The 61,869-nt window shown below is 43.0% G+C and overlaps 1 long non-coding RNA gene across 1 annotated transcript; it reads left to right on the forward strand.

Moving 5' to 3' along the window:
• The first annotated feature begins 44,205 nt into the window (after nucleotides 1-44,205).
• Nucleotides 44,206-54,738, forward strand: LOC309380262. The gene is made up of 4 exons (XR_014172782.1): nucleotides 44,206-44,292; nucleotides 50,550-50,637; nucleotides 51,909-51,976; nucleotides 54,686-54,738. It is a non-coding gene; the product is annotated as an uncharacterized lncRNA (long non-coding RNA).
• The last annotated feature ends 7,131 nt before the right edge of the window (nucleotides 54,739-61,869 follow it).

Here is a 61,869-nt window from a genome sequence, read left to right on the forward strand (position 1 = left end):
TCACTGGCGAAAAACAATGACAGGACTGGTATGCCGCAAGCTATAATTTGCTACTTTCTGGAAATCGTGGGACACTTGTTAATTACAAGATGATGCTCAGGCGGGCAAACACTTCGGCCAAATTTAATCCCAGCGTAGTTCAGTTTGGTTGTATTATTATTGGCGAAAACTCTGATAGAAGGTGTAGATGAGTGCAGAATTATAAGAGAAGGCCGAGTACTCACTCTTTGTATATATGTTGCAGGAAGAACCATCAACCTGGTGACTTTTGAAGCAAAGGTCCATGCAATATAAATGCTATAGGAAGGACGGGAGGTTGTGGACTCTCCTTCCTTGGAGGTTTTTAAGCAGAGGTTGGATGGCCATCTGTCATGGATGCTTCAGCTAAGATTCCTGCATTGTGGGAGGTTGGCCTAGATGACACTTGGAGTCCCTTCCAACTCTACAGTGCTGTGATTCTATGACTGGACCAAAGGCATTATGCTATCTCAAGAGGCTGCAAAGCAATACCTGAGATGCACACCCCAAGATCACTTGCAACTTTGGGGTCATACTGGAGTATAAATGCATGTCCTTCTGGTAATTTCTTCAACTTGGGGCATTAGCACTTCCCTTGATGGGCACTGGCATTCAGGGGGTTGGATTCAAAGGTGTGTTTTAAGCATTTTCACTCACTGAAGAGCTGTGTTACTCCTCATGCTACAACTTATCTACACTTACCTTTTGTCCCATACTTTCCAGCTGCAGGTCCACATTTAACAGCTCAACCAGAGCAAACGTCCAGTTGGGTTTTCTGCAGATTGCCATTTGTGCTGATTAAGCTGTAAAAGTATGGGTTTACACGACGAAAGCACTGAAGCAAAAAAAGCCAGGCAGGGGTGCTCGGATACAGAGCTTTAAAAAGTGGGTCATGCCTGGGGGAAGCAGAGGAAAGGTAAGGGTGGATAAGCCCAAAGTAAAACTAACTCCTAACGTAGTCTTCTACTTGTGGAAGCAGAAGCACAAAAACTGTTCTGTGGATCCAGCCCAGAGTCTTGGCCTTCAAGGAGCTGTGTGGATTGACATGGACAATGGGCAGAAGTAGCCTCCAATATCCTTTTCCTCTAGAGGCCTTTCTACTAAGGTCCAGAATTTCTGGCTGAAAACAGAACATTTGAATTGAATGCATTCAAGACTTTGGGCACAATCCACCAGGAAGTATTTCTCCATCGACCCAAAGAACATTTCTGTGCTCTTGAACTGCTTCTATCCATTTTTTCAATGGAGTTTGTCAAATGGTACTTTTCCGTCATGGATTGTGACCTTTATAGTTTTGTGTACATAGGCGTTCAGCAGTTCAGCTGCTGCTCTCTGGCCCTGCTTTTGGGCTTCCCAGAAGAGACACCTGGTTAACCACTGTGAGAGCAGAATGCTGGACCAGATGATCCTTTGGCCTGATCCAGAACGGCCCATCTTACATTCCTTTCATGCCCTGTAAATTTCCATTAAAAAGTGAAGGATTCATGTAGAATGCATCCTCCATCTAAGTATGAAAGGATCTGTACTAGGCCATTACCCTCACCTCTTAGAAAACATTAGCTGTACCAGAAACAACCTGATCACCACCAGCTCTTCACTCTGAAAAGGAGCTACTTCATCTTGTCATGGATTAGCACGCAGAGGCTTGGGCTTTTTCCTGCGACCGCAGGGGGAAATGAGGGGCAGGCAAGCATCTCTAGCTTTCCCTGAATGTTGGACCACCCAGTTGGAGGAAGGGTTTGGGATTCCAGACATTCAGAAAGGGGGCGTTGCCAAGGTTGAGCCAAAAGCAGCTGTCGAGTCAGAGCCAGGAGATGCATCCAGGGTTGAAGCCAACGGGGGCCAAGCCAGGGAACAAGGCATATGCAGGAAAGACAGCCATTGTCTTTGCAAAACCCCAGTCTAAACAGCAACCCTTTATAGCCCTTTCTGCTGGAGGTGAAAACAAGGTTCTTAATTTGCGCCAATGGATGAGAGGGTGGTGACCGAACAAGATCCAAGAGGTTGGAATCTGTTTGGAAATATTTATTTGAAATACATCAGCAGAAGGTCAGGGAATGCATTTCAGCTTAGGGGAGATTTGAGAATACGACCAAAGAGAAATCAACAGCACGTTATGCATGTGCAAATCTTGGGGAAGGAGGAAATAAGGAATGATCTCTGCAAATAATGATTATGTGAAAAAAAACAAAATTGAATATGAATATGCAACTCTATTCAGAAGAACTATGTGCAGCTTAACTTTTACAGTTATTATGGGATGCAAAACTAATAACGTTTTAACTATTATGCAACTCTACTTTTGTTGCCTCCTAAAACTTCCACCAGTACAAACTAGCTAAAAGCTGTGCTATATTCCAGCCTTATAGTAAGTTATCGTAAATATTAAGAAAAGGGTAAAGAAATAATATGATTGCTACCAATCTGAGCAGGAATTTTTAAAATAAAAGTTTCTGTGGATTCAGCAAGGAGCTGAGGGATGAACATTTGCATGAGATCCAGAGGCATCACAATGAAGGGGAGAAAGGTTGGAGAAATAAAATGCTGAAGCGTAAACCTCACCTGGGAACAAGCAAAAATCAAAATCTGTTCAAAGTTGTTTATTGATCAAAGCCTCAGTCCCAAAGGACTGGCTTAAAGAAGAATGGCTATGAAAGCAGCCCCAAAACTGAAGAAGGGACATGTTCTAAGCAAACAAACAAAAATCTTCTATTAAAGAGAAAGCAAATGAATCTAAATGGCTCAGAACAAGCAAATATCCATTAGAAAAACATGAAGCTAAGTGCAGGGGGGGGGGAGAGATCAGTTCTAACATTGAGTTCAATCTCTTTTTTTAATCCCAGTGACATCCCAAATTTTCTTAATTTTCTTGTTCTCTCACTAAAAATTCAGTTTTGTATGGTAAATGACAGCTTTCGGGACAAACACTCCAGAAACAGTTTTCCTTTTTTATTTTTTAGGGTTTGACATGATCCCAAGTCTTATTGGGGTAAAGGGAGACTCATGAAGGTCACCTGCTCTGCTAGTGTCATGGAGTAACACATCTTGAACATTCTTCACACAAGTGCATTGTCTTAGCTGGGCTAAAACCTTGTCAACATTTCCAATTCTCACATATATCTGCTCTCAAAACAGGCATTCAGGCCTCCTTCAGTCATGAGCCAGAGTTTCTTGGCTTCTAAGGTGAAAACCTTCACCATGCATGCATATTTGCCCTCAGGAAATGAGGTCAGTAGCAAAATGCAGCCAGCAGTCTGGCTTGGTGGGCAGAATAACTCCACTGCCTGGGTAGAGGTGCTCCATACAATAGCCCTGATGAATCACCATTGAGGGCAACTATGCCCAGGGTTATGAGGTCCTAGCCATGGGTACTCCTGACAAATGGCTTCCATGTGGTCACTCAATATACTCAAGTGAAATACTGTAAGCCTGGGAGTCTTGATAAACTGAAGGTTCACGTACAAATGTTTTAAATAAAAAGAAGAAACACATGAACTGGCTCTTTGATTTACTGCAAATCAAGCTGCATTTGTGTTTTATGTCCTTTCTGGTTAAGTACTGACTTTTCAAGGAACTGATCACCCATGTCTTAGGAACATAGGAAGCTGCCTTATATTGAGTCAGACCATTAGTCCCTGTAGCTCACTGTTGTCCACACTGACTGGTAAAAAGGCTATTGAGGATTTTAGGCAAGGGTTTCTCCCAGCTCCACCTGGATATGCTGAGAATTGGACCTTGGACTTTCTGTATCAAAGGCTGATGCTCTACAACAGAGATATGGCTTTCATGACCAAAGCTGGCATTTGGCATCCAAATTTCACTTGGCACGCCACCATTCTTATTATCCTATATGTGCTATCCACACAAAGTCACTGAAGTGGGTTTTAAAAAAAACCCCACTTTGCATTACTAGGTGTCCAGTCATATATCTAAAGCTATACATTTCTGTGAAATAGGAGCGATTCCCTGGGAAGCCGGCAAAAGTCAGAGTAGTTGCTTGCCATGAGCTAAATTGGGATTGAGCCGTCTATGTCTGACTCTGGACCCCATGACATTAATTTGTTCCACTGGCTTGATTCTGCAAAGGCTGATGAGTTCCCCATGTTGTACAAAGTAGTTTACCATCTTCCAAAGTGTTAAAATTGTTTATAGAACACATCTGCTGCCCTGTATCATGTAATCACTGAGCATTGTGTTTATAAACCGCTACACATAGAACAGGTTATAAAACTTCTCAAAACTCAGAAGAGCATGAAATTTATAATAAAAAGCCATCTTTTTCTCCACATGTTAGGTGCCCTTTCCCTCCCCCACTGCCGGTGCCTATATATAATTACGTCAAAGTCCATCACCTACCAGTGGCGAAAATTTCCCCAAACTCTTAGTTCTCCAAAGCCATGAAAATCCCAAATGCAACTTGGCAAAGGAAGTAAGAGGCCTGGGTGGGGTGTTGGTTCTTAAACAATCAGGCCCATGAGAGAGACACATGTTATCGTTAAGATCCATGTGGCACATCTCCTGAGGAAGTTCCTTTGAAATTAGCGGACGTTGACTCAAGAACATCTCAGCATGGCTCATGACAATAGCTGGAAAGGTACGTGTGGGTGGGAAGGTTTTGGCTCGCAAAGCCAAGCATTTGATTTAATCCACTCGGCGCTCTCCAAGCCCATCATAAGACAGCTAGCCCTCACACACTGCAGAGCATCCTTTCCAACTGCTACCTCCTATTGGCACCCCCTTCCATGACCTCTCTGCGGTCTGTTCACCACCTGTTCCCCTCTGCGCCAAGCACTCTGTGGAAATAACATCTTTCCATGTCCTTGGAATGAGAGGCATCCTCTGGCACGCAGTCTGGCCATCATTCTAAAAGTCCTTTAGGAGAGCACTGTTTACGGCATTCTTATTATTCCCTGACATTGGTACAAAACAGTTTAGACACATTTAGGCTCCACGTGATCCTCCTGACTCTTGTGTATCCCGTGAAAAGTCAACCACATCATGAGATTAGCCAACCAGAATCTTTCTTCTCAAATTTGGGGAGCCGGGGTGTGGTTTTTTTCTCCTCTATGACTAATCCATCCTTTGCCTATCTACTCTGATGAATCACACCGATGCCTCATTCTGTGGCTACTAGGGTAATTAACACCCCACATTTGGGTGCACTGGACAATCTGGAATGTAGCCAGCACAAGCTTCTGCTGCTATAGAGAATCCTTGTACACTCCTTTTTTTATCCTTCGCTAAAGCTGCAATCCTGCACCCACTTACCTGGAAGTAACTCAAGAAGGACACTGACAAACTGGAACGTGTCCAGAGGAGGGCAACCAAAATGGTCAAAGGCCTAGAAACGATGCCTTATGAGGAACGGCTAAGGGAGCTGGGCATGATTAGCCTGGAGAAGAGGAGGTTAAGGGGTGATATAATAGCCATGTTCAAATATATAAAAGGATGTCACATAGAGGAGGGAGAAAGGTTGTTTTCTGCTGCTCCAGAGAAGCGGACACGGAGCAATGGATCCAAACTACAAGAAAGAAGATTCCACCTAAACATTAGGAAGAACTTCCTGACAGTAAGAACCGTTCGACAGTGGAATTTGCTGCCAAGTAGTGTGGTGGAGTCTCCTTCTTTGGAGGTCTTTAAGCAGAGGCTTGACAACCATATATGTCAGGAGTGCTCTGATGGTGTTTCCTGCTTGGCAGGGGGTTGGACTCGATGGCCCTAGTGGTCTCTTCCAACTCTATGATTCTATGATTCTAACTCCACTGAACCCAGTGTTCTGCGTTGAGATGCCTAGGATCGCTTGGTCAATCACAAAGCAATGCATACGCTTTCCAAAATAAGATGCCGTCTCAGGTTTGCTAAGTCTTGGCAAAGGGTGCAGAACACATTGCCCCTGCACACTCAGTGCTGGACAAACATCTGGGCGCTCAGGCCTACATACTTAGGGGTTTTCATCAGTGGTGGATGATAAGCAATGGACTTCTCCCAGATGACTCAGCAGGATGAGAGGTCACTGTGTATCTTTTTGGAACTAGGAATTCTACCCACCAGAGATAATAATCCTGGAAGATCATTTAATGGTGCTTAATAAATTATTGTTTACATGGGCCACAATCCCATACCAAATTAGGTGCATATGGGCCAAACTACACATTAAGTTAAGTGCATAGTTTGGCCTTGAACTTTTTTTTTTCAGATAGCAGCTGGAAGAGCAGCAGTGAAGGTGGGCTTTAAACTTCCCTCCCATGCCACATTCCCAAGAAAGAATATCCCTCCCTTCCAAAGCTGCCATGTATGCTGAGAAAAAAGCTGCCATTGACACCCCTTTTCCAATACTCCTCTATGCAGCCCTGCCCCTTTCTTGATGTAAGTTCAGAAATAGGGGGAGGGAGTTGGTTTCGGTTCACTTTTCAATGCAAACTCACCTAAATTGCATCTCTCAAACCAATATGTGAATCAAAAAAGCACCAGGGTTTTGGGTTTTAATTCTCTATAGCTTTGAGTGGGTGGGGTATTTTAATTTATATATATATATTTTTAAAAAATAGAATAATCTTTTAGCATTTTATCGATGCTTTTGTACTGATTTTAATGTATCGGTTTGTTCGTTTATATATTGCAAGCTGCTTTGAGCTACTTTGGTGAAAAAGCAACCAATAAATTTAACTTATTGTAATAATACTCTGACTGTTGTATCCAATGAAATTGTCCTGTTCACACAAGGACCTCCCACTTTCACAATGGAACTTCCTCTTCCTCTCCTCTCCTCATGCACCCTCCATCTCCACCCCGCCCCCAAAAAAAACTTGTTCCAGAGAGTTAGGAATACCCCCAGAGCATCAACCAGAGGAGAAAGCAGAGTTCTGTAGTGTGAGCAGATGTCCTTGCACTCATGGGATGACTTGGTTGAATATAACACGGAATTTTGTGAAGCAGTCCGCCAACCCAAAAAAAATGCATATTAAAAATGTTCATATTAAGGGTAGGTGTGCACAAAAAAGTTTTTATTGTCAAAAGCAGCATGCAGAGATACATTATATTGGGAAAATGACTTGCCAAAATGTGTCTATTGGGACTGTCTCAAGGCAATTTTTTTAAAAAAATGTAGAATAAACACCAACAATTGGAAAACACTGGCCTGCAAGTGCTCCACTTGGAGAACAGCCTTTACCAAAGGTGTCATGGGCTTTAAAGACACTCGAACTCGGGACACAAGAGAGAAACATGCTGAGAGGAAGGCACGCTTGGCAAATCCACACTGTAATCAACTCCCACCCGGAAACCCACTGTGGAAGGATGTGTAGATGCAGAATTAGCCTCCACAGTAACGGACTCACTGTTAAAACCGTGTTTATGGAAGACAATCTTACTCGGCTGCAAGTGATCGCCAAAGGAGAAGAAGAAGATTAGGAGAAAGGTGCATTCAAGTGTATACAGAGTTTTCGGAAGATTTTCACAAACTAATTTTTGTGAATTCAGAATTGGGGCAAACTGAAGCCAAGACTGAGGGGGAAAGAGAGAAACTGATAGAAACTAAAATTGATAGATTCTTCCATCCCTACTTTGGCTGTAGTCCCATACACATTTAAAGGGGGAAACGTCCCAGTTGAGCTCAGTGGGACTGACGTCTGAGTAGATATGTATGGGATTGTGCTTTTAGGAAAGTTCAGGTTTCTTATTCTTGATTTATATAACACATTTTCTTTGGTCAATATTGCACCAGATACTGGGATAGAGAAGAAAGACAATGGCGGTGGTCCACAAGGAGTGTAGTCTAGTGGGAATCTCTCTCCATTTTTCTTTGAGGATATGACTCCTGTGGTGTATTAAAAACAACTTTTGAAACTCAATTGAATTTCAAAAGTCGTTTGCCACATGGTGTTGGAGGCTGTTGCTGCTGTTTGAGAAACTCAAGTTCAAGTTCCCTTGGGTCCATAGAACTGGTTTCACAGCTCTTTGGATCCTGGCCAATGTGGATGAATTAAAACTAGGGCTGATCCACTATGGCAATGCTTAAATCTTTCACAATGGACTGACCCAATTTTACATTCATGAGCGGCTGCCAGGCAATTATTCTGTCTTCCAGACTGAATTACACTTGGGATCCATAAACAGAATGTCAAAGATCTGCGTCCCAAAGGCTGCAAGAAGAAAGAAAAATATTTACCCCTGTCATTTACCTTTGCTTTCCTTCCGCATTCCTTATAGGAACAGTATATTTCGCAAGGCCTGTTGCAGACTTGATATTTGGTATATTTGATTGTTAAAAAGAAAATAATAACCCTCTGTGTTGACCATAGCAAAGGCTTATCTTATGGATTTCCAGGTTGAAATCAATCATAATTGAAAACATACTGATGGATATACTTATTTTTATGGGTTCAGGGGTCATATACTCATATGTAGGGGGGGGGAGTAAAGGACCCCTGCACTGTTTAAGTCCAGTCAAAGGTGACTATGGGGTTGCGGCACTCATCTCACTTTCAGGCTGCGTCTTTGTCCACAGACAGCTTTCTGGGTCATGTGGCCAGCATGACTAAACTGCTTCTGATGCAAAGGAACACTGTGATGGAAGCCAGAGAGCACAGAAACACTGTTTACCTTCTCACCGCAGCGGTACCTATTTATCTACTTGCACTGGCGTGCTTTCGAACTATTAGGTTGGCAGGAGCTGGGACAAAGCAATGGGAGCTCACTCCATTGCAAGGATTTGAACCGTCAACCTTCTGATTGGCAAGCCCAAGAGGCTCAGTGTTTTAGACCACAGCACCACCCAGGTCCCACATAGTACAGAACCTGAAACATTTGTACTCAGCTTCAGGAATCCAGCCGATGCAAGAGAACAGCAACACTTATTCCAGCTACAATGTTGCCTAGAACAGCCTCCCCCAACCTGGTGTCTTCCAGGTGTTTAGGGCCACAGCTCCCATCATCTCTGACCATTTAGCCACACTGATTAGAACTGATGAAAGCTGTGGTCCAAAACATCTGGAAAGAACCAGGTCGTGGAAGGCCGGTATTATGTGATATCAACAAATTACCAGAAAACAATGAAACAAAATCGTTTTGTGAAAATATTCTATGGCACACTCATTCTGAGACAATTAAAATTTCATCTACTCAGTCACTGGGAGTTGAAAAAGACAATACAATAAAAATGGTTTTGTTGCTATCTTGCTTGTTATACGACGCAGCTACCTGGGGCACCTCTGTATTGGATATAAATCCAAAATAAGTTCTTACATGAAGTCCTCAGGGTCCCACATTTTTCACATCTTAAATCCAGTTCTCCACATATCCTCCACGATTTGCAATTTATTTGTTTGCTTGCTTAAAAAATTCCTCATGAAAATTAATCTGCATTTTAGTGAGAATGTCTTCTAATAGACACAGTTAAGGATGTCATTTTGCCTAGCATGTGCATTTTTTGCAAACCAGTTTTCTCTAATATATGTTACTTTCACTAATACATGCCTTTTTGTGCACAATTTACCTTAGTATATGCATTTGCTAGTCTGGTAGAACTGCATTGCCCAGTTTAGAGAAGTGTGAATTTGGAAGGGTGCCTGTGTGTTGTTCTGCATATTGTTTCCGAAAATATGAATTTGGAAAGTTCACATTTAAGGAGCCAGTGCCATGGTGTCAACATTGCCTGCTTGTTGCCTGCCTAGCCTGGCTTGGCCTGACTGTCTGGCAAAGGGGAAAAGGACACACATGGCTTTTTCGCCACACTTTTGCAGCATCTCTGCTGAACGAATGTATGAACTGGAGCACAGAGACATATCTGCCTCTGAGAACATTTTTAGCTCTCAGGGCTCAAAAGGAAGTTTGAGTCAGAGGCTATGAATCACAGCCCATTAAAAAGCCTCCCTTGGCTAACTGGGCACATCACTCTCTGTCCCACTAGCTAAGACACTCCATTTCTACGGAACAAATTACATCAGTATCTGGGCTGCTGGCATGGATTTTTAAGAATTGGGTTATGTTGGCTTTTACCAGCCTTGCCCCCTCTCGGCCCCTGCTCTGCTTCACTGAGATAATGATGGATCAGTGTATTCCCAGTCCGTGTCAATTCCACATGTGCTCATTCATAACTTTGTTCCAGACCTTTCCACATGAGTCTGCAATTTAAAAGAAAAACCATTTTTTAAATACATATGTAATTTTTTAAATCAGAAAACATGCATTAAGATAGATATTCTTTTTCAACATGCATGTTGCAAAATGCATTTTTATCTTACCAAATCCAATTTTACAGTGTTTTAGTGGTGGTTGCTGCTGAGAACAAAATTTGGACAAGTGTAAGACCTGCAGGATCAGGGCCTGCCCAACCTGATCAGAGGTGCGGTTCAGTCAGGTCATGCCAGAATTCCCAGGTGCTGAATTGCTCAGTGACCAGCTATCATGATCCAGAACATAGGAAGCCCAGAGGTCTTTCCTAGGCACTTCTGAAGACTCAGAGAAGCAGTAACACAAACCCATCTGGACAGGTGCAAAGCAGTTGTTCAAAGAATCCATCCACCATGCAAGAAGCAGAATCCAGAGGCAAGCCAAAGTCAAAACCAGGAGGTCAGTCTGCAGAAGCACTAAACAACATTGTTGGCTGATTCTACCTAAGAGTTGCAAAGAAGGGATCGTTATTCGGGCATCAAATTACTACGTGGTCAGAAATGGATTCTGGCAGAATTTCCCCTCTGTGCAACTCTTAGAGCAGTGGAGGACCACATTCTCTCTTTGCCACTCCTTTTGGGGACACATTCAACAGTGGCCATGACCACACAAACAACCCTCTTTGCCAAAGCAACAGTTAGCAATAAACAAAGCATCTGAACAGGGAACAGAGGAGGCACAAAGTGCTTTGCTACTGTGAGACTTCTTGGAAGACCTATGCAACTAATGCCACTTCTTCTTTTAAGACATGCTTCCTCCTTCTTTGGAGCATGCAGCAATCTTTACTGAGGTGCTTAGAGAGTTGGGGATAAAGATTCTTAAGCACTCTGGAAGTGCTTCAGCAAAGATTCTCATTGTGCTCCTTAGCAGAGGAAGCTGTGACCTCTATTCAGTATGCTTGGGGGTTTCCCCCCACCCCCACTCCAGTGACAATGCAACCACTGATAGACTGGGTTGGGGCTGGCAGGACAATCAGGAAGGCTTGGTACATCAGTTCATGCCCATTGTCTGCCAGTTGCCCAAATCTGTTTTAGAGACACAGGACCTCTCTGAGATCAACCTGGCAACCCAATGCAGAGATTTGTTGATATAAGAAATAAAGAAAGCAAAGAACATAAAATGACAATCTTGCAATGGCCTGGCATATTATTTGTAACTGGTGTCACTCTTTAACTCCGATGCTGAGCTGAAGCCAACTGCGAAATGCTTGGATTTGCAGGCCCAGCCCTACCATTAAACAGAGTGAAGCTGCTTTGACAGACAGCTGATCTGAGGTGGCATGAAAGGGCAGCAAATTGCTCGTTATTCTTGGTTCAAGTTAAAAATATAAATATAAAGGAGAATTCCTAGATGCCAAGATCCAAGTTTGGGGCAAGTACACTTTGGTGAGAGATGAAAAATCACAAAATAGGCAGCAAAGTAAAGTGTGGAAATATAGGATGTTAGACCTTTAAAATATGCCCTTGTGAGTTCCTTAACTTCCCTCTTCCCCTATCATAGAAAAAGACCACATGCTTGATGAGTGAAAAATGGTTTATTTACAAATTCTCCAAAGGTCAGTTTCATGTACTTTTCCATACATCATTCAGAAAAAGTTGCACAGGCAGTTCCTAAATTTTTGGTACAGGAACTCAAGGATGGCTGATGAGAACCATGTGGTTTGAGCTGGAGCAACCAGCTCAGAACTTCTTCACATGCTGAGCTTCTCAGGTAGACTGAGATGCAACAATAAGCTTGATTCCCTTCCTCTCAAGGTGAGGGGGAGGGACCTACGCTAAGCCTGGCAGGGCAGCTTACTCTATGATCTTAACCCCTTCATGTGTTAATTAGATGTAAGCAAGCTGGTTATATGAGACTGGTTATCCCACAGTTGTTTTAATTTATTATTGTTGCATTTTTACTCTCAGGGGAAAGGACTTGTGGGGGGGAGGGGTTGTCTCAGGTGCCAAAATAATTTAGACATTTGTTGCTCTACCTCAAGCAGAAAAATGTTTGGGGCTGATCTGTTTGGCCTCCTGCTTACAGGGAGCACCAAAAACAAAGGACTCTGGTTTCAGCCTTGCTGGCATTGACACTGCCCTAGAGAGAGGAGACAAGCGCTGAACAACAGCACAAATAGCTACTACACTTTCCAAGCTGAGATAATTCAGATCAATCAGTTTGACGAGCCCATAGAATCAAGCCATGAATCTCACACTGTTAGATCAAAGCCTTGAGCTGACAACTCCTTTTGGTAGCAGGATCAAGCTGCTTGGGACATGACGAATCAGCCTGCCTTAAAGCAAAACAAACAAGCAAAGGAACTATTCTTTCACGGCTTCTATTGGCCACATGTCCTTATTAATTTCAGCGTAATGATATTTGCATGCCACAGCATCTGGGCACAGAAGACATTATAAACAAGAGAAACAATAAATGTATGAAACTGGCCCCAAAAAAGAGACAATTATAAACAGCCCCCTCCCTATATTACCTCAGCACATCATAGGAAAAAATCCCAGTGCTGCATAATCCAACAAATATTTCACTCCAATGACATGCCTTGCATCATGCGCCAAAAGGTCGGTCAGCCTGCATTCTAGTGAGCTACCAATAGAATCTGGGTGGTCTTTGCAAGAACACAGGCCAGAGTCCTGGGCGTTCTGGTCCCCTGTGTTGCCTTCTGGAGAGATTGCCCGTGTAACCCATGAACTAAATCCCATGGTCCAAGTTCTGCCAGAGGTGCCTTTGCAGGCAGGCAGACCCTTGGCTATGCACAGTTCCAGATTCAGGGACTGAGAAACCAGTGAGGCACAAAAAGGGAGCTGCTTGTGTTTACGACGTGCATCTCACAAAGCAGACTCTGCTGCCTACAAAAGTTCATGCCACGGGAAGTTGTGGAAGAAGAGAAAAGGGGTGTGGTTTTCTGAAAAACTTGATGGCAAGCTTATCCACACGGATTTTTGTCTAATTCCCATCTCACATCATAACCACAATGAGAAATGAGGTGTCCCACCCCCACCGCAATTCCAGTCCACTGAAAATAATGTGCACATCATTAAGCACATTATTATACATATAATATCTCAGAGATATTCACACAACTTGAAGGCATGCAGGAAAGCATTCCTAGTAAATTAGTAATAGGGATGATTTGGGTTCCTAGATGTTAATGTCAGATTCTGAAACCACTTCCAGGTTTCATTTCCAAGATAACAGAAGGCAAGAAGGCTCTCATTCTAACTCAGAATGGCTACATTTCCCTCCCAAAACTCCTGTTCCAGGACCCACACCTAATCAAAAGAAAGTGAATAATATTGGAACCATAAATGTCAGATGTTAAAGTATTTGGATCCATATTATAGAAAAGGATTCTGGTGAAAATTCCTTTCTTCCTGCAGGGCAGCAGCTACTCTGGGAGCAAGCAGACAATTGACCGCCCTATAAATGAAAATAGCAGGTTGGAAATAATTCAAAGATCTCACCATCATCTCCCTTCTTTCCCAAAAGCAGCGGTAAGCTGGCTGAAACCCAAATATTTTCCCACTTTTAATTGTCCACTTTTAACTGCCCATGGGATCCTCATCTCTGCTTTAAATAAAAATGTTTTTAAGCATATGCTCATAGAAGCAGGTCAAATGCAAACAGGGACAACCTGCAATAGACAGGCACCCTAGATGAGCACCTAAGAACGCAAGAAGAGTCTGCTGAACCAGGCTAGTCGCCCATCTTCTCCAGCATCCTGTTCTCACAGTGACCAACCAGATGCCCATGGAAAGCCCACAAGCAGGGGCAGAGCACAAGAGCCCTCTCCCCTCCTGTGGAGGTAGAACATATCCCTCAGGGTTAGTAGCCATTGACAAGCCTTACTGTTATGTACCGAGTTGAATAGGATCCAGAATGCAGCAGTCTGATTGGTCCGCAGGAGCCACCCAATCCAACTCCAGGTGGAAGTGAATCCGCAACCTGATTGGCCTACAGGAATTAGCCAATCCCGTGGGGCCCAGTGCGTAAATAATGTATATAAAGCAGACTTTTCAGGGAAACTGGCATTCCTCACTACTATGAGCTGAATAAAGAGCATGAAATCCACACTCAACTCCGAGTATATTTCACTTACCCTGCATGAATTTGTCTAATCCTCTTTCAAAGCCTTCCACGCTGGTTGCCATCACTGTCTCTTGTGCAAGTAAATCCCACAGTTTAATTATGTAGTGCATGGAGAAGCACTTTTTTGCATGTGTTTCAACATTCAGCTTAATTGGATGTCTCTTGAGTTCTAGTGTTACAAGAGAGGGAGAAAAAGTTATCTCTGTTCAATTTCTCCACACCTTGCATAATTGTACATACAGAGGTACATCGGTCTACGAACTTAATCCGTTCCATAAATCCATTCTTAAACTGAAACCGTTCTTAAACCAAGGTGTGCTTTCCCTAATGAGGCCTCCCACTGCCGATGCCCTTCCACTGTTCGGCTTCCGTTCTTAGACCGAGGTAAAGTTCGCTAACAGGAACAATACTTCCAGTTTTGCGGAGTTCGTAACCCGAATAGTTTGTTAACAGGGCTGTTCTTAAACTGAGGTACCACTGTACTTCTATCACGTGGCCTCTGACTTGTCTTTTCTTTGAACTAAAAAGCCCCAGATGTTGTCATAAGGGAGTTGCTCCAGCCCCTTGATCACCTTGGTTGCCCTATTCCAAACCTTTTCCAACTCTACAACATCCTTTTTTGTGGTGAAGAAACTCTGTAGCTGCTTTCCCCGCCCCCCTCTCCTATCAGTCACTTCACTTCTTCATTCTGGCCAATCTACACTGCCCCAGGTAGCGACCATTTTAGGTGAGTCCAATAGGCGCGCAACTGTGACCATGTGCATCACACTGAAAATGTCACAAAAACATCACCAAAAGACGTGAAATGGGGCAGGGGAGGGTATTTGCAGGCTTTTTCAATGGCGTTTCAAATATACATGATTTCACTAAAATGCGCAATGCCTTGGAACATAACTATTGCATAAATGGGAGTTGCCTGTTCAACAGTTCCCAACAGCCTCAGATGTGTCCATTGACCACGCTGGCCCTGATAGTAGATGTACATTTCTCCTGGCTTTCAGAAAGGGGGCATAGTGCATTCCTTTGAGCTTATAGCGTCTCAGAATACATGCGTAAATTGTTTCCCTCTCATCACTATGTTCCTGAGCATAGAAAACTGACACCAGAGATTTCTTAACCTTCTCAGTGTCATCCCATGATGCTTTCTGAATCCTGTGTTGGTTGAGTCTCATCACAGGACTGTACCACATCAAACAGAGCATGTGCGAACCAGCTCTCGGGATCTAATATTTTGCTTGTTAAATTTTGTTTACATTGTGGTCAACCGAGCTTTGGTCTCTGAGTGGATATTGGCTGGTTGTGAATATTCTGACATATGTGTTCAAATAAGCGCTCAAAACAAGAGTGCTCAAAAGCCAACTCAGTGGTCTGAAATCCATTGAAAATGTCATCGCGCTTGCTGCATTATATTAAACTGCTTGGGTAAAACAGCTATTATGACCACTAACTACGTTACTTGTCCTAATCCACACACTAAAATGTGTTGGGAAGCACTGTTGCTTTAAAAGATTCATGATGCCTTACATACATGCCTTAACTGGGAGTCATAGCTCAGTGGTAGAGCACATGTTTTGAACTATCAGTCCCCTGGGACCTTATATCTTCAAGGCTGTGATGGAACTCTGCCTATGACTCTGGAAGGCTACTGACAGATACAGTGAAGTCTAAACTCAGGTAGATGCCTCAGCGATCTCACTCAGCTTTGTATATTCATATACATTTGGCAAATCTGCCTGCACCCTCCAGATGTTTTCTACTACAACACTCATCAGCCCCAGCCAGGATGGTCAATGGGATGATGGGAGTTTTAGCCCATAGCAATGTAGTCCTCATGTACATTGCAGAAATGAATGGCAGTTGTAGTCCTTTAGAATGCACCACGTTGGCTACCCCTATGTAGGGCATTATGGGACAGGCTTTTGGGAACTGCCTCATGTGATGATCATAGAGTCCAGATCAGTTCATATGTGAAGAAGCAGTCCTTGAGATACTGCGGTCCTGAGCCATTTAAGGCTTTATGGGTCAAAACTAGCACTGTGAATTGGGCCCTGAAACTAAGTGGCAGCCGCTGCAATCAGGCCAGGATCAAAGTAATATGCTCCAACCCTTTTGCCCCAGTGATCAGCCTGGCCACCAAATTCTGCACCAGCTGCAGTTTCTGAAATGGCTTCACAGGCAGCCCTGCCTATAACACATTGCAATAATCTATCGTATACAGTATATAAACAGTAGTACCATCGGCGAATATGATGCCTTACATAGTCATTCAGGCAAAACTCAGCAGGTCTCTTCTCCCAGGAGCTCACCGTCTTAAGAAAAGACAATGGGGGGGGGGACTAGGCAGGCAATGAGAAGCACAGAGCAGGGAGAAATGAATGTGGGCAAATGCAGCTTTGTGAACTCAAAACCTGGTAATGTGGAAAACAGCCCTCATTGAAGTCTTCTAAAAACACCTGGCTTGTGGCATTGCATGCAATAATATCGAAGGCTTAGATATCCAGAACCAGTTCACATTTTCTAGCGTGTTTCTGCATAAGCATTTCAGCACTCTCCAATCACTCTCGCTACAACATAAAACTAACCCCAGAAAGATGTAGCATGAAGGCAAGAGGAATACAAACCAAAGAATGCTAAGACCAAATAATGCTCTTTTCCTCGTGCCAGAATGTTGGTGATAAACTGATGGATGTTGTTGTTAGCCTCCGCTGTCTGTACTTTTCATGGGAAAATCCATACTTTGTTCATGCTGCGAGACGACCTTCAATATGGAAATCATTAGGCCAATTGAATTTGGAATTTAGAAATTGGAAGGAGAAGCAATAAATTGAATAGGCTATTTGACAATGAGATTAATACTTGAAACCCCCAAACAGTTTTGATTTGCTTCCCTGTCTAACGCTCATATAACAAATGAAAACAGGACTTGGAACATCTCATATCTGTGACATCCTTTTGTTTTTATTCCTTCAGTCTAGGGTGGTTTTTTTTTCCAGACTTCTGGGGAGGGCAGAGGTGGACTGGATTCCACGTCCAAACAGTTAACAAACGTTAACCTTCTCTGTAAAAGACTGGTTTTAAATGTCTTCAACTGGTCAGGTGTTAGTAGAAACATTCCCCTTTTGTATATATCATTGTATACAGTTTGCTCAGAACATGAGCATGGTTGTTGTTTTTTTTAAACACTAGAGGATGGAAGTAGGGGAAGGAATGTTTAAATTTCCTCTGCATGTCTGCTCTGATCCCATTAATTATCAGCCCACATACCCTCAGCTGATGCTATCAGGTGTGGCTTGGCCCTAAGACTAGATCCACTCCACCCATTTAAATAGCATTCAAAGACCATGGCTTCCCCCAAAGAACCCTGGGAACTATAGTTTACACCTCACAGAGCTACAATTCCCAGGAATCCTGAACAAACAATAGTCCCCAGGATTCTTTAGAAGAGGCTGTGTGTTTTGAATGCACATTGGATTTGCTTTCAACGGATGGTGTGGGTCTGCCCTGGGAGGCGGTGGCAATACGCTGGTCCATCTGTGGCTGTTAGTGCTAAATGGACCTGCCATATTCAAAGGCAGTATACCTCTGAAAGTAGATGCAGTAGATAAACAATACAAAGAGGCTTTGGCCTCTCTGAGCTGTTTTTGCCTTCCAAGAGTCATCTGGCTGGCCCCTGGTTGGGAACACGGTGCTCAATTAGATGGATCCTTGCTTCTCTCCAGCAAAGCAATTATTATATTTTCATCCTTTCATGTGCTTTAAGAAATGCCTTGACTGGCGTGTTGCATCATACAAAACATAAGCTTTAGATGGGTGTGTGCGTCTACGAGAGAATTCTGCATTCAACCCCAAAAAAGTTACAGTGTTGTTGTTGTTGTTGTTGTTGTTGTTGGGCTTTGGGTTTTGTTTTCTTTTAACAAAAGAAACACTTCTGCAGAGAGAAGTTTTTAACCAAGCAGTAAAGGAACTGGGGTCTGTTTGTCGTTACCGAGCTGTTGTGCTTTCTGTTTAGTAGGTCAACAAACTGTCGGCCGATTAATTTGTGTCTGGGCCTATCACGCAAAGCCTGTTGTTTCACAGACGGTTTCAATCAGCACAGCCAAACCAGTAAAACAGGACATCCTGGTCAGAATTACTTTCTCAACCTCGTCTTGAACTGTTGCTTTTCCAATCAGTCTTGGCAGGTTTCATTAGAAGCCCGTAACCAGAGCGTGCGTGTTCAACCAGACACAACTCTTTCTCAGACTAGGAAATGGCTTACCTTCTGGCACAGTGTTTGATGAAAATCCCCCCCAGTATGGAACTCGGAAAGGGACTCCAGTCATTTGCAGCCTAATCCATCCTTCCTGCCCACCTGCCTGTTGGGGTCTCTGAGTGTTTCCCAGGGGGGTCTTGGTGGTCTAGAACAGCAGAGGGCAAAAGGCAGATCTATTAGGTAGGTCTCTGGGTGATCTGAAGCAGAACCAATTGAAAGCTGCGGTGCAGAGGGTAACCCAGAGTGTGTGCATGAGCTCAGTTGGGTGCTGGGTTATCCAACAGGCAGACTAAGCATGTGCTTAAGGCACCACCCCAAAAAAGGAGACTGTTTTTGGAATTAATTTTACATTTGATATTTTGAAAAAAGCACCAAAGCAGACATTGTGGAAATGATCAGAATTTTGGTAGACTTACATGTTCTTTCTCCATTTTTTTGTTCTCCTTCTATTACTCACCCCCACCAAACTAGGGGGCATCCTACTAACATGCTTTGTTGCGTCAGCTCTGATCAACTTATCCAGAATTTTGATTCCAGCATACATGTACATTTTGTATCATATATGCATGTGTGTGTTGTTAAATATAATTGGTTTAATTTACACTGAAATGGGAATAGGTTAATATTTATTGGTGGAAGGTTTAACATGGGGAGATTTCCTTGAAGCTAACAAACAGCAAGAAGGGCTTTCTCTGAGCTGTCACTAGTTGATAATTAATTGTTGTTCTCTAGCAACTAGCTAGCATGTGAGTGTTTTAACCTTAGATCAGGTGACAAAGGTATTTGGTTGCAAATTGCCATTTTGAAAGGAGCTGCCGTTCTCTCTCAAACTCTGTGGAGTGAGGATGAAAATGAAGCTTTCCAGGAAAACAGCTCGAGGCAAAATGGATGCTGAAGGAGAGAGACCTTTGCTTATAGGCCTGTTTGTATTATTTCATATTTTCTAAGATGCTGATCCTGTGCTGGACAGCACAAGCTATTGTATGGATATCTTTGTTTTCTGTTTTAAAGAAAGTCCTACAAGTAAAATTGTGAACAATAACTTATGGATCTGGACAATGCATTATTCCAAAAGGAACAGTCTTTTGCGCATTCAGTCGCTTCAAACTGCGCAATATTAATATCTGCAATATGTGTATGTAATGGTTTAGCATCGTTTTTTTTATTTTAAATTACTTGTGGGGAACACCATAATCTTCTCAGCACCAAGGTCTTGGTTGTGGCTGGTTCAGGTACTCAAAACAGTCTGGTTCAGGTACTCAGAACAAATGCCTGTGTAGCGCACCTGGATCTGGTTGGTGGCTCTTAAAGCTCCAGCACAAACAAGTCACGTGGCAGCTGGTCTCCATAGGGGCTGGTGGGGCAGAAGACAGGGAAACCAGCAGGAAGTGGAGCCAGAGTCAATGACAAGCAGAGCCTATCCACCCCACCCCACCCCCAGCTGAGTTCTTCAAGGGCCACACTGAGGCAAAGGAAGAGGAAGCTGACAGGCAATGTCACTCCTTGAACTGGGTGTTAAATAAGGAGGCAGACAGGTGGGAGCTGGTTGAGGGCAGCCTGAAGTTGGTAAGGCAGTGACCCCCTTTGCACTTCTCTTGTAGATCCTGCAAGCCTAAAGCCTGTCTACCTCTGCTCTGGACTGAGGCCCAACAAAGGACAACCCAAGTCATTTGCTCCCTGAGCCAGAGCAGTGCATGCCACACACATCCCCGCCAAAGTGTGTGGTAGCCAGGGCCAGTCAAGCTTTTTTGGCACCTAAGGCAGAAAATTTCACAAGTGCCTCCCCTCCTTCCTAGCAGTGAAAGTCAAAGTAATTAAACGATAAAGTGATGCCTGACACTCCAACTCATCTGCCCGAGGCTGCAGGCCTAGATTAAGGATCTTGCCAGGGATCTGTGTAAAAACCCAGTTAGTTAGCTAATTATATTACCAGCACTTGCATGGAACCTGAATTCAACAAACCAAGTTGTTTCATTAAGACAAAGCACTTGTAGGATTTAGAGATAAATATTTTTTGAGTTCTGTGTGGGCTCATATACCAGTCTGCTCTATGCAAGCTGCAGGGAGAGCAACACTGTCTTTAACTGGAAGTAGCTCCCATCAAACTCAATGGGGCTTACTTCTGAATGGACATATACAGGAAAACTGATACTGCATTTTTGATGGCTCCTTCTGTATTACAGTGGTACCTCAGGTTACAAACACCTCGGATTACAAACTCTGCTAACCCGGAAGTAGTACCTCGGGTTAAGAACTTTGCCACAGGATGAGAACAGAAATTGGGCGGTGGTGGTGCAGCAGCAGCAGCAGCGAGAGGCCCCATTAGCTAAAGTGGTACCTCAGGTTAAGAACAGTTTCAGGTTAAGAACGGACCTCTGGAACAAATTAAGTTCGTAACCAGAGGTACCACTGTAGTCTGATTCAGAACCAAACAGAGAGGGATTGTGTAATACAAGCATTGGCAGCAAGGTAAACAGCAAGCTAGATTACATAAGCATAAGAAGTGACCATACATCTAAATGTTGGATCTTTTATTTCTCTGAATTTTCTCTGAGAAGGACTGGTACAGTGGTACCTTGGGTTACATACGCTTCAGGTTACATACGCTTCAGGTTACAGACTCCGCTAACCCAGAAATAGTGCTTCAGGTTAAGAACTTTGCTTCAGGAAGAGAACAGAAATCATGCTCCAGCAGCGCAACAGCAGCTGGAGGCCCCATTAGCTAAACTGGTGCTTCAGGTTAAGAACAGTTTCAGGTTAAGAACGGACCTCCGGAACGAATTAAGTACTTAACCTGAGGTACCACTGTATTCCCATGTGGGAACAGTCAATATCTATTTTGTCTATTTCGTCTGCTCTGTTACGTTTTGTTTCTACAGTACTTCCATTTTTGCTTCACAGAGTTGGAGTAAGAGTTTGTCTGTTATATAAATTTGTGTGGCCTATAGCGGGCCAGGGAGGCAGGCTGAGGATCTAAACTGGGATGCTGATTTCAGTCATACCTCATTGGACTATGTTGTGTGTGTACACAGTGAAAAGCTGCTGTTTGAGAAACATGTGCCCTTTGGGCAGATGGAACCAGTTGTACATTTCTTTGGATCCTGGGCTTTATTTCTTTTTTTCCTTTTTTCCTTTCTCTTTTTTGAGTGACCTCCTTTGGCCTATCCTTCATTGCAGTAAGCACTGCCAGATGCCAATTACCTCTGTACTCCTATTGTTCATTTCACCTTTTTCTTATTTTTCCCTTACACTTCCCATTTCATAATTGAATTTGTAGCTTCACCCATTGTTGCCATTTGGTGTGACAACTGACCTCCATCCCTTTCGCTTACTGCCTGCACTTCCCTGATAAAAGGACGGTAAGCTTTAGTTGCTCTTGTTGTTTTAATTGTTTGTTATTATTTTGTTGTAGTGGAACATGGTGAAGATTAGCAAGCCAGAAATCTGACAGACGGCATCTTAGCAAAGCCTTAGTAATCTCATCCAAGTGCGGCAGAAGTTTTAAACAACGATGATCATTGTAATAAAACGAAAGGCCAGTAAAGCTTATTTTCTGAAAATGTCTTACAAAGGCATTTTACACAGACAGTCGAGTTCAGCATGTTAAATTGCTGGTATTAGCGTACCTTCTCACATTTCTATGATAAAACAAAAGTCGCCATTTTGTTCTGTTAGCTGAGAATGTTTTCTCTCCCACTTTCACGATACTCAGAGTTAACAACTCCCATGCATAAGTCCTGGGACTAGGTTTGGTGAATCCAACTCTTTTTTAAAGGAAAAGTTTCTATTATGGGCTACCTGCCCCTGGTAGTTCATTATTCCTCCTCCCCCTTTTTTTTTTTGCCTTTGGGCAATGCATCATTTTTCAGTGTGTATAGCTAGAATAATAAATATTATGGTGATTTATTAAACTTTTTGCTCCCCTTTTCTTTCTTTCTTTTACAAAAGTAACTCAAAGCCACTTAACAACAATAAATAAACAGCACCCACATTAAAAGCAGCATAAAACAAGACAGAGAAAAATCTAGAGCTCATTTATGTCTCTAAAAGGCAGGACTGAAAACATCCCACCCACTGAGGGAGGCCACAGATAATAAACCCTGGCAAAGGAGAGATGTGTTTGCCTGGTGCCTAAAAATAAGTAATGATGGTTCCAGGTGAGCCTCCCCAGGGAGAGAACTCCACAAGCAGGGAGACAATGCCAAAAACACCCATTATTATGTTGCCACCTCTTAGGTGTCCCGTGGTGGGGAAACATGGAGAAAGGCTTCAGACTGCAATGTCTGGGCCTGTTCATACAGCAAGCATGCCGGGGGGGAGGTGTGAGAAGGGCCTTCCCCAAAGCTTTCAAAACCCAGATTCCTTATCTCCTTTCAGCAACAGAGCTCACTGTCTAACCTCACTCAGCCTAACTTAGCTAGCAAAGCTCTTGAAAAAATAAAATACATTGATAAGGTAAAGGGACCCCTGACCATTAGGTCCAGTCGTGACCGACTCTGGGGTTGCGACGCTCATCTCACTTTATTGGCCAAGGGAGCCGGCGTACAGCTTCCGGGTCATGTGGCCAGCATGACTAAGCCGCTTCTGGAGAACCAGAGCAGCGCACGGAAATGCCGTTTACCTTCCCGCCGGAGCGGTGCCTATTTATCTACTTGCACTTTGACGTGCTTTTGAACTGCTAGGTTGGCAGGAGCAGGGACCGAGCAACGGGAGCTCACCCCGTCGTGGGGATGAACTGCCGACCTTCTGATCAGCAAGTCCTAGGCTCTGTGGTTTAACCCACAGCGCCACCCACATCCCTAAAATACATTGGTACCTCAGGTGAAGTACTTAATTCATTCCGGAGGTCCGTTCTTAACCTGAAACTGTTCTTAACCTGAAGCACCACTTTAGCTAATGGGGCCTCCCACTGCCGCCGCACCACCGGAGCATGATTTCTGTTCTCATCCTGAAGCAAAGTTCTTAACCCAAGGTACTATTTCTAGGTTAGCGGAGTCTGTAACCTGAAGCGTATGTAACCTGAGGTACCACTGTAAAGGGACCCATAAGATCTAAATATAGGGAAGCGTTAACCACGCTGCTCTGGTAGCTATTGAGTCAATTCTGGATTCCTGATAGATCAGGCAGAAATCTCAGAGTCAGTCAAGTGGTTTATATAATCTTAATAATTTCTTGCATCTATATTGAGACACAGATGTGGCTTAATATCATTGCAACGCTGGGAGGGGGGAATAAGTGGAGGAGCCCTCTGATTAACCTCCTGTCAGAATTGATATATGGAAGGGTGCTATTATTTTAGTTAGCTTGAACAATAAGATGACCTCCTGTATCCAGCCTAATCTTGCTTTGAAATTAATTAGCTTATCAAGTTTCTTGGTTTCAGAAGAATGAAGATTGCCTAAATCTAGCTGGCTTCCTTAATTAGTTTAATGCACATAAACAAAGAATGATGTGTGTGACCAAGTGCTCATATTTATTATCTAATTATAAATAGGAACAGAGCTTCAGAGTTTGGACTCCTTCAGCCTAAGACGTATTGGCACCCAAAAGAATCGGCCTCTGTGTTTGTTTGTTCTGGTTAAGGAATTATTTGGTGCTCGCTTCAAATAATTATAGCAGCCAACTCTTCCCTTGGCCAGGAAAGGGAGCGTAGGGAGACGGGCCAATTATTCTTCTACTCCATCAACAGGGTAGAGCAAACCTAGAGTAAAGAAGGAGTAGGGAGAACATGAGTAACCAAGTAGACACGCCAAGTTGTAACAAAAGAGTAGTTCTTCTTTTGCCCAAAGAGCCTATATATTCAAAGCCCCAAACATTTGGTCTATGTGGAGAGCACCCTTTCTCTCATGACTGGAATAAGCAACAGCTCTTATAATACAACATACCGACAATGCATGAACACAGGTGAGTCAGAAAGTGAGATCCTTGCAGATGCATTCTGTGGGTTGTGTGAACTGTACAATATATAAGAACATAAGAAGAGCCTGCTAACCTATCTAGTTCTGTATTGTGTTCTCTCAGTAGCCAATCAGATGTCTTTATACACTCTGCCCACAAGTTGATTCGCGGCTTTTCATAAGGTTGCCAGTTATGCAGAACATAAAGTCTATGAGGTTTTATCTCTCTGCTCTTCCACCTTACAGCTCCTATATAGCACCACACAATAAAACTTATCTTATTTACCACTGTTAATTCATTCATCCATGTATTTATATATTAGATTTATATTCTGCCCTTCCTCCCAAAGGAGTCCAGGGCAGCCAACTCACAAACAATTAAAAACATATATATATGTTATTTTTAAAAACTCAAATCTTTAAAGCAATTCCAATACAGATGAAGACTGGGAAAGATCCCTACTTAAAGGGCTTTTTTGAAGAAATGGTGCCTGTCTAATATTTAATGGGAATAGGTGCCACAACACTAAAATTTGTGGAGCACAGCAATCAGTTGGGTATATAATCCATCCATCTTGATGGATTCTCAAGCACCTCACTGGTTTTGGCCTGAGGTACAGATTTGCTCAAGGGTGAAAACATGCAGTGGTCTGCAGAAGGACAAGCAAAGCAGCAAACTGGCCTTGAGTACAACATGGGGAAGGAACCACTGCTCAGTCATAAAGCCAGAGGTTCCCAGGTTCAGTCCTTGGCATCTTCTACATGAAGTTTTTCCAGGTTTCACTCTTGTTCTCAGGGATTCCCCCCACCCTTGGTTTTCATTTGCTGTGTTGTTTTTGTTTGATCATTGCTTGGAGAAACATTCACATCCTAAAAGAGACCTATATGGGAAAAAGAGAGGCCAACCAAGCCAGATCTAGACTGACCAACTGTGTTCTGGGTCCTAACAAACCACGAGAGCCAAGAGAGACAGGTTTTTAAGAATTGCTCGTAGAATTCATGATGAAGTATTTTACATTGCGCAAGCTCTTCCAAATACAAAACGCATTCTCTCTCTCTCTCTCTCTCTCTCTCTCTCTCTGTGTGTGTGTGTTTGTGTGTTTCAAGTGATCTTTTACAAAGTGGAAAATAGTCATCCCATCTAAATTTTAGCCCCCAAAAATTGGGGAGGGAGGGAATACACTGAGCCAGACCCAGAGCTTTGATGAATGCACAAGTGATGTCATATTGAGTCCCAGGACAATTAAAAGTGAGAATAGAAGAGTTGATCGGCCACAGAGATTTGGGGAAGAAGGAGAATTTATGATTATGAGCTGTTTACTCCAACAAGATGCTTGATGCCAACAGCATTCATTTTTCTCTCATAACTATTGCTAGAAGCACACAACTCTATTTATTCCAACAACTCTGTTTATGCAGAATCGTGGCTGTAGCATTTGTATTATTTTCCATTGACTATGAAATATAAAAATAGCCTCGTATTAGCCCTCTATCCTCCACCAAGCAATGGCAAGATACAATCAGGCTCTTAATAGTGGGGATATGGAAGAAGTCCACCATCAAAGAAAGGATCTGAGGTCTGGTTCATAGATGATAACCCTAAAACATCTCTAGTTGTTAAGGAGCTGTGGCTTGTTTGGACAGAAGCAAGACTATGGCTTAGAATCAATTCCAGGCTCCAGTCCTGCTTAGCCATTGCATGGATGTGTTGTCCCCTGTTCCAAACACCAGAAGCAAAAAAGCACCCCAAAGCTTGGATGCTACATATTTTCTGTAGTATGTGTGCTAGATCGGAATGATCTTATATTTAGGGCTTGATATGTTCCACACACAGGGATGGATGAATCTGTCAATTTCAGGTTGTCTCCATTTCTTATTTTTCCACAATTCCACAACAGTTTGCATTACAGTGGTACCTCGGGTTAAGTACTTAATTCGTTCTTAACCTGAAACTGTTCTTAACCTGAAGCACCACTTTAGCTAATGGGGCCTCCTGCTGCCGCCGCGCCGCCGGAGCACGATTTCTGTTCTCATCCTGAAGCAAAGTTCTTAACCCAAGGTAATATTTCTGGGTGAGTGGAGTCTGTAACCTGAAGCGTATGTAACCTGAAGCGTATGTAACCCAAGGTACCACTGTATTTTTTTTAAAAAAAATCCCTTTGGAAATTTATCAACATTTTAGTGCATGTTTCTCATAATATACACGTTTGTTTGCAGTCTTGTCTCCATATACAATTTTTTGCAAATCAGAATATAATATGTACACTTTCCCCTAATGCATGTGTTTTTATACCCATTGCTTGACTAGAGAACTGCATTGCAAAATTCAGAGAAGTGTGAATTTCAGAGGATGGGTGACTTTGAGTTCACATATTTTTCAGGAAGTGAATTAGGTCAGTAGGTTCTCCTTTAAGTGTGACCTAAGCTGATCAGTGCCACGAAGGGCTTAAGCCAGGGGTAACGAACATGTCTCATCAACCAACATGAGTCAGAGATGGTAAGAGGTTTAGTCTACAACATTTGGAAGCCACCGTGTTGGCTACCACTGGCTTAAGGGCTCACACTGCTGGAAAGTGTAGTCATCATCATCATTATCATCATCATCAAACCTTTATTGGCATCACATAGAAACATTCAGAATACATTCAGAATAAATAGGCCAGTGCGATCTCATCGCCATTTCAACAGTACAGTCATTTGCAAAAGGGAAGAAGAGGTGAGCAATCTATTTCATCTCTGTGGGTCTCCAGCAAGGGCAGGATCCAGTAGCGTACTTTGGCGACAAAAAAGCAGAGGAACTTAGCTACTGTCTTGGTGATCTCCTGGTCTTTCCCCTGTAATAAGAAGCGTATAACCTTTGTCTCTGGTTTCCATGTTGGAATACATAGATGGTTTAAAAATTGTTGGTGGAGTTCATCATACATTTTACATTTAAGGGCCATGTGAGCTGGAGTTTCCACCAGGTGGGCATCACATGGGCAGGGAAAGTGTAGTGCCAAACAACTGCAGACCTGTTGGCAGACCAAGTCTGCATTAAAAGATGTCACAAAGGCTGGCAACATTAACCCTGCCATGTAGAAATCCCTAGCAGATGACCACAGTGCCTGGAGACAGTCAGGTTGTGTATCCATAGCTATGACCAGAGGAGGAATGACCGCTGGAAGGAATGCAGAAAGAAAAAATGTGCATCTGTATCAGCAAAATCATACACCTTCATCTACCCCAGCTGCAATAAAACATGTCTCTCCCATATTGATCTGTACAGCCGCAGAAGGTGCTGTAACTCTCCAATGGTGCACTCTTCGTGTGTGTGTGTGTGTGTGTGTCCTGCCTGTCACCAGAAGCTTCCAATGCATCTAGCAATGAAAATGCCAGTGGAACAGTAAAACAATAAAACGTTTTTATTAAAATCAAAAGCAACAGTAGAAACTGCAAAACAATGCTGACAGCAATAAAACACAAAACCCCTTAAAAGTTTCGGAGAATAATTTTTCTCTCTCTTTTCTGAGCGAAGCACTTTGTCCTACCACACAATGTGACAATGGCCACCAACTGAGACAGTTTGAAAAGGGGATTGCCAAAATTCATGGAGAAGTCTCCTATGCTGCCTTCAGGATGAGAAGCCATCTGCCACTAAATGCCAGCTTCTGGGTTGCAGCACTGGAAGCCAGAGGCCCATCTAATTCAGTATCCTGTTCTCACAGTGGCCAAGCAGATAATAATAATAATAATAATAATAATAATAATAATAATAATAATAATAATTTATTTATACCCCACCCTTCCCAGTTCAAAAACCAGGCTCAGGGCAGCTAACAACAAATTTAAAACACTTAATTATAAAAGCAGCATAAAATACAGTATAAAACATGAATAACAATAAAATTCAAAAATCAATTTAGGGGAAATAAACATTAGATAATCCCCAGGGCTAGCTAGCTGAATTGGTCCTACTTGGGCCAGCGAGGAGGCCAGGGGAGAATTAGCTGTGGGGTCTCAGAGCGGGTAATCTTCATAAAAGGGGAGGGGGAGGGAAGGGAAGGGAAATAAAAGATCAGGCTGAATTCAAATTAAAGGCCAGGCGGAATAGCTCTGTCTTACAGGCCCAACGGAAGGAGGTTAAATCCTGAAGGGCCCTAGTCTCATGGGACAGAGTATTTCACCAGGTCAGAGCCATCACTGAAAAGGCCCTGGCCCTGGTGGACGATAGTCTGACTTCCTTAGGGCCCAGGACCTCTAAACTATGGTTGTTCATGGACCTTAAGGTCCTCAGCGGGGCATACCAGGAGAGGCGTTCCCGTAGATATGAGGGCCCTAAGCCACAAAGGACTTTAAAGGTCAAGATCAGCACTTTGAACCTGACCCTATGCTCCATAGATGCCTGTGGGAAGGCCACATGCAGGGATCTGAGTGCAACACTACTCTCTTCTCCTGCAGTTTCCAGCAACTGGCATTCAGAATCATACTGCCTCCAGCTGTAGAGGTAGAAACAAATCCATGAGGGTCCACAGCCAATGATAGCCCTCTCCTCCGTAAATTAGTCCAATCCTCTTTTAAAGCCTTCCAGTTTGGTGGCCCTCACTGCCTCCCGTGGGAAGGAGGGTTCCAAAGTTCCAAACTATGTGTTGTGTGAATAAGTACTTGCTTTCGTCTATCCTGAATTTTCAGCTTTATTGGATGTTCCTAAGTTCCACCATATTACCGCCCCTGGCACAGGGCATTTGTTCCATGCCCCTGGTTATTTTAGTTGTCCTTTTATGACCTTCTTCCAAAAACCTCCTTTCCTAATGATCCCTAGCATGGAATTTGTCATATAAAAAAGCAACTAAAAAGGGGGGGAATGGATGTGTGGGGTGCCCCACGTGCAAACATGGAGCCCACCATTGTGGCGGGGCTGGCTTTTATACCCGCACCCACACCACTGTATTGGTGCAATGCCATCCACTTGCAAGGTCATGGGGGTTTCCCTTTGAAAGACAAGTGAAGCAAACCCTCTCCTGACCTACCAGTGAAAAAGATGAAATGGTCCTGTGGGCATCACACCCCTTGATAAAGAGGTGGGCAGTATCATCCCTGTACAAACTGGGCAGGGAGGGAGATGCCTAATAGCATTACAGTGGTACCTTGGGTTAAGTACTTAATTCGTTCCGGAGGTCCGTTCTTAACCTGAAACTGTTCTTAACCTGAAGCACCACTTTAGCTAATGGGGCCTCCTGCTGCCGTCGCACCACCGGAGCACGATTTCTGTTCTCATCCTGAAGCAAAGTTCTTAACCTGAAGCACTATTTCTGGGTTAGCGGAGTCTGTAACCTGAAGCGTATGTAACCTGAGTTACCACTGTATAAACTATGGCCACGCTGACAGGCATCGATCATCTCTTAACCTCTCAGTTAACCTTGCACTGGGCTCTATTGGTTTTATTGGAGGAAAAGTTTCCACATAGTGATGCGAGTTCTGCAGATAATTTCGAATTGGAAAATGATTTGCATCCGTTAGTTTTCAGTTAAGTATGCTCATTTTACTGGCATGTAGTAAACAAAGCTCAAAACACTGACACTGCCAAGCTTGCCTAATATTTTATTTGAAGCTGGCATCCGCTCATCATTCCTAATAAATTTATGCAATGGGTTTATTTTTTCCTATGGAAAAACAGAGCAGTAGAAAATTTTCTGCCTTCACCTCACTGTTTCCACACCCATCTCTCCACCAACTTTTCAGACCAGACCGTCAACAGACCTGGAACCTGTGCATTAATGCCATTCTTTTTGTATTCAGTGGCTCAGCTCCAAACATAAAACCTTAACCCAGGCAATTTTCACCTGAGTGAACGAACAGAATGTGTAGGGTGAGACCTGTGGAAGCCAAATGCCAAAACACAAAAAGGCGGCCACCCCCCAGGGCACTCTGCTTTCCTACCCACTGAATGCTGGACCACTTGGAAAAATTCCAGCTGAGTGCCTGCAGCTAAAACAATTCATTCTCTTCTGGACCCAGAAGACAATGCAATGCCCACAGATGAGAATCCTGGTTGGTATCTGCAAATATCTGGGACTTAAGACAGAACGAGGACCATCTGCACTGTGTAACTGAAAGCATATTGCACAATGCAATACTATCCTAAACAGACAACCATGGTGCACACTGCTAAGTCAGCTGCGCTCGTTTCCAAATTGTAGAGTGCCATGGCCAGTTATGGATACCTGTCAACACTCATTGATCACATTAGGACTCAGATCTCCTTGAGCAATGGCAATAGCCACCCCAGTCCGGAATGAATGAAGAACCAAAACATTCAGGTTATGATCCATTGTTACCGTCCAGAACAAAAATTGGGTTACAGAAGACTTTATGCCTAAATAAAAAAAATCTGAACCCTTGGCTGCTGGGCATTGAAGTCTCTCAATGCTCCAACTGTGCATACTTCCCAACATGAACATGCCCTGTTTAAAATAAAAATAAACCATTCCACTGTAACCAGAGCTTCCTAGAAATGAATATCCACACCTGCAAGAGACTGGCCAAACTTGTCTTGGCAAAAGTGTGCTAGCATCTCACAGATCCTGAGGGGCCCCCGCCTAAAAGACCAAGAGGAGCCCACTGTCCAGTGCAGGGCCACATCACAGAGGGAATAGCATAGCCTACTAAATTGCCCCAAGAACATAAATTAACCGGCCTATGTTCTGCACACCATTGAGCCCTGAAATAAACCCCAAAAGCTGCAACCTCAGTCTGGGTGGCTAAATGGCAGTGAGGGCAGATCCCTTACCAATGACACGGTACGTGCTTTAACAATGCAACAGCATCATATGGCACCAGACTGTTCTTTGGCCTGAATTATGTCCACTAAGTGCAGCTGCAAGTCGTGTGTGTGTGTGTGTGGTGTGTGTGTGTGTGTGTGTGTGTGTGTGTGTGTGTGTGTGTGTGTAAAAAAATCCACATGCGGGAATGACCGGCACTCTTATCTGTTATATGAAGCGACAAACGAGGGCTGGGAGCTACCAGAGGGATAAAGGAAGAGGCAGCAGAATAGAGGTGATGGACTGGAAAAAGCCAATAAGCAGCGAAAAACATTGCCAAGGCAGGAATTAAGGCCAGGAGCAAGAGGTCGAGAATTCAGGATTTAAAGAGTGAAAGTTTCAGTCAAGGAGCTTAAGTGACTACAAGGAGGCTGATGGCTGTTGTTGCATAACAGTGACTAGGAACGTCTCTGATGATTTCAGCCAATCGGGGAGCAGGTCACTCTGGGCCAATCATGAGCCTTTTTGCATGGACTGCTGAGTTTCACCATCACAGAACTGGCACGCACCCTTTACCAGCTCCAACTATGTCCTGGTAGCTGTACTAAGTGTCCTGCCATGTAGCCTGATTGTCATTGCAACCAGCTGTCCTTAATCACTTGGTGCCAAGAGCACAGAATTGAAATCTATTGCCTGGGTGGATCTAATCATGTAACAGTACTAATGCATGCCTTCTTAACTCTATTGTCAGCAAGACACTGCAAATCATCTGCATGGGCAGCTGGGAGTTCTGTTGAAGGCAGTGAGGTAGGACTTTTCAGCCCAAAAACCTTTGCAAATCAAGAAATCACTCTCACGTGAATGAAGAGCCAAATTTGGATGCATCGCCTTGGCGAATTCCGCAGCTGATTCACAAGTTATTTAATTGACTCTAATGCTTTCTGCCTTCTTTTCATTTAACTTGTTTACTTCGTTGTCAGCAGAGCAAAACCAAAATATCCAGAAATTGCACCATTGTGAGTCAATCCGTTAAAAAAAACACACCAAAAAACCATGTCCTTCAGCATGTGACCCATTGACATCCAGTTACAAATTGTAAGTTTGCAAATAGTTGGAGGCCTACGTGCTTTGAGAGCGGGAAATGTGGCATTTCCCTAAGGAACACAAGGAAATTCATTTCTCTTTCTCCATCCACTTTTTTAAAAATTTAAGAATGGAAGGAGGGCATTAATTTTGGGTTGCCAAGGGAATTGCATCACGAGATGTCTATTTTCTGTCTGATTGACTTCTGTACTGTGTGTGTACAGCCTGTGGTTTGTGGATGGATAAATGATATAAATTAAAGAAAAGGAAGATGAGTAATTGAATTTAGAGTGTGAGGAGCGTTGGAGCAGCGGAGAGCTTATTTACAAAGTTAAGTAATACAAATTATACCCAAGCCTCACAATGTGTAGCTTCAAAGGTCCACAGCCCCGGCCACCAGAAATGTTAGCAACCATTGTGTCAAAGCGGTGGAGATAAAAAAATCTATATAAACAAACACACAAGTCAAATGAGGAAATAAAGAAAATCCCTGAAGCTAAATAAATCAGCCTAACATTGCGCCCTAGACAGGAGGAGTCCATGGCTGTGATCCAGACCTGTGATACACGAGCTTGCAATAGCTTATATATGCTGGAGTTTTTCAAACTATTTCCCATTCAGTGGCTTAAAAAAAGAAATTGGAAGGGTTTTTTAAAAAAATAAAATAACCAGATGGAGGGGCTTCAGCAGGTAGTGAAAGTGAAAGTAGAACTCTAAAGCAGATTTATTCCTACTGTCAACAATCCTCCTCTAGGATTAAGAATTAAGAGTTTTCTTAATTTAAGAAAATTAATGAGGGTACATATGTGCATCTGCTAATTTATATGCATAGATGCAAATTTAGAAATAGAATCGTAGAGTTAGAAGGGTCCATGCCAGTCCAAATCCCTGCAATGCAGGATTTTTTTGCCCACAGTGGGGCTCAAACCCATGACCCTGAGATTAAGAGTCTCATGTTCTACCGACTGAGCTATCCCAGCTGCTAAATAGTTTCTATGTTTTAAATAGAAGCCATTGTACTATGGAAGACTATGACCAGTGACATATTCCCGTGTTGATGGACAACTTCATGGTCTTCCCTGCTCTCCCTTATGAGGGTTCTTTATCTTCCAACTGGACTTGGACCAGACAGCCCTTGAAACAGAGAACTGCTTCAGATACAGCAACATAGGAAACCGCTTTGGACTCCAAATCCCATCAGTCCCAGCCAGCATGGGCAACGGCCAGGCAGGATGGGAATTGCAGTGCGATGACATCTGAAGAGCCACTTACTTCCCCAGATCAAAGTACCACAGGTGGGTTTGAGAACTGGTATCACTGGACTGCGGGACGCAGGTGGGACTGTGGGTTAAACCACAGAGCCTAGGACTTGCCAATCAGAAGGTTGGCAGTTCGAATCCCCGTGACGGGGTGAGCTCCTGTTGCTCGGTCCCTGCTCCTGCCAACCTAGCAGTTCGAAAGCAAGTAGATAAATAGGTACCGCTCCGGCGGGAAGGTAAACAGCATTTCCGTGCGCTGCTCTGGTTCACCAGAAGCAGCTTAGTCATGCTGGCCACATGACCCGGAAGCCGGCTCCCTCGGCCAATAAAGCGAGATGAGCGCTGCAACCCCAGAGTTGGTCACAACTGGACCTAATGGTCAGGGGTCCCTTTACCTTTACCTATCACTGGACTGCATCCCTGGATTGTGACAGTCTCTTAGAAAAGGTGACTCATGAGTTGGAGGTTGGTATGGGTGCTGCCAATAAAATGGAACAGCAGCAGTGAACAAGTAAGAGATTTGGGGGGTTCAAGTGGAGGAGCTGGCAATTATTCGCAAATTTAGGCTGGGATAAACCTTTCCCCTGGGTGTTCTCCAGTGTCGATAATCATTGCTGGCCCCAATCCAGAGCAAATGTGGGGGAGCGAGGAGCTTGTCCATCGTTCGTTATTCCTCATTGGAGCACTGCCGTTTTTTCTGTGCTTTTAAGCTGCTGCTGTTATTAATTATTTTTTGGAAGTTTTTTTTTAAATAAATGTTTTTAATTTTTAGTTGTTTGTTGTAAATTGCATTGAGGCAGAACAGCGATTCATGCATGTAAAAAAGAAGAAAAGAAAATATTCCCTTTCTGTGTGTGTGTGTGAGAGAGAGAGAGAGAGAGAGAGAGAGAGAGAGAGCGCATTTACATCACAGCATCATCAGGAAATATGGAGGCTGAAATTTGCCTGCGAGGAGCAAATGTATGCAGCCGAACAGAGCACAAAGCAAATAGCAGGGAGCAGAGGAAGAGGTTCATTAATGGGCCTCAAAGGCTGCTTTGGAGTACCCTGACGAAAAATTCAGCCCAGTAGAGCAAAGAACTAAAGAGAGCTGTTGAGTTGGTAAGCAGGCCAGTTGTCAAGCTGGCCAGCAGAGAGAGGAAAGAAGAGACTGTACACAGTGACATGTTGTGAATCGTCAACACACCAAGATGGGATAGTGCCTGCTAGCCTTTCTGCCTTCAGCACCACTCGTGAAAAAACCAACTTGCCAACCGGGTCCTTGATCACATCAGCCTCTGTCGCACAGTTTACACATTTATTTTTGCCTTTCCTCCAAGGATGTTTATAATTGAATATATAAGGCTTGTCCTACAAAAGACAAAACCCTTTCTCTAATAATACACAATGGTACACTGGTTTTGTTCAATTCACCCAGTAAGGAGTTATCAGGTTCCTTTTCTCAGTGAACTCCCATTGGCATAACATAAATGACTTTGATAACATCCCTCACCTATACAATATTTGGCAGGTGCATGTATCGACCCAATGTGATGTTATTCGCAACAAAGCACCCGATGCCAGTGAAGTTAATTCTTTATTCAAAGAAACCAAACAGCTCATCCTTAATGGTCACAGCAACCCTTCCTATTAGGTCTTGCTCCAGTGAAGGAGTTGCAAGCATTAAAGGTCCCTGCCTTCCCCTTTCCTTTCCAAGTAATCTGATGTTCCATCATCTTGTCTCTCTTTTCTCCGCCCTCTTCATTTCTCTCTGTGTTCTGGGAGTCCAGTGGGGAGGTGAGCTGGTCTCAGCAGGAGGGGAAGACTCTCTGGCTTCTTCAGCAGCCTTCCTCATCTCTGTTTCCTGGCCTCCCTCCTCTTCTGTCCCTGATTCTGACATGCCCTCTGCCACAGCCTCTTCCTGCTCCCTAAACCCCGTTGCCTCTTCAGCTTCTAAGACCTTCTCCTCAATCCGCCCCCTCTTCTCATGCGTCGTTGTCCTACCATCAATCCCCTGGTTCTGAGTCTTCTTCCCCTGCCCTGGGGGTTCCCTTGGGGGTTCCCCAGCTGGTGTCTCCCACCACTTCTCTTTATCCAACCAGTTCATGACAGCATGGAAGCAGTGAAAGTTCATCTATTAGGGCAGGGAGGACACAATCTCACTAGCCTCCGTCTACTCTCAGTGAACCCAATCTGCCTGCCTTTATACTTAACAGTGAGCTGTGGGGATGGTCCTGCCTGTCAGCTTTCTCTACTTCAGTCTCAGTGTTGCCCTTCTAAAAATCAGCAAGGAGGAGGATGGGAACAAAACTATATTTAGTTGGCTCTGTCTGTCACTGGCTGTAGCTCCACCTACTGTTGGCCTCTCTGCCTTCCATTCTGACAGTCCCAATGGGCACTGCATAGAACCAGGTCTAAAGGATGCTCTGCCCATCGATGACTGCATCCCTTGCTTTTCATGGAATCGGGGCTGCAGAGGTCTATCTTCTCGTCTGCAGCGGATTCCTCTTAGAATTTGTGAGGCTTCACATTTTTATGTCTCCCAAAGTTCATCAACAGTGTAGTAATAATAACGAAAACCAAACAAGAAACACATGTGATGCTGCATTTGAAGTTAATTAAGGCTGTGGTTTATTTCTGCATAAACCACATTTGTAACTTATTGAAAAACAACATAGTTTATTTTAAAATATGCATTACATCACAAGCAAAGTGATTGTAGTATTACCAAAGCAGAAGAATTCAGGTCTGTATTGGAACAGCCTTTGCTCATTAAAAAAGGGGGGGTGGACAAGTATGAAAATCTTATATATCTGCATTAAGTAGGAGCTGAAATACAATTAGAAAAAAACAAAGGAAGTTTATCCTCTCTAATTCACTTACGAGGGCCAAATACATTAAATATCAAAATGCAAAGTTTATTATGTAAATGCGAGGAAGATGATTCCATGAATAAACATTAACGAAAAATACAGTGCTAATGTCTCTTGCAGTGCACAGCACTCATCTCAACAATCTGGAAAAGGAGACAGGAGGTACATTGTGGGGACAATTTACAGAATGAAGAAATGCACATAGAAATCTCTTTGCCGAGAGAACATAGAACAAGTTTCCTGCCATTTGAAGCAGGAAGGAATTGTAACCCTAACTCTTTCAGAATGGGAGTAATTTTCATTACCTGTTGACTCACTGATGACTTCCTATTAACTCGTTAATAACTTCCTAGAAGTAGCCAGCATAAAGAAAAGCTTGGGCTTTGAGGAGAGGGGAGTTACAGTCCAGGCAATGTGAGACAAAATGCCCAGAGGACTTCAGACGCACAGTAGGTTTTTCCTTTCTTTCTTTTTTTTAATTAAAAATTGAAAGCAGATTTGAGTCTGCATGAGTCACTGTTCTGAGCATATCTCCTGATTAGAAAGAGACAAGCCCGGCGGCAGAGACTCATGCAGAGAGCAATGGGCAACCTCCTCTCAGGATCACCTGTCCTTTCTGTGTCTCTCCACCAGGATCACTGAAAAGGCTCTCAGAAGACTCTGATTGGAAGGAGAGCCCCTAGAACAGCGTATCATAAGAAAATGCAAGGGGAGCTCTGAGCTCACAGGAGCCTATAATTTTTTTGTTTTTCACTTTTTGCAGCACCCCGGGAGATTCCTGACAGCACACTAGAGGTTTCCAGCAACAGTGTGGGAATCCCTGGCTTAGATTAGCACATCTTAATACACATGCAGGGAGCGACAAGCGGAGCCATACACAGCAGCAGAGGTAGTGCTACTAGCGTGGTCCCACTGCTGCTTTCAAGTCACAGACTTCCTTTGTGCCTTACTTGCATGAAAACAAGATGAGAGGCAAGAAAATGGACAGTGGCAGCAATGGGACACGCTCAGATAAGGGTGGAGGGGGATGCTTTGGTTTGCATTTTTATTTCAAATCTTTTTAATTCGCCCATCCTGGAACAATACGTGAACTGAAACGTGGCTATTCTTTGAAATTTTCACTTTTCTGAATTGTGCAATGCCATTTTCCTGTCAACTACAGTTATGGGTACAAAAATGTGTCTATTAGGGGAAAGTGTGCCTAAAACCCATACATTAGTGAAACGATGCATATATTAGTGGAAATAAGCATATATATGTACATATATTGGTGGAAATATGCATATATTGGTGGAAATAGCATAGAAATGTACATTATAATAGGAGAATCTGCGTGCGAAACTGTGCATGTCTGGAGAAATTTTGTACTAAAACGCTGGTGAAGTGGAATCGTGGAAAACTGAACTTAAGATTGGAGAACCAAGAAACTGAGAGAAAGCAGACTAGGCAGACTTGCCTCTCCATACAACCACAGCATCTTCTTGCTCAGGGGCCTCCCCAAAACATGAACCATAGCCTCCCCTGCTCAAGCCATGGGATTCCATTGGCCTTGGATAGCCAATGAATAAACAACCTGAAGTTGTTATTCTCACTGTTTTGCCCCCAAGATTAGCATTAGATGGCCACCATTGCGTGGCCTCAGAAATGGCCCTAACTACCTCTCCAAATATTGTGGACACTCTGTCCGCTTTCTTAATTTGGACCTGTAAGTGTTGCGTGAAATACGTCCATTAACCTTGGCTTCCCCAGCCTGGGAATCCAAGGCGATCTTCTGTCTTTGATTAGCGAGAAGTACATCTGGAAGTTCAGTTTACACTACGCAACCTTCCCTCGGCTGCATATCTGACTCTGTCATCTGGACCGTATAGTGTTAGTGTCAACAACAGCAATAAACAATACAAATGCAGTGAACATAAACATTTCAGAAACCGTAAGTACAACCATCATTCAGAGCTTTGCCCAACAAATGACTAACATTTTCAGCATTCTAGCCCCCTGGATTACTAATTCAAAAGGAGTTCCAGAAAAGAAATGGGGTGGGAAGAAGGGCAAATATGTCCAAATTCTGAACAGTGAAATGAAAGAGAATGTATGAGGAATAAAAACAGACACAGAAGCAAATGACTTCAGGAACTGGCTGAAGGTGCAGTTTTAGGGCATTGCAGTTATTCGTGATGGCACTGTCCCTCCGCTTTTCTTCATCTTAGTTGCTGCTGCTGTTATTTAAAAGAATCCAGCTTCAGATCTCTTTGGCTCTTCATCTACCTAACGTCTGAAGTCCTGGATGACCTTGCTGCCACGCTGTCGCTCTACCCTTTGTTGTTGTTGTTTAATCGTTTAGTCGTGTCCGACTCTTCGTGAACCCATGGGCCAGAGCACGCCAGGCACTCCTGTCTTCCACTGCCTCCCGCAGTTTGGTCAAACTCATGCTGGTAGCTTCGAGAACATTGTCCAACCATCTCATCCTCTGTCGTCCTCTTCTCCTTGTGCCCTCCATATTTCCCAACATCAGGGTCTTTTCCAGGGAGTCTTCTCTTCTCATGATGTGGCCAAAGTATTGGAGTCTCATCTTCAGGATCTGTCCTTCCAGTGAGCACTCAGGGCTGATTTCCTTCAGAATGGATAGGTTTGATCTCCTTGCAGTCCATGGGACTCTCAAGAGTCTCCTCCAGCATGCTCTACCCTTATTTCTGGTCATATCTGACCATTTCTCCCAATCTACTTTCCTGAGCTGTCTCGAAATCCCTTCCTCCTTTATTTATCTCCCTTACTGCCCCTTTGGCCTGAAATATCTGACTAATATATTTCCATACCCTGCTTCCTTATTCTTTCCTCGGCTGAAACAAAGCCTAATTATCTGTGGCTGAAATGAAGCCCAATAATATGTAACCTATAAGCAACAAAGCAAAGCTCTGCTGAACTGAAACAAAAGCCTATCTAGTCCAGCATTCTCTTCTCGCAGCGGCCAAGCGGATGCCCACAGGAAGCTCCCAAGCAGGACATGAGCTCAGTAACAGCCTCCTGCTTGTGTTCAGTTGCCCAGGTTCTGCCCTTTACACCCACAAGAACATAGAAGCTAACAAGTCAGACCATTGGTCTGTCCATCTCAGTACAGTCTACGCACAGTCTGACAGTGCTCCCCAAGGTCCCAAACCTACCTGGAGATGCCAAGGATTCAACTTGGGACCTTCTGCGTGGAAAACAGATGCTCTGTCATTAAACTATGTCCCCCATTTCTTTTCCATGCCTCATCCTTTCCTCTTTCTCCTTTGTCTCCTCTCCATCCCTGTCAAGATATATATCATAGGCTCCTGGAGGCAAGGACCTCTCTTTTTGGTTCTCCCTTGATCTCTTCAGATCTCCACACAGCTGCACCATGTGGTGAGCGAATGACCTATGGGTTGATGCATCTGCCTGGCCAACTTAGTATTTTGGGGTCCTGAACTGTTCCCTGATACCCACACTGAGCACCAGATCCTGTTGGACAGAAGATTGTAAATATAATGTAGACAATTTCTTTTCCTTAACCCACACACACCAGGTGGGGGGCCAGACCACTGTGGAGACTTCCCCACCACCACCAAATATTCTACATTTTTTGCTGATGGCCATCATTTTCCTCCCCCAGTGAGCTAGAAAAATACTAGATCTGGGGCATGGTGGAGGATTCAAAATGGTAGTCAAGCTGCCAACATAGTTGACAGTTTGGCCTAGGATCGGCTTTCAGACTCATGCAACAGGCCTCTTATTGCATGTGCAAAATTAGCAAACTGAGTAGAACGTTTCCAGATAATCTTCCTGATATCCTGGTTATGTTCATGCAGAGGAACTTGGGTCACACAAACAAACATCCAAGGCATATCAAGATTTAAAATACACATCCCAAATGTTTGATCACTGCTCCTCTGACAAGGGCAAGTGTTTTGGTTCATTCCATCCTACGCATTTACTTATAATTTAAAAATCAATCTGTTTTGATCACCAAGATGCACGCTATTAAATTATATCACATGGCTCAAAAATATGAAATGTTCTCCTTTATTTCCTTGACATCATTTTACGATAGACAGGAACCATTAAACTTTTCTTTCTTCAGATCCAAACCTCTGGCTTCAACCTCCTTATGGAAGGTCAATTAAGGTTCCTTCCATCCCATGGATGTTTGCTACACAAATAGCAGGTTTGGGCTCCTTGCAACCTCAATCAGTTTTTCCTTCGTTAATGGCAGAGGAAACTTTAGCAAATGTACTACACATTTTGCTTGCATCGGGTTTTTTTGTTTGGGCGGGTGCATGTTAGGAGCAGTAACATATTGGATGAGATGGCAGCAGAGATAACCAAAGGCAACAGCGCTAGGAGATGAAGGTAAGCGAGACAGGTTAGTCCCATTTAAACGGACTTGGGTTATAAATCTGAAGGAACATTAAGAGTGTAAATATTTTGTTTACCAGAATTTTCTTTACATTCCCTGCTGAAGCTTACTACAGTAAACCTTGACTTTAGTCCAAGATGTGTTGCAAAGATTACCCCTTCTTGTTTATTCAGGACAAAATCATTAGGAAACCGCCTCAGCCACACTGACTGGAAATAGCTGTCCATTAGCATTTAAGATGACCTGAGGTTGTGTGTTGTGGGTTTCTGCCAGGAAACTGTTGTCCTATTATGGCAAGATACTTTAACAGGGATATAAAGAGCTGGCTTCTACTATGTCAGTCCATTGGCCCACCAATGCTGTCTATTCCAACCTGAGACCTTATTCTTGCCAAGCAATGTGCTCTATCACTGGGCTAGAGCCTCACTTGATGATTGGTTAAGATAGCCCATATCCAATACTCTCAGAAATATATGGTCAGCAAGCCAAGATGCCTATTGTTCCAATCCACAACTCAGCTATTCTGGGATATGTCTACTGAAGTCAACAAACGCTGATTCTCGAACACTCCTGTTTAACTTGAGCCAGAATAACAACCAGGAAACAACATACTGGAGGCAAACTAAATCTACAGCTTCATTCACCAAGCCAGTGAGTGAAGAAAATCTGTGGGGCCTAGAACTTTCTCTAGGCCAAACAAAAGTATCGTTTTGATGGAAAGAAAGATTGCCCTATCTTCATTTAGGTTTCAGAACAGACATTTGGGGATCAATATATTTTTAGGACACAGGAGGAGGAGGAGGAGGAGGAGGAGGAGGAGGAGGAGGAGGAGGAGAAGAAGAAGAAGAAGAAGAAGAAGAAGAAGAAGAAGAAGAAGAAGAAGAAGAAGAAGAAGAAGAAGAAGAAGAAGAAATTGATTTTGTTCAGTCTTCCCCGACCTGGTTCCCTTCAGCTGTTTGGGACTACAATTCCCTTCAGCCTACAGCCAGGATAGCCATTGAAATCCAAAACATCCTGAGGGAACCAGGTTGGGGGGCGGGGAAGGCCAGTTTTGGCCATTTCGGTTTCATTACAAGTTACTTTATTTGCCAAACAGCTAATACTACTTCAAACATGCAGGAGATAGAAGCAGAGAGACAGGCAGATATCTGTAAGCAGCTGACAAAACAGAAGGATAAAATTATTTTGTTAAGTATTTTGGATGTTGCCTTGGGCAGAGAGGTGACAGCCAACTAAAATTCCAGAAGAGACATGAGAGCCAACCAAGGTGAGAATTCTTAGAATGCTGAAGGATAGACAAAGTTCCCAGAAGAAATTGTGGGGACAATCATTGTGATAGCATGGAAGATCCAAGTATTATATTAACAAATTCCGAAGCCAAAGACTGCTTCTGTGAGAGTGGCCAGAGAACTTCTGTTAATAGGAGCTGCTGAGATGTTATAAATAAATACAGTACTATGAAAACAGCTATCATTAATTTTGCCTGATCTAAATCTGGGATTGAACAAAATTCAAATTAGTGCTGAGGAGAAGGTTCCACCAGCACAAGAGTTATGTCAGCACAACACAATGTTCTCCTCCTCTTGTCCCCTACATCTCTTCTGGGTTTACTCCTAAACAGCAGATTTGGAGGTGCAGGAAAAAAGGCTGGAGCAATCCTATAACGACAGTGCTAATCCTTGTGCTTGCACAACTGTTTAGTTGAATACTTTCCAAGATTCAGCTGCAAGGATCTTCTGGCAGTTCCCTCACTGTGAGAAGTTACAGGAACCAGACAGAGGGCCTTCTCAGCAGTGTCACCCACCCTGTTGGAAAACAAGCCCCATCGGGAGAGACTGGCAACTCTCCCAGGCTCCCTGGCTTGTTTACCTGTGATCTGCCCTGGCTGCAATCCCCGCAGTCCAGGAGATCTCAATAGGCGACATTTCCCAGCATGGGAAATGCACACCCCCTTCCCTCCTTGCATCCCAGCAAGGGAAAGAAGATAGTCAGAAAGCCTTTTACATCTTGTTTATTTACTGACTGTGCAACTCTACAAAAAACATGTCCGAACAGTTCAGTGTTCAGCAAGCAAGTGACTAAGACTTCCTTCACATACGCAACAGGAAGGTCTCATATTACACACAGAACAAAGCCTTTTGAAGCTGTGAAGCCATGTGCATGGAGTTGGAAAGTAGCATGAAGGAAGACCAGGGATGAAGGCAGAAAATGCCATCTGAATAATTCTGGCCCAATAGGAACACCATATTATTTATGTCACCAAAGACTAGCAACTGACATTCTGAGGCATTCTGCCTCTGATACTGAAGGAACAAATGGAGAAGATGCTCCATTAGATCCCTAATGTGCACTTTCCCAGACAATACTCAAACCAAAACACAGCTATCCTTTGAAATTTACACTTCCTCTGAATTTTGTGGTGTGGCTTTCCAACAGAAAAAAATAATAATGTGGAAAGTGCAAATATTAGTGAAAATAACATGAAAATGCACTGTTTCGGAGAAAACAGCTTACAAAAAAATATATATCAGGAAAAAATCACACTAAAATTCTGACCAATTTTTATGAGGTGTTTTCTTTTCAAATTGCAAACTGATGCAGAATGTGGCGAACTGAATTTGTGATTGGAATAATAAGTTTTTTAAAAGATCAAATTGGCAGATTCATCCACTCCTAATGCCAACATTAGTGGGCACTGATAACCTTAACCTCAATGTATTGTCCTATCACCTTTTATTCTTTGGGCTTTTCCATTAGTGTCAAAGTCCACACTCTTTGATATCAATATTCAACGGAAGAAAGTTGGTTAGCTTTCCAACGTAACACAATTTCTTGTTGTGCTGCTACCACTAAGGACGGTCAGATTGAATGGTGATGTAAAATGTCCTTATTCTGGCCATCAAAAATGTCTAACTTCATCAACAATGCCTCAAGAGTCACTTGCTGTTTTATCCCTCCACCCAGTGCTGCCCCCATAACAGCATGCCAGAATAATAATAAATAATAATGATTTTTTAATTTATCTCCCGCCCTCCCCAGCCGAAGCTGGGCTCAGGGTGGCTAACAACAATAAAATAATACAACATTCTAAAATCATACAGATGACATCAATTTTTTTAGATACAGATGACATCATTTTTTTTAGTCCCGGTAGGGAATTCCAGGGCTGGAGAGGCCCTGTAATTTAGACAAGCCTACCCAGATGTTTTGAAAGTTTGTAGGAGTTTTCATTTGTTTTAGCCTATCTATTGCAGTTCTAACTTTCTGTATGTTTTAAATAACAGCTGTATTTTTTTCCAGTGATAATTTCATTGTTTTATCTTTTCCGTAAACAGCTTTGGGTTTATGACATTTTTTGAAATAAATAAAATAAGTAGCACTTCTTGTGGCCAGCATTCACTAGACCTCTCTCATACTCATGCATTGGGAGAGCTTTTGCCACGGCAATATGCTGAGGCCTTCTAAGGCCTTTTGAAGGCTGGCTGGCCTTATTAGCCCTCTGAGGACCCTCATTTCAAGGACCATAAGCCTATTCTGGAATTGCTGCTTCCTACAGCAGTGAGGTGGTGAAGGCTGCATGGGAGCGCTGTCCTCTAAGCCTGAGTCAGAGAGGGTCACATCCTCTAACCAGTATAGTCCAGAAGAGGGGAGGAAGGTCATCACCTCATATGATGCTCCTTTTCTTCTTGAGGCTGCCTGTGACCCAGATGGAGGATCATGGCCAGAGAAGATGACACAACACCCTGAATAGCTTGGGTGCGGCTGTAACTTCACTGAGCACATAGTGGTCCCCTCATCCCCTTTTGCTTACTCACACTGCAGTTTCCCCTTTGCTTTCAGGACAAGTTTAGCATTATCAGAGTCATCACCTAGCAATTATTCATTAAAGGCCAAAATGTTCTCATAAAATACTACTAAAACATCTGCTAGTTAATTCCTGTTAAGAAACTGCATTTTCCCCCAAACCACACTCCTTGCTGTGACAGACTCAGGGGTAAAAGAAGGGAAACTGCAAGAGAATCGTCATGAAGAACGGAGCAGATTTATAAACCACTAAATGTTTTGGCTAGGCCATCATGGGGAAATGTCTTCAGATGATCATCTCAGCACTACAGATAAGGGAATGATATTTTCAAAGCTGGATTGGGAAAGGGGTTGTTTCTCATGACACATGGGACAAAAAAAGAAAATGTAGCCCGATTTAATAGCAGCAAAAGATTAACTCTTAAGGATGCTGTGTTTATTTGATTTGTTATATTATTATTATTATTATTACTATTACTACTACTACTAAAAAGGTGATTTCACTTGATCTCTGCAATGATCCCCACAATTTATAAATTACTCCATGTACGTAACTTTTTCACCATTCATAAAACTTGCCCGAAAGCCGCTCTGTGTTGTTGCATCTATAGTTAGTTGGCGGATTGTGAAAGAGGAATAGCTAGAATCAAACCCATGTTTGGTGTAGCAATAATCTCTAGGAGCTACAGGACAGTGGTGGCTGGAGCCAGAGGAAAACTGTGGATGGCGACACAGGCAAAAAAGTGGGCAGAGCAACAGATGTGACCATTCCCTTTCTACAGCATGCTATATTCCACCCATCCACATCTCTCTTTCTCTCTCTCTCTCTCTCCTAGACAAAGCACCAGAGGAAGGTGTGGGAGAGGGGGTAAGGACTGCATAGCATGGTGGAAGCAAAAGATTCAGCAGCTGGTAACAGGAACTGTCTTTATTTGCTGGCGGGACTTTCCTGCGGCTCTTTGTGGCTCGCGGGGCAAGCCTGTAGGGAACACCCAGAGAGACATTTGGTGTTGCTGGTCCCATGCTATGGAACACTCTTCCCACAGAGATCTCTTTGCAGAGATTTGGCATGCCACTGACTTTCAGGCATCTGTTGAAGACCTTTCTATGCCCAAAGACATAATTTTCCTAAGACAAGCCAGTCATTTTAGCAATTATTGCCTATTTTTATGGTATTTTATCTTCTCTATTGTATTTGCATACATTGCTGCACACCATCCCAGTATTTTATGTGAGCGGGTAGTTTATAAATATTTTTCATAAATAAATATATAAAAATAAAGGGGTATTGGAGAGACCTTAAAGGCACACAAATGTATGGTGATATGGGAGTCACACCTAGTTAAGTTATCCCAATAGTGCAAGGACTTCTGCCTGCACAGTGGGACACCCTCTCCCTGCACCCCTCACCCAAATCTGTTCCAGAGGATTGGGGGAAGACCCAGCACCAATTAGGGGGGCATAGAGGGTACACTGGGAGAGAAGAGAAGACTCAGCTATACAGGTGCAAATAAAAAGTTGCAAGTGTGTTTTAAGTGCAATATATAATGTGACACTAGATGGCGATGGTGAGCCTTATGGAAAATTCAGTGTATTTTTAAAAATAAATAATTTTCAGAACTTTTTTTATATGTGTGTAGATTCCACATGTGTGTGTGTTGTTGTTGTTGCTGCTGCTGTTGTTGCACTAACAGGATGACTTCGTTGGATGCAACCAATGAGCATTTGCCACATCCCAAGAAAGTGATTTGTTTGGCAGCATTGATTAAATTTATTTATCCATTCATTCATAAACTGAACCTTTTGCCAAAAATGAATTTTAGGGCTGTATGCACAGAAATTTAACATCTATAACAGAATGTTAAAAGAACATAAAACATGAAATACAATACAATACAATACAATACAATACAATACAATACAATACAACAGAGAGGAATGAAATTATTCAACTACCTGAACTGGAAGTAGTGTTCTGGTTAGTGAACTTTACCTCGTTCTCTGAACGGAAGCCGAAAGGTGGAAGGGCACCGGTGGCAGGAGGCCTCATTAGGGAAAGCACGCCTCAGTTTAAGAACAGCTTTGGATTAAGAACGGACTTCTGGAACAGATTAAGTTCGTAAACCGAGGTACCACTATATTTGACTTTTAGAAGACATCTGAAGGCAGCCCTGTACAGGGATATTTTTAATGTTTGATGATGTTTTTATATCTGTTGGAAGCTGCTCAGAGTGGCTGGGGCAACCCAGTCAGATGGGCATGGTACGAATAATAAAATTATTATTATTATTATTATTATCATCATCTCACCAGTCATGCAGCTGACAACTGCTTGACATCCTTCCTATTTCTCAGTCCCAGACCAACAGAGCAAGCAGCGGCTTTACTGATTCCCTGGTGGTCCATGTGGACGTCTGATGAGTCACAAATTGAGGAGGCCTGAGCTAGGAAGCTCCCCTGCTCACGAGGCCACTGACATCTTTCACCCATCGCTGTGCCTTTGATGCTGGCGTAATCTCGTTAAAATGGAAATATATTAAGGCAGTCCAAACAATTAATTGATCCAAGAAAGATTGTTTCACATTTTGTGTAAATCACAGCTCAAAATTCATTTGAGGAGCGCGGCCATATTGTAGACTAAACAGAGCTTGGCGTGGGCCGAGGGGCTAGGGGTGGGTGTTAAAAGTTGATCAGCACTACACATGGTCAGTAATCCTCCACAGAAATGTTAACTCAATTTGTCAGTATTATCTTTATGTCAACAGTAATGCTTAAATATTTACAATAGGCATAGTACTCCGAGGGGTTCGTAATGCAAGATAAATTGGAGAAATGCTAACAAAATGGATGGTACTAATAGAAGCCCTTGGCACTCAATGCACTACCTTTCTCTTTTCTTTTTCTTTTTTTGATGCAAAGGAGATTGCCTAAAGTTGGACTTTATTCTATTATCATATTTTGCTCGCTGACCCAAAGGTTGCTATTAAGATGATGCAGGATTTCAGGGGATCCTATGGGGTTATCTTCGGTAATCGCACATCAAGTCTATTTGTGGCACATGCTGAGATTGTTTGCTGCTTTCACTTTGATGAAATGTTACACAAAAGACAGGCTGCAGTCACCTCTGCACCCCCACCCCCCTGGTCAGATTCTGTCATAGTTCCTGCCGGTTCTCTTATGTCACTGCTTAGAGGTACTTTAGCAAGGTATATAGAGGTAAGCACTGCAATTAACTCCATTGCAGCAAGGGTTCTCTTTTTTTTATTATAAATAATTTTTATTATTTTCCAACACAAATATACAATTCTATCAGATTTTCACAAATTTGGTTCTTTTTAGACTTCCTTCGGCTTCTCTGACAATCATCCATATTTGCTTCTCAGTTTACGCATTCCTCTGTTTATATTGCCATTAAACTTCCCTCCCACTCCTGTTTCTTTTTAACAATATATCTCTACTTTCACAGTGCTTCTTGAAATCCCACCAGTGTTGTTTGCACATCACATGTTCTTTTCAGATATTCAACAAATTTCCCCCAGTCCTCGATGAACTTTTGGTCTTGAAGATATCTAATTTTCCCGGTTAATCTGTCCAATTCTGCATAGTCAGTCAGCTTCAGTCTCCATTCTCAAACGGTGGCTTGTGGACCAACAGTGGTCTGTGGGGTTCATTCAGATGTTCAATGGCCTGTTTGTGGGTTTCTGGTTGAAGATGGTAGACTATTGCATTAAATATTTGTATTGATTTCAATTGCATTTTAATTGCTTCTTTTATTCTTGCATTGCAAGGGGGGGCCTTCAAACTCTATACAGGGGTACCTCGGGTTACATACGCTTCAGTTTACATACGCTTCAGGTTACAGACTCCGCTAACCCAGAAATAGTACCTCGGGTTAAGAACTTTGCTTCAGGATGAGAACAGAAATCATGCTCCGTCGGCGTGGCGGCAGCAGGAAGCCCCATTAGCTAAAGTGGTGCTTCAGGTTAAGAACAGTTTCAGGTTAAGAACAGACCCCCCAGAAAGAATTAAGTACTTAACCGAGGTACCACTGTAATTCTATTATTCTTGTGCATTGCATTTTATGATGTTGCAATTTGAATTCTATGGAATGCAAATTGTAATGCAATAAAATGACCATTTTGTGTGGGGGTTCCATTCCTGCCCCCCCCCACCTGTCGATGGAGCACGCTTAAGCCCACTCTGCCCTAGTTCACCACCATTCCACCCCATTCCACCATCCTCCAGGTCCAAAAAGACCCACGTGTCGGCAGTCACATGCTAACTGGACAAGGACAAAATTGTTGCCGCCTATATAAGAAACAAAAGAAGCAATAAAAATGTGATTAAAAATCATAAAGTATCTAGCATATGCAACATATTGCTACAATGGAGGGGGGAAATCTTTAAGTAGACCACCAAGAACCTCAGCAATTTTCGAGAAGTCCACAGAGAGAAAAAAGGTTGGGAGCACTTGAGTCAAAAGTACAGTTAGTTAAGCATGTAGTAGCATGGCAAGCTGATATATAATGTAAGTGCATGCACAATATGTTCATTGCACTTATCTATATTATGCCTGATTTTGTTCCTTTGAGAAGGGCTTGACAGGAGATGACTGACTCGAATATTTTCTGTGGCTGTTCTGTTGTCCAGACCTGCCTATCCAGGGCCCAGGAACGCATTTTACCAAACAATACCCTAAAGAGTAGCACACATATATATGCCCTTATTAAGTAATATTAAAAGGTAAAGGCCCCTTCATGGATCACTGCCTTGCCGTGGCGAAGGGGCTTGAAGAACTCAGAGAAGCTATGAACTATGCCGAGCAGGGCACCCAAGATGAACAGGTCATAGTGGAGAGTTTTTACCAAACGTGATCCACCTGGAGGAGGAACCAGCAAGCCACTCCAGTATCCCTGCCAAGAAAACTCCATGGACAAAGACAACAGGCATATAACTGAGAGTTAAGTCCAGTCATTTTATATAAGACTTTCCCAGTGACTGATTAAGATTTTGTTATTATTATGAATTGCAAACACGTAAATACACCAAATATACATAAATAAAACTAAAAAGAAAAATAGATAAAAAGAACAGAACAAAGAATTAAAAATAGAAAGAGATAAATTTCAAAAAAGAAAAATATAAATATTTTCATATCAACTTCTACATAGGGAGTTCAAGCCTTTTTAAAACAGCTTCGGCTTGGCTCCCTATTTCATATCTCTTGACTTCCTGCTATAGATGAACATACTTGTAAATCAATTTTTTCCAGATAACTGTATTCAAATGGTAAATCTTGGAGAGACAATCAGACTGATTAAGATTTGGCAGCTGGGGCCACAGGAAGTGACTTCAAGGGCCAGATCCTGCACTCCCAAGCTGTGTGCTTGTAGCTGCACTGAAACTTATTACAGGATCATAGATCTTGCTATGTTTGTGAACTGGGCCCAAGACTTATCTATTTGACAGGACCTTTGTTCAGTTTAAAGGATGTCTCTCAGACACTAGAATTCCATCACGCACATGGAGCTACCTTGCACAAGGACTTCCCTGCTCACTGCAGTGGAGAGGATAGCTCCGTGTGCATAAGGGGACATGTCCAAGTAACTTCCATTGAAGTGAGTGGGGACACCCAACAGTTGTGGGGGATCACTGGGGCAACTATCAGCACCTGAATGAGGAGGCTGCCATTTTTTATTTAAAAAAATGACTACATGAGTCTAGAGTAGGGCAGAGCATAAACCCAGAGAAATACATACAGTGCATAGTCTATGTATATAGACCGTACATTGGTTTCTTCTTCTTGGATGTCCATAGGGCTATGCAACTGTTTGGCTTAGATAATATGTGTGTGTGTGTGTGTGTGTGTGTGTGTGCTTGTGTGTGTCCCTGAATGTTCTTTATGTGCTGAAAAGAACTCTAAACTTAGTTGGGTCTATTTCCTTCCTTTTTTGTTTGGGGGGAAAAATTAGATATGTTCCACTACCTTCCTTTCCCCCCCACTTTCATCTTCCAGGGAGAATGTGCTTTGTTAGTTCATTAAGGAACCCAGCTGGGATTTGAAAGTTTCTTTGAAGGAAGCACAGAAGCAATGTTTGGAAAAGGTATGAAATCCCATCTTGTCTTTGAGCTGTCACTCACGCTTTGAGTCTTTTGCCCCACATTCTATTAGTCATTCTTGCACTGGACCTGTGATATCCGATTCCTTTTTCTGCGGTTCCCATCCTTTGTCTCCCACTCTATTCTCTTTACAATAACACTATTCAGATAAGGTATGTCTTTGAATTGTCAACTACTACTTTTTCCCCTCCCCAGCCCTTGTAAGGATACCCTTAGTAGTTCGGAGCATACAAAGCCGAGGTCCTTTTTACTGAAATATTACGGATCACTTTCAAAAACGGCACAGCAGAGCATTAGCTGGGAGATTTGTGTGGGTTTCCCCACCCCCCACCCCTTCTTCTTCATAGTTTACCTTGCAAATGATGGAAACCCTTCTTTGATAAACAAAAGAATGAATAGAGCACAGCAACAGATATAGTTGTTGTATGCTCCTTGTGGATTATGGCACTGAAGAGAAAAATGTAGGAGGCTTAGGCTCAGATAAGGCACCTTTCAAATGCCTTTGGTGGCTCATTGCTCATAAATTCATTCAATGCCAGAAAGTTCAAAGATTTCTAAAGAGAAAGTATCAGAAGCAGCTTTGAACAGTGCAGAATATGAAGTGGGAAACCACATTGGAACACAGGGATAATCTGAGTTGGGGTGGTTTTCCCCTGAAGGGAAACCCACTTGCATGCAGTTCTGAACTCTGCTTGTTTTGCAAAAAAATAAAAAAAATAAAAGTGGCAGCTTGACAATGCACAAAATGAACAGCAGTGATTCAGATCTGCATGCGGAAGACTCGCTTTCAAAAGAGGACAAGGATGTAAATCATAAACTTTTCCCATTCTTTTTTTAAAGTTCTTGTCTTCTTGATTTCTGAGCTTCCCCGTTAATCTTGCCGTTTCAACAGAGTCCATCAGCTTGGTTTGCCATTCTTCTCTAGTCGGGGTTTATGATTTACTTAAGAGACCTCTGCAAGCAAGTTAAAACATTGGCAGGATTTTAACCATACTTGTAACAGAAAGTATGGATAATTTAGAAGGATAAAAAAATGGATAAATATTGATATGCAGTTGTAAATATTATCATTAGGACCCATGGAAGGGATGGGGGGAAGTCAGGAGATTCAAAGTAATCTCGATATTTGGACTTTATATTATTTAAAACCAAATAAAAATATTATATAAACAAAAGGGAACAAGGATGTACTGTCAAACCATTTTCTGCACGTGATGTAAAATAGTGACTCACACCATGGTTTAAGAAATTGCAGGACAATAAAGAGCATTGACCAGAAGAGAAAAAAGAAATTGCAGGAAATGGTATCAAAGTGAACAGCAGGTATCTGCTACTCTTATTATTTGAAAATGGTAAAAGCATAATCAGTCCCTCATTTAATATCCCATTGACCGCCTTAATACTGCTACATATCACATGCATGGACTGACATAGATTGGTGGAATTGTGGCTTTCAGCAGCTTTCCCATTCTGGACGGGTGAGGGATCTATTAGGATGGTCTGGCCTCAGAGGCTGATGGATCCAATAGATTTCCAGGTGGCTGATATGACTGGCACTCCTGTCTAAACCCTGGCCAACCTCTGGAACATCCAAATGGCTCAGGATCTGATTGCCCTTTCCGGCTGCATCGGGGCAGGTTATTTGGTCTTCTGTTCTTGTCCACATGGTGACAGAATGAAGGCAGAAGCATTGCCCTCACTCTGATTTGAATTCACACCTCATCCTGTATCAGAACCTCATGGTCAAGTATCATCATGATGAACACAAAGCAGAATGGCAAAATGCTTCCTTTTCTGTTTCGGAAGGGCATCTGTTAAGTTGAAAGGGTTGTTTAAAAGTACACATCTAATCATACCTTGCGGGCACAGGAAATCCAACATACTGCTACTTGGTCTTGCCCATTCAGTTCAATGCCCTCACTCTGATTTGGCTTCAGACATCATCATTTGGCCAAATCTCATTAGCTATATAGCATGTTCATGAAACCATCTGCCATCACGTGGAGAGAGGGGGGGAGAGAATGACAGCCTAAAGTAGCAAGTAGTCCCCTAAAAAAATCACTCAAAGGGAGGGAGCATTCATCAAAGCCCATGAATAAGATGGTGAAAGGAGGGGGCATTTCAGGTCAGGCCTAGTTGCACATGCCAGCCAGCTCCACGCTTTCAACCAAGTTAATGAATGGCCTGTTGGAAACACCATCGCACCCTAATGGCTTTGAGCTCAGCCGCAACACACCTACTTGAGAGGAAGGAGAACCAAACACCTCCATTGGAAAGCTACGCTCAGAACTGTTCACTATCTCAAAAGATGTTTCGCTTCATGCATGTGGGGAATGGAAGCCGCTGAGATCCTTCAATAATAGCAAGCCGCTAAAATCCATTAAAACTGTCCGTGCTTTTTGCCTAGCCAGGATCCCAGCAGGAAATCACTTCTTGGCTTCCCTTGTAGCCTATGGCAAAGTTCCCATTGACTTCTGTAGGGCAACGATTTCACCCACAGCAATGTTTACATGCAGATAAGGAGGCCCAGCTGAAAACCTGGCGCTCTGGACACATTTTTACTCATTTGGGATAATGGGGGATAACGAGATGGGGAAGTGAAGAATTAGTTCCCTTGGCTTGCACCGCATCATACCCCCCTGACCGCTTGCAAGATAACCGATCTCAAACCTTAGTAAACCTGAGATGCAAAAAATGGAGGAAGTTCCATTTTCTTGTCCTGGCACTTACTCCCCAGGAGGCTCCAGAAGTAGCTGTTGGCTGTGACTCAATCTTTATGTTTAGATGTGTCACATATTTGGCCGGTTATGTGATCCATCTTTGCTGCTTTGCACTCTTAAAAAGTTTTTTTTCCAGCCTCTATGGATTTTTAATATTTGTAAATGAGGTGCCAGCTGACTCCCCATAAACTTGCAACACAGCTCATTTTCTTATTTCAATAGCCAGCATGTGCAGCTTTGACGATCTCCCAAATGGATTGTGCATGAAAATAATCCAGTGTTCCCCTATAAGATGCTAGTTACTTATAAACAGAGACTTTTTGGGGGGGAGGGATCTCATTTCCATTAGTGGTGTTAGCTATAGTATATGCATTTTCTCAATATGGAATAAGAGCATAAACACTTAAGAAAAGCCTTCTGGATCAGGCCAGTGGACCACCTAGTGCAACATCTTGTTCTCACAATGGCCATCCAGATGCCTGCAAGAAGAACCTGAGAACAACAACACTTTTTCCAGCGTTCCCCAGCATACTGCCTCTAACAGTGGAGGTAGAACATAGTAATTCTGAAGCAATGGAGCATTTCACAGAGAAATTAGGCAGAAAGTAGCCTGCCAACTGGAGCTTTATCCAATTACACATGTAGACAAGGGATGGGGAACCTGTGTCCCACCACGTGTTGTTGGACTCCAGTGCCTATCAACCTGAGCCAGCGTGGTCAATAGTCAGAGAAGATGGGAAAGGTAGTCCAACAACATCTGGAGAACCACATATCTTGTAGACTTTGGGGCCTAACCACTACATGCTGGAAAAACAACCCACAGATGCCCCTTCCAGCCTGAATACAGGGCTAGATCAACATAGTGTTTAACCTGACATGAGGCAACTTAATAACCCAATGCTTTACTGGGTTCCCCCACAATGCAGCCAAGAAGTCAACTTTAAACTGCTCATGGATTCACAGATAATCTATTCACATGAACAGTGTGATGTTGTGAAGGCCTCTGGCTCTTCAGAATGGTAATGGTCTGCCTGAACAATACCTATAGCTAAAAAAAATGACAGGAATAACCCAGAATTTGTGAAAAGGGGGTTTCAATAGGCATAGGAGCTGTGAAATCACCTGACATTTTGGGCTGTTCCTTCAGGGTCAGGGGGAAGTAGGTGGGTTTCTTTTTCACAGAAGGGCTGCACTCTTGCAGGAGATCCCAACACTTGAGTTTTTACTGATTGCGTGACTTGAATAGACCATGAATTGAGGGCTGCACAATTGATTTGGGGTTTTTTAAAGGTCTCTGCTTCCTTCTTTTCAGATGACAGTACTTTCCTATGCCGGACCCAAGCTGAAAACTGCCACTCTTTTCATGTGTTGCCTCAATGTCAGATGTGTCCTCCAGATGTTGTTAGACTCCAGCACACATCATCCCTGACTCACATCATCCCACGTTGGCCATTATATGTGTAATAATATGTATAAAATTATACATATATAAAATTCAATGTATAATAATTCAAATAATACTGTACAAAATATGTGAGAATTGTTCGTATTTTTTAGCTGAACCCCAGAAGAGGGGGCTGCTTCTCATTGGGATTAGGTGAGATGGGAATTAGAAGGGAGATGTATGAATAAAGCACAGCATCAAGATTTCCAGAAAATCCCACCCCTACTTCCAAGTGTTTTACTACATCTGTACAACAACAGCCATGCTTTTGACATATGGGTGCAAAGGCCATTAGCATCACAGGAAAACTCTGCCCACAATAACCAGATTATCTTTTTCTTTCTTTTAAAAAAAGCCATACCACTTCATGAGCATGATTTGAAGTATAACTTTATTTAATCAGCTCTAATCAGAATAAGTTTCAGCCAAAGGGAAATGGAATTGGCTGCTAATAATGAACCGCATGAGTGATAGCACCAGAAAGTCAACTACAGATAGAGAGGGTACAGCTCATCCTCTGCCAGGAAATGGAGAGGAGTATATTAATCTCAGTGGTAGATTTGGGAAACTGTTTTAAGATTAGCTCCCTAGGTAAGCTATTTATGTGTCTCCTGGATGCCTTGAGGATCTAGTTGCAGATCATTCATTTGCTCAGCTTTGGTGATAACAGAAGAGAATCAGATACGGGTGGTGTTAAGAAATAGAACTATACTATTTCATCATCAGGGGGCATGGAAGACTTAAGGCCTATACTATTCCAGTCCTTGCTGTGCTCCTAACCATAGAGAGCCTAGAAATTGTAAACATAGGAAGAGTCTACGGGACCAGAACACTGACCCATCTAGTCCAGCATCCTGTTCTCACAGTGGCCAATCAGATGCCATTTCCTATGGCAGGTTTTGCAACATGCCTTTACTTATTATTTCTTTATTGCAAAACAAAAAACAAAAAAAATTACACTACCGACTTTGGGAAGGGGGAAACCATGTCAGTTAAAAGTATAAAATGACTTTTAAAGAAAATTAACTCTTAAAAAACTCACTCCTAAACCAAAAGGCATGGACATTGTAAGCTAAATGGCCTGCCAAGTTGTGCTCCATGTAAGCAGCAAATATATTTCAACTAGATGACCCTCGTGGTCCCCTCCAGTTCTATGATTCTATCTCACAATTTAACCTTACAACCATTTAAGCCAAATATTGACCCCTTAGTGGCAAGCGCTTGAGTTTTTGCAGTCAACGACAAGGCTTCTGAATGCCTAATTGCATGGGTGCCCTTTCAAAGTCTTCCCCCAAAGTGCTGACCTTGAGAAAGCAAGTATCTCAAAATACACCCCTTTGCAGAGATTGGAAACCTGTGGCCTTCCAGTTGTGGTTGAACTCCCGTTAGATCCAGCCAACGTGATCAATGGTCAGCGCTGATGGTAGTTCTAGTCTGACAACATCTGGAAGGCCACTGATTCCCCACCCATCCTAAACAGGTAGCACTATTAACCCTGCTCTTCCTCCGAGGGTCACAGCAAACATTCTGAAAAGGCATGTGGTATTGTCTTTCTGGAACTGTATTATTTCAGTGTCAGTGCAGAAATGCATGTTTGGATGCTTTGCCAACTTTAAGAAGAAAACTGACTGCCTGAACATAGCATCTGATGGAGAAGACTAGGCTAATGTCAGGTCCTCCTACAGTTCTAGGAGGAATGTTAACACATGCCTTTGAAGAGCTTATTGGATGGTCATCAAGATGAATAGTGTTTACCTGGGCAAAGAGCAATCTTGTACTTTGCCCCCATTTAAGTGGTCTTTTAATAATAAAATGTAGTAGCATGTCAGCTGAGGCTCAAAAAAATATTATCTGTGGCTGCAAACTGCTCCTGTCAAGTTTCTAAAACAGAACCATCAATCAAGTCTTAAAACGTAATGTGGATTTTTAATCAATTTTTTAAAAATCCGCAGATACAACAAAGAAACTTTAAATAGTTATGAGAAAGATATAGCCCTACCCAAGCAGTATCTCCATTCAACCACACATATATGCTTATAGCTGCCAAACCTCTGTACAATTTTATTTTATTTTATTTTTAAAAGTAGGAAATTCCTAAATAGAATTTTCAGTTCAAACGGAATCGGGCCTTGGCAAACATGGAGTACAACCAGGATTACATCGTAAACGAAATGTCCCACTCAGATTATCTGTTGTTTAGAAACAGACTTTTAAACTCTGCTATCTATGTGAAATAAAAGCATAAACATTTCAGCTATCAACTCATCAGAAGTGCTTAAGCAAGCATAAAATATATTCTTGGCACCAGGTAGTCATTGCATCCCCAATGGAGCCTCTTTTTCGTCAGCTGCACAATTATGGATTCATCTTAAGATAGAAAGGGGGGTGCATACTCACATACTTAGAATTGCCTTCTTTTCGGTGAGGCGAGGTGGCAGGTTTCTTCTAGCTGACCAGACAGCTTGCAGAAAACACAGAATACCTATAATATCAAATGCAAGTGACAATGCATGTCAATATCAACTGAATGAAGGAAGGATGTCAGCACTACAAACAAAAATGAAGCAGAAAATACAACCTTTTGTCTAATGGCCACCTTTGGCATGTGAGAAAGGATCATCAGCTGCTGTGTTGTGATGTCAAAGGGGGTCTACAGATTTTCTGTACTCCAAGGGAAGCAATCAGCAATAGAATGTTGACAATGTCACTTCCGTGAGGAAAGTGAAAGGTGAATTTGGAATGGGAGGAGGAGCTCATGCAGGTTCCAGCAGGAAAACTAGACTGTTGGAATCCATCGGTCTCAAGAGTCAGTGGAGAATCACAGCACCAGCTGCGGCTGCAGAGACTGGTAGCTCGTAACTGTTGCCTCCTGCGTTGTTTTTGCTGCAAATCATTTCCCTATGTAATTTGTGTATCTTGAATGTAGTACAAGGCTGTCTGCACAGCAGAGAGGCTGAGAGATGTGGAATTAAGTGGGGGAGAGATTCAGAAGGTGGAAGGGAACTCAACAAGGAGGAGCTGATGCCAAGTGCAAGGGTAACTGGGCCAAGAGGATAAATTGGTCAGTATATATGAGGGTAAAAGGGAAGAAGGTAACAAAGGCCTTTGGGAAAGAGGATTGAGACAAAGTGCCAAAATAGGAGCTCAGTTGGACAAGAGTGAAACTGTCTATGATTCCCAGCATGCAAAAGAACACAAAACAAGTAGGGACATGGAGCAAAATCTTGCTGGTGCTCCTTCCAGAATCAAACTACATTACATAACTCAGGCTTTGAAGATGTAATCATTTCATATAAGGTCAGATCGATAAGGATGCGGACTATAAGGATCTATAAGGGTGTCATGGTCCAATTCACGGGCGACCAAAGTCCCGGCAGGAGACGTCAGGACCGGGGGCAAGATGGCAGGGTGGGAGCAGGAACAGGGGTTCAGAAGCCAGGAAGCCAAGAGTCCGAGGGTCAAAGAGCCGGGAGTCAAGAAGCCAAGGGTCTGAGGGTCAGGAAGCAAGGAGTCGCAAAGCCAGGGGCCTGAGGATCAAGAAGCAGAGAGTCAAGAAGCTGAGGTTCAAGGATCAGGAAGCGTGTTGCTGTGGCAAAGAGCCGAAGGGAAATGCTGACCTTATATCCCTTCCCAGATCTTGCCACCAGGTGCTGTGAGTTACCAATCGGCCTCACCTGTGTGGCACACCTTGCCACTTCAGAACAAACTTAGGAAGGCCTCAGTCCTGCAAAGTCCTATTGGTCACAGGGCCTGGCTCCTACACGCACAGTTGACAAAGGATCTCTCAAATAAAAGCCAACTGAGGCAACTTAACTCAAAGCCCATGTAGTGTAATAGTAAAACTATGTAGCGCACCTCCACAGGAGGCAGGGATGGCTACCAATGTGAATGGCTTTAAAAAAGGATTGGACATATTCATGGAGAATAAGGCTATCAAAGGATAATGGCCATAATGGCTATGCTCTGCCTCCATGGAGCCATTTCCCCACAACCACCGTTGCATCTAGCAACTGGTATTCAGAAGCATCAATTCCTCTAACCATAGAGGCAGAGCATCGCCATTCATGGAGAATTGTAGCCTGTCAGGGAACTGCCATCGGCTCAGAGGCGAGGAATAGAAGGGCAGTTGTGTTACAGGGAGCCTCTGAAAATCTTGCGAAGCAGTTCCTCTTCCAGGGAGGAGGAAAGCCCCACCTCTAGTGGGGAAGAGGTGCAAGGAACGGAGGATGCTGGGTGGGAGCCTTAACACCACTCCTGGGCAAGCCGGACAGGAGGGAAACATGCCCTTGCCATCGCCCATCCTGTGCAGTAGCCTAAGGCGCAAAGAGGGAAGGAGAAGGCTGGGGGTAACGAAACTCTTATGTTGGGGGAGGTCCAAAAATAGACCACTCCCGGATTCTGCTAGCAGTTGAGCCAGACAAACTGTAAATAGTTTGCACCAAAATAAAACCTGTAAAACACGGGTTTGGAGTCCTGCCTGTTTACTCTCGAGCAACTGCAACAGCCAAGAGAGGAATCCTGTGGTGGTGGCGGAAGATCATTAAGACAAGGAGACACAGGACTGGGAGGCCAAGAGAAGAAGGTGCAGTCATAGTGGGAAGCAGAACAGACAGCAATCTCAGAAGCAACACTTGAAAGAAAAATGGAAGGAGAAGGAGAGAGCCTGCAAGAAAGAACGCTTTGGGGAAAGCAGAGTTGAATGAGAGTCCTGGGAGAAGGAAGTGAGCATGTGGAGAAGCCTCACGCATGGCATAAACAGGGCTATGTGCTGGAAAGGGATCAGACTAGTAAGGCAGGCTTGGATGGTGGACTCTGCAGGCCAGAAAGCCAAGAAAGAATAAAGGCCAAAGAGGGGGAGGGTGGAATTTTACATATTGATTTGAACTTACTGGCCAAATGTTTGGCTGCAGGTCTACAGCATAATATAATAAAACCCAAGTGCTTACCCAAATATTTATTAAATACACTTTAATCGGTCTCGTGCTGTCAAAAAATTGTGCTTTTCCTGGCTGCTTCCACCGGCTACATTAATCTTATATTGATTTTGGCCTCATTGTGTGATTGTTCACATTTTTTTGCTACATACATAGAATATATATACATACACAGAGAGAGTTGCCAGAGCTACAGCCTCTCCAAATTGGGCCTCAGAGTTCCTGCAGATCCTTCATTCCTGGAAAGTCTTAGAATATTTTTGTGGCAGCGTGTGCCACACATGACCATTTGTAGTGGAAGGACTCTCTTCAGGTCAATGTGGAATCAGCTCCGTGGTTATGGGCTTTCTGGGAAAACGTTTGACTTTGTTTTCCAAAGGTTGCCTCCTGGTCCAGATTGCTGTTCCATGCGCCCCCTGGAAGTGTAGGGCCCAGCATAGGCCATCACACAGAGCCATTTGGAAATGCAACTGTCCCATCCCCAAAAATAAATACATCCAAGAGAGGGTATTAGACGTGGAAGGAGTACATGGTGTGTTGGCCAGCCAGTGATGCCTTACCCCACCCTAGGTGCCTTCAGAAGGGAGCTGTTTCCAGAGAAAGAACTGTGAAGTGAGAGAGACTCTGTTTGCCTGCCTTCAGGGGATGGCTGGTTTCACTTGTCCTGTCCCATCTGCATCCCAAGGAACTTTCAGAAGGGAGTTGCTGCCACAGGCATTATGTGTATTTTAATGAGCTGACTGGAGTGAAAGGTGATGAGTCATGGATTGTGCAGAGAGTGTGTGTCTGAACATAGCAGTTCATTTTGAGGTTGCTGCTTGGTTAATGTTCTTAATATTGGTTTATATTGTATTGATTTATTAATCATATAATAATGCTTTAATTGCGATGTTTAGTTTTATTGGGATGTTTAGTTTATTTTTTTAGCTGTTGATTTGTTAACAGTTTTACAGATTCTAATTGTTTCACTGATGATTTGCTAATTATCCTACATGAATTATGCTATATTTGTGAAGTTTCATTATGTTTTATCATGTCATTGTTTGTAAGCTGCTTCGGGATTTATTGGAATGAAATATAATCAATCAAATCATGTTCTCAAGAAAGATTGAAGGAAACTGATCTAAATACAAAGGATGCTTGTCAAATAAGATGTCTCAATGGCCAGGTCACTGTTGCACTGGAACTGTGTGTGCAGTTACCCTGTACGGTGAACTACTGGACTATAGTCATCAGGCATCTCCATGAAGTTACCTTAAGGCCCTGCACTGGCTCTGCCAACCTTGGCAGGAAGGATATGACTCTTCCAATCTTCATTCAATGGCCCCGAGTTTTTATGTTAAGAGAGAGGGAGCAAACTTTCCTATATCTACTCTCTCCATGCCATTTATAAACTTCTATCAAGTCACCTCTTACTCACCTTTTAGCTAAACTAAAAAGTCCCAAATGCTACAACCTTTGTTTATCTTTATCTCACAGGTTAAAAAATAGCAATAGTAATTTAAGATTCCCAGCTTGATCGCTGCCACCCAGACCATGAATAGGAGGCAACAAGAAGCACAATAGTGTGTTGACACACACTCACACACACCCAAAAAAAGCCTTCTTTGCAAGCTTGAAAAGTACACCAGTGAACATTCAACTCAATCACACATATCTATTTCCAAAAGCAGTCCTTCGCAGCTTGCAGAGCCTTGCTTCTATAAAAACTCCCGAAAATCTAAAATGGTAGCTTGTTGTGAAAAGATATGCACAAACATCTCTAGGGGGGATAAAAACACAGTGTGTGCATGCGTGTGTGCACACACACACACAGGGCCAGCATTTGCAGTTAACACGAATATCCCTTCTGTGATCCAAAACAGAACTGGGCAAAATAACAAGTAGAGGTTGGAAGGGGGGGGTGTATGGAGTGGGGGGGGGGGAAATGGCCAGGCACCACTTTCCTCCCAGACAGCAAAAGAATTTGGAGTGGGTGAGATGAAAGAAGGGCTGCACATTGTTCCTTGGGCATTGCAGCTGGTGGGAGAAGTGCTTAATGAATGCTTTGGCAAAATGCCCACCTTGGCCCGAACCAGCCTGAGCTTTGGAGAGAGTGCAGCACGTTTTAGTTTCAGC

This window comes from Podarcis melisellensis, assembly GCF_964234715.1.
Source record: "Podarcis melisellensis genome assembly, chromosome: 11".
Classification (NCBI taxonomy): domain Eukaryota; kingdom Metazoa; phylum Chordata; class Lepidosauria; order Squamata; family Lacertidae; genus Podarcis; species Podarcis melisellensis.